This window comes from Rhinolophus ferrumequinum, chromosome 9 (assembly GCF_004115265.2).
Source record: "Rhinolophus ferrumequinum isolate MPI-CBG mRhiFer1 chromosome 9, mRhiFer1_v1.p, whole genome shotgun sequence".
NCBI classification, from domain to species: Eukaryota; Metazoa; Chordata; class Mammalia; order Chiroptera; family Rhinolophidae; genus Rhinolophus; species Rhinolophus ferrumequinum.
In genome coordinates this window covers 65,074,942-65,147,030 of record NC_046292.1, presented here as the reverse complement: position 1 = coordinate 65,147,030, position 72,089 = coordinate 65,074,942, and the positions used below count along the sequence as shown (strand labels likewise).

General features: G+C 36.3%; 2 protein-coding genes and 1 non-coding gene across 3 annotated transcripts in view; all 3 read right to left on the bottom strand.

Moving 5' to 3' along the window:
* LOC117026974 (calcium-activated chloride channel regulator 1-like) overlaps positions 1–19,848 on the bottom strand; it is a 21,200-nt gene extending 1,352 nt beyond the window's left edge. Inside the window, exons 1-13 of the mRNA XM_033114310.1 lie at positions 19,642–19,848; positions 18,327–18,467; positions 17,842–17,989; positions 17,386–17,494; positions 14,670–14,850; positions 10,692–10,919; positions 9,658–9,882; positions 7,267–7,444; positions 6,190–6,290; positions 5,627–5,851; positions 5,077–5,347; positions 4,375–4,542; positions 2,738–2,977 (exon numbers count right to left, since the gene is read on the bottom strand). Coding sequence (XP_032970201.1) covers positions 2,738–2,977; positions 4,375–4,542; positions 5,077–5,347; positions 5,627–5,851; positions 6,190–6,290; positions 7,267–7,444; positions 9,658–9,882; positions 10,692–10,919; positions 14,670–14,850; positions 17,386–17,494; positions 17,842–17,989; positions 18,327–18,467; positions 19,642–19,800 — 2,374 coding nt within the window. The 5' untranslated portion in view covers positions 19,801–19,848. The remainder of the gene's footprint in view (positions 1–2,737; positions 2,978–4,374; positions 4,543–5,076; positions 5,348–5,626; positions 5,852–6,189; positions 6,291–7,266; positions 7,445–9,657; positions 9,883–10,691; positions 10,920–14,669; positions 14,851–17,385; positions 17,495–17,841; positions 17,990–18,326; positions 18,468–19,641) is intronic.
* A 21,674-nt stretch (positions 19,849–41,522) lies between these two features.
* CLCA4 (chloride channel accessory 4) lies at positions 41,523–70,804 on the bottom strand. The gene is made up of 14 exons (XM_033114309.1): positions 70,590–70,804; positions 63,187–63,327; positions 62,855–63,002; positions 59,198–59,306; positions 57,486–57,663; positions 56,941–57,159; positions 54,560–54,787; positions 50,879–51,056; positions 49,461–49,567; positions 46,820–47,035; positions 45,942–46,209; positions 43,863–44,033; positions 42,690–42,920; positions 41,523–42,128 (listed from the first exon to the last, which is right to left on the bottom strand). Exons 1-14 carry the CDS (start codon positions 70,746–70,748, stop codon positions 41,707–41,709), a joined length of 2,775 nt encoding a protein of 924 aa, XP_032970200.1. The 5' UTR covers positions 70,749–70,804; the 3' UTR covers positions 41,523–41,706.
* On the bottom strand, positions 55,542–55,645 carry LOC117027919 (U6 spliceosomal RNA). The gene has a single exon (XR_004424032.1). It is a non-coding gene; the product is annotated as a U6 spliceosomal RNA (small nuclear RNA).
* Positions 70,805–72,089: the final 1,285 nt, after the last annotated feature.

Genomic DNA, 72,089 nt, shown 5'->3' with positions numbered 1-72,089 from the left:
TAATCTTTTTTACCTTCAATTTTCTTATGTGTCAAATAAAGATAACAGTTATTCAATTCATTCAACAAGTATTTATTGAATGCCTGCTATTCTAGTGGTGAGAATTATATATAATACTGCAGGAAAAGTGTTTAGCGCAATGTCTGGGACTTAATAAACATTGGAAATACTATCTATTATAACTCTTATTTTATCAAGGAAGGAAAGGAAGATGCTAACATAAATGTTTCATTCAAAACTGGCCTTAGAAATCTACCAGAGCCATCAATATAAAAATATATTCTCACATTCTGAAATGACATAAACAATAAAACATCAGATGTTTTTTTTGAAGTGACGACTTTATTTTTTAAATGAAATACTAAAGGTGTTATAAATATGTGGTAAATAACTTCAATTTAGTGGCTTTCAAAAAATTCAAGACCTCTGACTTAACATTCTAGTTTTTCAATAAATAGGCTTTATCAATCCATTCTTCACATACACCCTGTGTGGCATTTAGGTGGATCTGTTCATCTATCTATCTGTCTCTCTCTCCCACTCCTTTCTTTCCCCCTTATTTTAACTCAGATATTCCATTGTGAAATTTTGCTTTCTTGATCTTGATCATATTATTTTCTCCCTGTCATGACCCCCTGAAGTGTGTCTCCCTCTCCCTATTTATGCAAATTGTACTTATTTTCCAGGTCTAATAGGAGGCTCAATTTCTTCATAAAGTCTTGTTCATGTATTTCATCCACCCTGATGACTCTCTTCTATGAACTTTTATTGCACAAAATGGAGTTTTCCAGATTGTTTTTTCTCCAAAAAACAATTTATTTTTCAATTAGATTATATGATTTTTGAGGGCAAAGACTATGTTTTATACTCCTTTTGTATCAATTAGAGTTTGTGGAACTGTTCTAGGTATGTATTTGACCTTCTTAATTACTTGTTGGCCAGAAATACAGTTATTAAGTTGCTGCCCAAGTGATAGAGTTAGAAAATCATGAAATAGTAGAATTACATCTATTTGTTTAGTAATTATAGGTCATCTAGCCTAATTTGGATATTTGACAGGTATGGAAATTGGGTCCCAGAGAATTTAAGTACTTCATTTGAAATTATGTAAATATTCATTTATTCTTTGAGACACTGCTATTACCTACTTTTGCAATATCTGAGGGCAACATTTGATGGCAACTGTAACCTCTTCCTATTTGTTACAGGAAAGAAGGAGATTAGATCCTTCCTATTTTAGGTATTTGTGGTTAAGGACAGTGAAGTTCTTCCTCTCCCAGTGTCCATGTATAATGCATTCTTCCTTCTTTTAGTTTCTATAATCAACCTGAGGGACATTTATTATGAAACCAATCTTGAACTGAAGAGTTGGTCTTGATAGAATTGAATTTAGAAGTAAACATTTGGTCAGGTAATTTCATTTGTGGCTTTTCCAGTGCAAGTATTTATTGTTATTGTTATTATTCTGCCATATATTTAAGGGTCATAGCATAGAAGAAATAATGTATTTCAGAAGTTGTTAGGATAAGTGTTTTCAACATTGAAGAAGAGCTCTTCATTGGTGTTCTATGTTTCCTTTGGCTTTAGAATAATCTTTTCCTTATATAATAATGATAAAAAGAAATATAGCTTTGAAAAATGCTATATAGTAAATGAAAGATTAAAAAGCATCTTTTGTATTGAGAGTATACAGTGAGGGGTTTATTGTAACACAGGAGAAAGAATACTGAACATGTGGCTTTCCAGCACCTGAGATATTGCATATATATAGATATTACATATCATTTTCATTTTTCCACCTTAAAAGGAAAAATAGCAAGATTGGCTTTATCTCAAAAGAATCTACTAGTCTAGCACAATAGTGGAATGTGGCACTAATTCCACTAACAGTGGAATGTGGTACTAATGTGGTTCATAAATACTAATGAAATTCTGTTAAATTTAAAGCAAAGATAAAAATCAATTTAAACTTTCTGGAATGAAAGCAATTTATTATTCGAAAGTTTGAATGAATGAGATATTCTGGCCTTGAACTTTATTCATATCTCTCAAACCAGTTTCTCTGCATGTGTTCCTTTCTTTCTGTGGGACACATTCACTTAACTTAGCTAACTTCTCTCATTCTTCATGACTTAGGTCAGGGATAGTCTTTGCTGGGAAGCCTTTTAAAATATACCTTGTGATCTTAACCTCCAGCCAGGAATTTGTGGCCTCCAAATGTGCTGTCATATTATTCTGTGCTTACAACAGTATATCTCCTATCACATTCTGTGAAATTATCTATTTACTTGCACAAAGGGTCTTCTGCACTCAACTGAATGTGGACAGTAGGGATTATTTCTTAGTGTTTGAAAATTCAAAACGGTCAATCAATAAACGAATTTGTGCAAGTACAGAAATACTTAGAAAAAATATTCCCTGGTAGGGAGAAAAGAATGCAACAGAAACCTATTAACTGTCTTTTCAAAGTAATTTCTAAGATGGTTCATATTGTGAGAGGCAGTTTGGCACAATAGAATCTGACAAGAGTGGGTTAGATTCGTAAGTTATTAAATTTAGAAATAATTTTGGTCAGTTAATCTCTTAGAGCTTCACTTTTCACATCTTAAAAATAGGTGAGTAATAGCCCATATTAGACTCTCCACGTTATTTATAAATAGGACTTTAAAATATTCTTAGCAAATGAAAGCCAATGGGATTTCTTTTAGTATATTTAAAATTGTAATATCAAGCTTACCTTTTCCTTCATCAAGGACATTGCCAGGGGCAGTCCATGAAAGTTGAATATGATCTTCTTTAAACTTAGCCTCGAGGTCTGTAATTTTATTTGGTGGGAACACACGAGTATTATCACCAGAAGGAGGAGCTCCTGATACAGTAAATGACCCTCCAGAGGTTAGTCTGCTAAAGTCTTCTACTTCAGCTTCTGCCATGTCATCTTTGACGTCAGGTCTGGGTGGATTCAGTATAATTTTACCTAATAAAAAAGTAATTTTGTAACTTTTCATATTGCCATAGCTATTTTTTTACCATGTAATCTCATCTTGCAGCTGTAAAGGGTTAATATTGATTGATAGCAGACATTGAAAAAATAACAGCTTTCAGTGAAAGAAAGCTTGTTTTGAGGTGATAGCTCATTGTGTTTTTAATATGCATTTCTCTGATGATTAGTGATGCTGAGCATTTTTTCATGTCTATTGGCCATTTGTATTTCCTCTTGGGAGAAACGTCTATTCAGGTCCTCTGACCATTTAAAAAAATTGGATTGTTTATTTTTTTGTTCTTGCGTTGTATGAGTTCCTTATATATTTTGGATATTAGCCCCTTATTGGAGGCGTTGTTTGGAAAATCTTCTCTTAGAATGGCTATCATCAACAAAGACAAATAATAACAAGTGTTGGAGAGGCTGGGGAGAAAAAGGAACCCTCATACACTGTTGGTGGGAATGCAGACTGGTGCAGCCACTATGGAAGGCAGGGTGGAGGTTCCTCAAAAAATGAAGAATAGAATTACCATATGACCCAGCAACCTGTCTCCTGGGTACCTACCCCAAAGATCTTGAAAACATTTATCCGTAAAGATATATATGTGTTCCGATGTTCACTACAGCTTTATTTACGGTGGCCAAGACACCGTACGGTGGCCATGACATGGAAACAACCGAAGATGATTGGATAAATCATCAATAGATGATTTCAATAGATGATTGGATAAAGAAGATGTGATATATATACACAATGGAATACTATTCTGACATAAGAAAAGATGAAATAGTGCCATTTGCGACAACATGGATAGATCTTGAGATTATTATGCTAAGTGAAATAAGTCTGACAGAAAAAGTTGAGAACTGTATGATTTCACTGATATGTGGTATATACAACTGAAAACAACAAATGACAAGACAAATAAATGAAGAAACAAAAGCTCATAGACGCAGACAATAGTTTAGTGGTTACCAGAGGGTAAAGGGGAAGGTGGGTGATTTTACTGGTCTCATTTTAAAATTAATGAGATATTATGCAATGTTAGAACTGTCTTTTAACCAGCTCTCTTTTCTACTTGACTGTAAATTCTTTGAGGACCACTTTGGTGTCTTATTTACCTTTGTAGTTCAAGCATCTAGCACAATGCTTGCCATATAGGACGTGCTCAGTAAATTTTTTTCATGTAAATGAGTTGAGGGGGATGTAAACAAAACACGTTGGAAGCATATAGCCTATGATAAGTCCATTGATATAAATATGGTTTTGAAACATGCAGATGATTTTATAACTATATCCTGAGGTTTTCCAGAGTACATTATATTTTCAATGCCTCGATGCATGTAATTTACCTAACCAAATGACACATTTTTATTTTAAGGCCACTTACCATTGTCTATGTAGCCTGGTATATACAGAGCTTTGTTTTGTCGTCTTAAACTTAGCCTAGCTATGTTTTTTCTTGCCTGGGCATGTACTTTTAAACTGTATCTACCATTTCCACGGTAATGTGTAAAATATCTTGAGTAGATGCCATCATTCTTGACAATATCAGCACCTTAATATTAAAATATAATAATTAGCCAACCAACAGAGTAAAAATGATAGTGATAGCAACCATTTTGGTAGATAGTATAGCAGTGTTTTAAGTACATGAACTTTGGAATCTGCTTAGTTTCAAAGCTTGGCTTGACCATTTGCTAACCCTTGGTTTTGCAAAAGAAAAATTCATGGTAAGCATTCATTAATAGTAACTATTATAATTTCATAAAGGAATCTTAACAAAATAAAGAAAATATAACTAAACTGGAGAAAGCATATTGAAAACACTGACACTAATGAAAACAGAGAAAAATTCTCCTCTTAAGATCCACGAGAAAAGTACAATTGTTCATAAAATTTTAAAAAGATAAATATGTGTATGTCTGTGCCTACTCAAGATAATTGAGTAAAAAAATTTAAAAACATTAAAATAAAATTTAACTCATTTAAAAATGTGATTCATTAGCATACATGGGAAATATTGATTTCTAAGTCATGTGACTGTAGTAGCATTTTAAGTTCAGTGGAAGTTGATACAGATTCTTATTACCTGCACCATTGTCCCACAGCTCCAATGTTACTTGATGTCCGTCTTCGGTTTCTATAATGGCTGTTACATTGATTCCCAGAACAGGCAAAAACCCTTGACTGACTCGTGCATAAACAATCATTGGGCTAGGGTAATGTGCTGTATTTTGACTCATGTGACTGTTTACAATTACTGGGGGTGTGGTAGGATTTCTTGCTCGAGTAGTCACAGTTACCGTTAGCATTTGAAAGTTGTCATGATTATTTAGAAGGCTGTAAGTCCAAGTACCTGTCTGAAAATAAAAAATATTTGAGAGCTTTTGTAGTATTTTCCTACTCTGTTTGGAATATTATTTAGAAATTTAAGCAGAGTAATAGTAATGATTTTTTATACACGATTTTATAAGCTAGTTAAGTATGGATATGAATCCCTAATTATTCTAGTTGGCTTCTTTTTTTATGACAGACTATCTGTAACTGTTTTAATATTGACAGTGTATAAGATGTTATCTGCATTTTTTTTTCTCAAACTTGATTGATAAAGCTTGGAGAAAATAAAAGAGTATTCTTACCTCTGCAATACCTGGTATTCGAAGACGGGCAGACCGAATATTTAGTTCATCTTCTCTGAAATCTGACGTTTTATATTTCTTTCCTTTTGGATCTTGGAGAAGAATTTCTGGCTTTTGTATTGTCCAAGTAACAACAAAAAAAGTGTCATTTCCAATTGTACTATCCACAGGCACTGTACCAATTATCCATTTCCTTGCTGTCATATTTAAGGCTTTACTTTCCAACTGATACATGAATAAAAACAACAAACACATAAAAATTTATTATTATAGTTAATAAAATTTCAAAGTTTGGTCAGTTCAGAGTAATTCTAAATTTATTTTTAAGATTTCAATTAAAATAACTAAGAATTGTTTTGAAAAAAGCATTTATAATTATATCAAAAGAAAAGGTGGCTATAAATTTTCCAGAAAAGCAAATTCAGTAAGGATGTTTTCTTTTTCTGCATACCTGAAATGTTTTCAGGCAAAAGAGTTATTTATTAGAGGAAGAAGTTACTAATTAGGATAATAGAAATTAATTATAAATGTGAAAAGGCAATAAATTTTTCTGAGATACTGACCTGAATAGCCTGCTGAGTGATACTGCCACTTCCAGATGAAATTCTACTGAAAGCATCAATAAGGCCATTTATGTCTTTATGGGCAAAAAAACGATGTCCTCCTAAAACGGAATTTTATTTACTTTTATAAACTAATTTTAAATGGAAAAAATCATATTTTTATTGGTATCTTATTAATATACTTTAAAATATATTTTTAAATTTTATTTTAAACTTACAAAAGATGAATTTCCCAGACCCTTAATTACTTTTAGTATATCAGTGTCCAGAACATATCCAAAATAATACCTAAAACCTTGCTCAAAATAAGTTAGAATGAAGAAAATTTAAGGAACTGGCCCAATATTATTGTGTTTTTTGTTTTTATCAATTAGATACAAGTGCCTGCCACATTAATAAAGCTGATCTAATCACTAAATAATATTGTAAAAATGGAATTTCAGACAATTTTTTGAACTAGCTGCTTATTTTCTAGTTGTCGCTAAGATATACCAAAAACAGAGAATGACAGTTTAGAATAAAGTAATAATTAAGTGCAGAAAATAAATAATAGAAGAGTTAATGAAGAGAGAGATTACTTAGGTATAAGGAATTGGAAAAGAATGGATTGCAGAAGGCAAGAATTAGTAATCAGGACTGTAACTATAGCCATGTGCAAGCTGTTTGTATTCTCTAGGTTTGCATTTCTTCCTCTATGAAATAAGACCATCTGAATCTCTACTGTAGGACTGAGCAGGACAGGTACTGAGGAAGAATTTTGAAATTACAGTTAAGTAAGTCATTGGGAACCATTTGGAAAGAAGTTTCAAATTGGTGGTATTGGTAGCAAGTGATGAGAAATGGAGACAGCAAATCTTGACTAATATTAAAAGAAGCTCGTGTAGGTACAAATGGAAACAGGTTGGGGTGGGGTGGAGAGGAAGGCTATTAATTTGAAGAACAAGGACAAGGAAAGGACAAAGATTAATTTTTAGGATAGGAAATTTTTAAGTAGTTTTGTAGTTTAAGGGAAAGAGCCCCTGGAATGGGGGAGACTAAAAATATATTTTCTATTCAAACTATATCCCAAAGGTTTACCTGTCATATTTGAAAGGGTCTCCAGTTCTTTGGCAGCAGAAGGTCCCAGAGCAATAGTGTGGATGATCGCCCCACTTTGTTTCACCTCATCAAAGCATGAACTTATTTTATCATCTTCCCCATCTGTTAGTAATACGATTTCAGAACCAGAAATGCTCTGGTCACTTAGGGTAATTACCTGGTAGTGAAAAACCAGATTATTAATTACAGAACATCATACCTAAATAAATTTAAACTAACCTATTTAGTCTTAGAGAAGTCTTTAGGCCTAGGCCTGAGAATAGGCAAAAAGGAACTTTTTGCATTTCCATTTCAGGCTGAGTTGCCATGGAAATTAGTGTAATGTGTAAGGGTCTTGTAGGCTTTCAAAGATAGGGTGTTAACAGTTGTAATCCTTTCACATATATACACTAGCTACCCAAGGGAGGAAGAATAAACCACTTAGAACAATGCCAAGGTAATAGTAAGCACTCAGTTAATCTTAGCTATTATTATTATCTCAGGAGATATTTGGGGTGGAAGTATATGACTGAGGTAGTTTTAGAAGGCTTCAGACTACACAGCATCAATAAAGTCATGACTAAACGCAGGTGTGCAAGGTTAAGTGATGTGGCATATGCCTTTTACACATTTCAGTTGATCATTGAAGAATCTCATGATTTCCTGGAAAAAAAAACATTGATCTATCGTGAAGAAGGAAGTTCATAAATTTATGATTAAGTATTACATTTTTTTTTAACTTTTTTTCCGACTTCTACCAAGACTATTTGCTAAGATCTTTAGTTAGACAATTGAGAGTAAATTCCAACCCTGCCATTTGCTGGATAGAACAGCTAGTATTAAGTCAGTGTCTCACTGTTTCATACGTAATAGAGTTCTATAAATAGCTTGGTGAGGTGATTAACTTTTTGGACTTTGGAGTAAGAAACACCAGGTTTTAAGTCCTAGATTTGCCAATTACTGACTATACGATCTTGAGAAATACACTTAATACTCTGAACCTCAGTTTCCTTATGTGCAAAATGGGCATAATAAATAGTATCTGACTAAAAAAGTAATGGTAAGGATAAAACAAGATCATACATGTAAAACATTTAATATAGACAATAATGTAGTATATGCTCAATAAATTTTAGCTATTACTCTAATGATTATGTAAGCAAAATGCTTATATATTGATGTGGTTTCATTACATATATAAGAGGTATTTATAGCTTTGAATGTGATTTGACAGAATCTATTCAGCAATAGACTCTGTGGTCAAAATATAAGATAATATATCAAAATATATTAAGAAAAACATGTGTGAACCAATATATGCAAACATTATGAGACATTCCCAATATATAGTACTGTCATAGTTTAGAAATAAATACACATATACATGTATACATAATAAGAATTATTATATAATAGATTCTAAAAGATATTAGAATCTTTTCTTGAGCACTTACTTATCTTACATAATTCTCACAATTCAATGAGATAGGTATTATTATTTTCCACATTTCCTTGGTTGAGGAAACAGATTTTCTGAGTTGAGTTACTTACCCAAGGTTATTTAGCTTATAGATAATTGATCCAGAATCCCAGGTTTGTCTGAATCCAGAGTCTGCATATCTTCTTAAACTATTATAATTTACAATAATAGACATCATGGAGAAAGCTAAGAGATGTTATTAATTAGTGGTCTGGATAAGAGTACCAATTTCTACATATTAGCTGAGGCAATGAAAAGATCAGTGAAGGAAAGCAGCTTTCTGTTTTTGTGACTTAAAGAATGATGATAAATAGGCTTAAATATAGGCTATATTTAGATGGGAAGAAATTCAAACGAATACTGGAGGCAGTTTAATTTAGCGCTCAAAATTTGCTCCCAATTTTTGATTTCACAATTTTTGTTTCATTACACTTCCACCTATGTGTCTTGGGTTTGATCTATATTGCTTGAGGAACTACTTCTATCTTTGTGATTGTTAAATGTTAATGTAACTTGATGAACTGAGGTTTTCTTTATCGATAATATAGAAATATTATTAATTTTCTTTTTCCACGGTCCCCTCAATAGCATTATTTTCTGCTCATGAAAATTCAGACTGTGGGAGCGATAAAGAAATAGGGAACTCCTCAATAAAATCATGATGATTATGTACACACTGGATTTTTCTTCCCTTAACCACTCCCCAGTGCAACTCAGAGAGGCTCCAGCTGTAAACAAACAACACAGTAGCAGATCTTTTAAAAAAATTATTTAAATGAAGGACCTATGATCTCATGACCCTTGTTCAAAGATGGTTGGACAAAATTAAAAGCAATGGTAAATGGCAAATGATATTTAGAAAAACATTTTTTATGGCAAATGATATTTAGAAAAAACATTTTTTATTTTACCTGGAATCCTGCTTTGAGTCCGCTGCAAATTGAAGTTCCACCATTAGCTACTTGAGGCAGATTTGCAGTGATTCTTTGGGAAGCATTCTCATTAGTTATTTCTATAAGATTATTTTGGATTGTAGCAAAACTTTCAAATGTGACCATCCCAGCTAATGATCCCTTTTCAATAATTTGAACCAAGTATATTTCTGCTGCTTGATTCATTCGAAAGAGACGATCTTCCTGTAAGAAAAATATGTCTGAACAATTCCTGACGTCTCCTCAAACCTTGACAGATTGATGAAAGACAAAATTGTTTATGGGCCACAGATCATGACAATCGATGATTATAATATTTTAGAATTTAACTCCTTTCTTTTATTAAAAAGAAATAATAGTAAAGAAAATATTTAAAAATCGGTCATGTTATACTTGGAAAAGCCTTAAAAATCTATAACTTTTATTTAACAGTTTTATATTCAGGAATTTCTGCTAAGGAAATATTTTAAAAATGCATACAAAAATTTTCATTGCAATACAATTTTAAATAAGTTGAACATCTCCAAAATGTCCAGGATGTTATTTGACTAAATTCTGATAAGTGAATATGATACAACCATTAAAAATGGAATCATTTTTTTTCCCAGGAGGACTGTTTAAGGTATAATAAGTAAAAAAATCATATTATAAACATTATATAAAATATAATCACATTTTTGAGAACGAAAAACTAATACACAAACGAAAGAAACTGGAATGACAAATGCTCAATGGTGGAATTAAGGAAGTTTTTTTTTCTTTAGTTATATTATTTCTAGTTTGTTAGAACTAAAAATTAAAAAGTAAACATTATCCATAATCCAATAACCTTAACATAATAATTTTTATTTTTTAACATAGTATCTTTTAGTACTTGTATTATAAAATTATTGTACTAAAATTTATTAGAATAATAAATATATATTTTAGTTAGTTTAGAAGAACTCTGATTAAATTATATTTCTATTAGCTTAAATACTTAATTTAAGGGAGCTAACAAATAAATGTCTTACTGAATTCATGCTTCCAGATTTATCTAGTACCAAACAGACTACTCGCTGTTTGGACTTGATCAATGAGAATATAGGATGAGGTGGTAGATTTCTTCCTGTCATGGGAGATGCAGTCCGAAAATCATCAGAGGTCATGATTACATCCCATGTACTTCTGTGATTGCACATTCTGTTTTGTAGGTTTGGAGCTTCTGCATTGTGTGTTTCTGCTGTACAAAATTCAGTCACCTGGAAAAAAATCAATTAGAAGACGATATTATGGTAACTGGTGAGGCAGTACCTTTCTTTCCAACTATGCAGTTGAATGCCATATACATATTCCACAGATTTTATCTCCTGAAAACTGAAAATTTCATTCTGACATCCCTTTTGCATATTTGAGTAGAGAGGAAGCACTTGAAAGTGTTTTAGTGATTCTTTTAGGCATACGTAGATAATAGCAGTGTGGGGTGGTGGTGGCTGGCACAACTGTTTTAAGCCAACTTCTTACTTTCTCTTCTAGATTCTTGGGAGACTCAAAAGTTGAATTAAGTTTTATGGAAAAATGGAGAGTTTGCAGTCATTTCTAGCTGTCCCCTAAAAGTGGGATAAAAAATGGCCTTCTATAATTGCCTAAGTATTTTCTCTCTTTATAGTTGATAGAAAAACTTGAGAACAGATATTCTAACAACCAGGATTGTTATTAGCGCTGCTGAACTCTGACATAAAAAAAAACACAATACTCCTGAAAAAGTAATGAAAATGTAGGGGGGAAAAAATGAGGAAATGTGATTGCTTCTCTTTCAGTTGCAAATGGTGAGTTTTGTTCAGTAATTTTGCCAAATGACATTTCATTGCTATAGAATCTGTGAAAATCTTACACATTTTGAAAATTTAGTAACTTGGAAAAATGCTCCCATAAACTAGTGCAGCGTTCAGAAAGGAATTCATCTTGCAGTATGCTTCAGCATGTAAGAAATACTTTCCTAAGTGTCATTTCAATTTTTAAAATGTTTTTCCAATACAAAGTCTAGATGTAAACTCAGATTTAGAGCTAAATTTCTAAATCTGAATCCATTTTATTTAAGTTTCAACAGTTTGTTTTCCTTATAATATGGTTCTGGAATACATTTCCCAGGAGGGGTTATATTGGATGGGAGAAAAATACAGTTTTAAATCACAGCAGTAATTCATAATCAAGTCTTTCTGATATGAAATGCCCATCAAGTCTGGTCCCTCTTTCCTTTGCCACTGCCTTTATGCAAGGCCTTCAGGTCTCTTCTCTGCCTCTTGTTGTTGCCCTCCCATTGGACTCCCTTCCTCTGCTATTTTCTCACTCCATTTTGTCGTTCACAATTAGTAGGATTATCTTCCTGAAAGAAATAAGCTGATTACATTCCCAGTCTGAAGCTGATAAGATAAAAGCTAAACCCCTTAGCTTTGTGAGTCCCAGTTTCTTGTTTCAATTTCGTTTCTTGCTTCTTGCTCACCGTGTGTCCTTTGCTTGTATGACACTGAACTTTTTCTTGTCCTTAGAGTACGCCAGAAACTTTCTATCTGCTAACCCAAATAGAAAAAGCGAAGGAAATTTTATACAAATTAGAAAAAGGTGCCCCTTTCTCATGTTTTCCTTCCTTCCTTCCTTCCTTCCTTTCTCTCATTTTTCACTGCTATCTACCTAAAAATTGTTCTAATAAGTATTAAAATCTTTAGTGACCATGAAGCAAATAATTTGGGCAGTGCTCAACTTATATAGTTGTAAAGCAAGGCATTCCTGTTTATTTCCATTCTTTGCTTTTGAAAACCTGTTTCTTTGCCTAGAATACACTTCCCTTTCCTGCTTTGGTAAATTCATGCTCATTTTTTCAAATCCCAGTTCAAAACTCATCTCTTTAGAAACAATTTTCTGACCTCCAGTTAGAGGTGTTTGCTATACTCTTATAGCACTTGGTTTATCTCTTCCTACTTGGTACTCATATGTATTTTTCTTGTACCTCTACCTCTGTCACTAAACTGAGTTCCTCAAGAATAGTTATCTTTAATTATTTCTGTATTTCCAGCTCCTAACACAGTGCTGGATATGAAGTGGGAATAATTAAATTTAAGGGAAGGAAATCATGGGATTAAACATTCAATATCTCAGATCATAGCTCTCCTAGGTCTGATCTTATGCTCTGGGTATAGATGCTATGCAATATATTTAGTCTATGTTATGATAATTAGAAGCTAGTGTTATTCTGGACAAGCTATATGGTTAAATGTAGTATTTATGTCTGAGCCATATCTTACATAATTAGTTGCCCTCTATATTTCAGCTACATGATCTTCTACATTATTGTTTATCTCCCAGGTAGGCAGCACAAGTTATCTCCTAATAGTCAAATGGTTTGGGGATTTATAGTTTAGTACAGACAGTACATATTCCAATTATCCTCTTGTGTCATGTGATATATATATATCACATGACAATCACATGACACAAGAGGATAATTGGAATATCTATATATGTGTGTCACATGACACAAGAGGATAATTGGAATATGTATATATGGAACATATATATGTATATATGTATTTATATATACATATATATATGTGTGTATATTTATATATACATATATATATATAAATATATATATATTTATGATCTCCAAATAGATATATTTGGTTGCTAAATTCTTTGGCTAGCCTTTGCTGATCCAGATTCATCAGGTTAAAGTGAACTTTCTTGACTCATGTTTCAAATATTTCAGGAGGGAACTTTATTAGGCTGCAAAACAATTTCTACTTTAATTCTAATTGGGTTCATTTAAGCGTTTTAGAAGAAAATATGAAGTCTTTGTTTTGACTCAAGTCTTTTATCATTAGTGCCCTAGGCTTTAAAACAATTTAAAATTTTATTGGGCCTTTAAAAATCTCCTTCTATGGAAGTATTTGTTGCTGGTGACTTGATATATGAAAATTGGCTTCTTTAAATAAGTTAGTCTTACTATCTAGAGGTAGCATATTTACTTTAGTTTGATATTTTTTGGGTCACTTTTATCTGTTTCATATTTTAAAATGTGTCGAAATTTTTATTAGGTAATTATAATGTTTGCATTAATTGAGATTGGACTTACCCAGGGAAAGAGACATTGACTATTATTCAAATATTTTATAAATTTTAACAATTAAAAATTTAACGTTTATTTTGTACTCACCTTGTGCTAAGCACTGTGATCATACTTTACTTATATTTGCTGTTATAAATCTAACAACAATGACACTGTGAAAAGTATTATAATTCATATTTAAAACATGAGACAACTAAATCTCAGATTTAGCAGTTTGCTCATAGTGAACAGCTTGAAGATGACAAACTGGGTTTTGATATCAAATCTATCTGACTTTGAGGCTTATCTTGTCTGAGTTTTATACACTTAAACCAGATATTTCAGGTGAAACATTAGCTTTGGAACTTGAATTATTGTGTTGTTACTTTTTAATTGGTCAGGTGGATGATTGTGAATTTTTTCCTTAAGTTTGTTCTATAGGGACAGAGCCGTATATGTTTTCAAAATATCATTTGCAATAGCTTGGTGTGTTTTAGATAATGGAAAATCTAGAATGTTAGTACTTTCTAAAGCTACAGAATGAATTACTTTGGAAAAGTAATATGACGAATACTTAGAAGAGAGAATTAAAATTAAGTTTGTAGTTCTAGACACAAATTTACAGAAGTTAAATAAGGGAAAGCATGTTGTAAGAAATTATGTGACACCAAGTAGGAAGACGGGTACATTTCTACCTCTGAAGAAAGAAACAGTTTAACAAGAAAGGGCGGAATAATTTCCAGACATAACCTGACACATGCTGGAGAAAATGGCTGTTAATTAATTGTCTGAATAATTTCCCACGTTTCTACTAGTATATATATTTTCATAGCAGAAAATCCAATTTCCCAAATCATTTTTTTCCCCAAAGAGTTCCTTTGTGAGAGTAGAAAAAAGAGGTACTTACAGAATCAAAACTTTGCATAAACATTATGGATTCCCTTGCAGTCTGAGATTTTTCTGGCAAGAATGTACATTTTGCTTCATACAACCCGGTCTGTGAGTCACGTCTGCATGGCTTTGTTATACAACTGCCTTGCTGGCATTTCTTTAAAACCACATTACTTCCAGTCAAAAGAGTTGAACATCTATGATGAAAGAATTATTTTACATTTACATATGAAGACCAGACAAATCGTGAATAAATACTAACATCCTAAAATCTTAAATACTAACATCCTAAAATCTTTCCCTCAATAATAATTGCTATAGATCATGTACCAAACATTTTGACAGTAGTCTCAGTATCCTACCCCTATTTACGATCGATTTCAACAAGAACAATGATATCAGTTCATATTTATTAATATTTATTGCTCACTAATGTGATTAACAAATCTATTATCCTTGTTATGTTGGGCTAAGGATGATAATCCCTAACTCAGAGGGATGTTATAAAGATTAAATAATTTAAGAGACACAGAGGAGTTGCTTCTTAACGAGGATGGGAGCATCAACATTATGCTTAGAACCCTCTTGAATTATATGTTATAGAACCCTCTTAAATTATATATATAATATATATGTGTGTGTATATATATATATGTGTATACATATATATATATGTATGTATACACTATTGCAAGATGTGATCAAACAATATGGTGAATATTTAAATAAAAAAATTTATTACAGGAAAATACACATTGCCATTAATTCCCCTCAAAATACTCCCCCTCACATCGAATACACTTATCCCATCATTCTTGCCACTTTCTGAAGCAGTTCTGGAACTCCTGTTTCATGAGTGTCTTTACTTCATCCTCTCATGACAACGCACTGTGTCACACATCATTTTTGGCACAGCAGTTTCTGTCAAATAAAAACATTATGGCGTGTCCTTATCCACCTTATTCACCGGATCTGGCACCATGTGACTTCTGGCTCTTCCCCACAGTCAAAATGACCATGAAAGGTAAACGTTTTGAATAGATTCAGGACATCAAGGCAGCCATGACAACGCAACTAAAGCCACTCGAGGAAGAGGACTTCCAGAACTGCTTCAGAAAGTGGCAAGAACGATGGGATAAGTGTGTTTGAAGTGAGGGGGAGTATTTTAAAGGGGATTAATGGCAATGTGTATTTTACTGTAATAAAAATTTTAAAATTTAAACATTTACTCTACTTTTTAAAATCATACCTTGTACATATATACATATATATATGTATACCATATATATACCACATGGTTTTGTGTTTACAGCATTTTGCAACTTACATTTAAAAACCACTGAGCTAGTGTGAGGAAAGAAATAAAAATAAACCCTGTATGGAAATGTTTGTGCATTCAAATCATTTGGTCTTTATGATAAGTAAGACAATTGTCAAGTACCTGGCAGGGAATGGGGGTGGAGTATGGCTAAAGATTCTAAAGAATTCCAGTTTATCTGCAAGATTTATTCCCCTTCTGTGTTAATATTAAATTTTATAACACTAATCCAGTTTAATAAATTTATTTGTATTGCAAGGATTAAAGGAGATGGTGATTCATATTTTTCAAGAGGGTTAGCTCTAGTGTAAGCCTAAAAGTTAAATTTATACTGCTTCAAACAAAGTGCCTGGCACACAGTAGGAGCTCAGCTAATATTATTTTAGCTACTTTTTTTTTTACTAATATATCTCGTTTTATGACTGATAAAGAAACTCATTTGTTTTTCATTGATTTATTATAAATTTGTTGTTTGATACATTATAAGTTTAGCTTTTACTTGACTTTGTGTCAAGCCTAAACTGGAGGATTAAAAATAAAAAAGAAAATCAGTCCTGAAGGATCTTAAAGTCTCTTGGGGAAAATAAAAGTACGCAGACAATTACTGCCCATTGTGAGAGAAGCCCAGGCATATTGCTCTGTGAACACTCTCAAGGTTATCTAACTCCAAATGGAGGGAGAGGAAAGACACTTAGGAGAGAAACATTTAAACTGAGCCTTGAAGGAGGAACAATATTGCTTGGATAAGGGAGGTAGTGCTGGGAGGAGTTGCATGGGTTGAGGTGAGAGGAATGAGTATCCTGGGTTGAGAGGAGATGGGGAGAGACGTTTTTTCTATCACACTTCTTTCCTCTAATATGATTTTTATTCCAAAGACTTATTTTCTATTATACTGATTTCTGTTGTCCTTTAAATGCTGGACCTATCATAATCTACCCGGATTATATTTCTTAAAAAATCAGTTAACTTACATGTCCTTATGAAAAATACTTTTTTTTCCCTTTAGGTTCAAGGCTAAATAAAAAGTAAAATATATTTAACATGAAGCTCCAGTAGTTTAGTTGATTTTAATGAAACAGTTATGACTCAAATGAAATGAAAGATTGGGTAGGAACTTGAACGCCACTTCTTAGATATCTTAAGATTTAGGCTATAGCTTTTTCCTTTCTCTTTTGACAATAACGTATTTTAGTACAATCCCCAGGAATACTGAAATGATTCCCAATTCAGGATTGATGTTAATTTCAAGGTGGAATTCTCAGCAGTAGTTGAACACTTACATAGTGTGGGGTAGGTCAGATATTGCAATTAACTGTGAACATTCAACCACTGAGTTAGCCTTTGTTTGCCTAGTATAGAAAATTAAAAAGTTATAGGTGAAAAAATTTTAAAACATGTTTTAATACAATGATACCTTGTTGCTTCAATAGTGTTCTGGCTAGAAATATAGAATGGCCGATGTTCATTATACTCATCAAATACTCCCCATCGGAGGTGGGCCCACTCGTGGACAAATACTCTGCCTGTGAGAGAATATCGCCACTTATAAATTTACATTTATAATATTTTAATTCAGTTTTCTTATATTATAGTCTCCCTGCCCAATATTCCCAACCTAACTGTGTCAAGGAACTCTGGAAATTGACACCATTCACTAAGCCAAAAAAAGTTGAAATGGATTAGTATCCAAAATGACTAATTTTATTCTTAAACACAACTGGAGAAAGAAATAACTAGTATATTTCCAAACAAAGGTATTAATTGATACCTATTTTTTTTCTTTAAAAAGTCTTTAAAATTACCATTAATCACAGTGTTATATTTATTTCCAGTGGAAATAAAAATAGAAGCATAAAACGGATATCCTTACCTCGGGATCCATAGAAAAGCAAATTATTAGACAACAAGAAGTTTGGAGTAAAATGTATATATTGTCCTTTTTCTCCGCATTGTCCATACTGAAGTGTATAGGGATCATCTCCATATTCTAGGTAAGGATGAGCAACTATGACATCTGCCTAAAAAGCAGAACAAACAAACCAAAACAGAGCTCAGGAGCAATAACAATAAGGAAGTTTTAATCTAAGAAAAGTAATATCACTAATTTAATTACTAAAGTAGTGATTAGTAATTACTAAGATATTATATTAATTTTTAAAATGCATAGGAGAGGGGTCAAATATATGGTGATAGAAGGAGAACTGACTCTGGGTGGTGAAACACAATGTGATATATAGACAATGTATTACAGAATTGTACACCTGAAATCTATGAAAGTTTACTGACCATTGTCACTCCAAAGAGAAGAAGCACAGGAAGAAAGAAGCAGTTTAAAAGCTAGATAAAATATCCTACCTTGTCATATGATTCTTGTTTTGGCTTTAAGTACTCAGATTTTGACTTCCAGGTCAGTGGAATTAAAATGCTTACATTCCTGAAATAAACCCTTCGTTTGGTGGCGTGAAACAGATAAGAAGAAGCTTCAGTTACCATTTCCTGAGAAAATTTAAAATACCTTGTGGTGACAATTGCACAATGAAATGAGCATAAAAGTGTATATACAAACAAGAAATAGCAAATCTAAGCTCCCTTTCCCCAAATATTTTGGTAAAGACTAACTGAAAAAGAGGTTAAATTTTACCATATTTCTCTAGTTTGTAAACTTCTCATTTTCATGTGCTCAAAAATCAACTCTAATTTTTATCCTAACCTGCATTCAACATTTTGAGTTGGAGAGGGGAGTGAAGGTGCTGAGCAAGATATAAAGACTTAATATAAAGATATTAAGACTGGGAGCCTGTGGCAAGTTGCTTATTTAATCATCTAGAGGTGCTTACAATTGGGTTGGGAATTTAAAGTTGTGTAGATTTTATACTTGTTGATTAAAAAATTTTTGCAGGATTTATTTAGAGTTATCATTTCATATAGAATGTGTTCATAAAAGGCAATGTTTTACCAAGCAGTAATGGAAATAAAAATATATATGTCTTATTGGCTTCAAGTCCCAATTTTGCCACTTATTATATGACTCTACAAATCACTTAACTTCTCTCATTTATGCAACAAGAGTAATAATCTTTGTGCTTGACCATCTCATAAGGGTATTTGGAGCATCAAAGAAGATAATATATATTAAAGTGCTATATATGAAATTTTTTTATTATACTGAGTAACCCAAATAAAATTAGGAAGTAAATCAACTGAAAAAATACATAATGTTTTCTTTAAGATCAAATACAAAAGAGTTTTAAATTTTTCAGATTTGATCAACTGAAAAAATTTGTAAGATAATGAACCTCTCAGGCTTAAATGTTGGTTAGTTATTTAATCATTATAAAATTAACTTTATAAAGATAAAATTTAAAAATAAATCTCTGGTAGCTCTAAGGTCTTTCTATTAGCTTAACAAACTGCAAAAATATTAGTAATTTGGCCTTTTAATAATTCATTAGGAGAATGACTAATACTATTAATATATGATAAATCATACTTAAACTAAGCAGATATTAATTTTGAGAGTTTAGGTACATGCTATATAAGTGATGAATACTGTCAAAGCAATTTTGGAAAGTTATAACTCTGTGTGAGTATGTGTAATGTGCCTAGGCAACATGAGTTGAAAATACTTATTGACATAAAAGTAAGGTGATAATAAAATTTTCTTTCTTACCTTTATGTTTTGAATAAGTTTTTCATCTTCTGGCACACTGGGGTTAATTGCAATGACAATGCCATCATATCCATTGTTCTTCAAACTTACCATTGAGCTTTTCATTCCAGGCAAGAGATGTAAAGCTAGGAACAGAATAACATTCACACAGAGCACCATTTTTGCACGTTACAATAAACCTTTAGGAGACGTGAGGAGAGAGTATTTATGTATCTGCTTAAAGTGGGGATTTGAATCAGACCAGAATATTTGCATAGATGTAATAAATTACTAAAATATTTTGATGAACCTTCCTTATCTTATTCTAAAGATTTAGTTGTTAAGTAGCAATGGGAATTATGCTGAACACATGACATTTATTCTTTCTAAGATAGCTAATGTGTTACATACTCATTGGATTGCACAATTCTTTTAGATTGTTTGTGTAGGTATCATCCTCATTGCGGTGGCCAATCATAGGCATTGCATCATTATCAAATGGTGTTAGAGACCTTCCAGTCCTGTTACCTGTTTAAAGAAAATCACTACATAGAAAGATAAGGAATTGAAATGCAAATCACCAGGCAAGAGCAGATGAAAACGGCCTGTTTAAAAAACAAAACAAAACAAAACAAAGCAAACAACAAATAAAGGAAATGAAGTGGGATTGGCAGTAAATCATAGGGCTTATATTCTTCCTTTAGATGGGAATAGTATAAGCACAGTGCTCAGAGACAGTTATGAGTCAAGGGGAAAATAGGTTTTTTGATTACCTTCTGTGATGACTACTTGTGTATTTCAGTTTTCAAATAGCACTGAATGTGTTAAGTCCTTGTGTAACTTGGAAAAAATATGCTCCAATTAAAATTTATTTTTTGGATTGAACAAAATCTGTTTTAGCTTGAAGTCGTTATACATGATGAGACAAGCTTAGGGAATGATGAGCTTGGGAATGACAAGATAAGCTTAATGATTGATGAGCTTGGGAATCAACAAGATAAGCTTGGTGATTAACTACCTCCCCTGTCAGCAGGAACCGATGTAGAAGTTTCTCACAAACAGCTAACTCCAATGAAAACATCCCCCACGAACTACCAGCGCCCACCTCCCTGCAGGGCAAGTTTAAAAACCCAGGCAGAGAGGAGTTCAGGGCACCTGTCTACTCTAGACTATCCTTGGCAACTCTCCTCTGCCAGTGTTTCTCTCCTTAAATAAATTTTCTGACTTCTACCCCTCTGTGCCTTGTGAATTCTTTCACACCCCGTGAGTGATCACAACCATATACATAGCTTAATGCGCTGGCTTTGGGGTCAGATGAATCTAAACTTGACCCTTGCCTTGGTCACTTCACAAGCACTTTTACACTTTTCATAGTAAAAATTGTGTGGCTCTTTTTAGGTCTAGTTTCTCTTCTATGATAATTGGAATAATTATGGATTTTAAATGAAACAATCTATAGTAAGCACGCCATACAAGATTCCTGGCACCCAATAAGCACTCATTAACTATTATCCATTATTACTAAGCATGATATATGTCATGATCACTGAGTTGTAAAAGCATTCATGAGGCACAGAGAAATAGAGGTTAAGTTTATTTAAGAAGAGACGCACCAGCCGAGGAGTTAGTTGGCAGGGGTAGAGTCTAGAGTAGACAGCTGCACTCAGCTTCTGTTTAGCTGGGGTTTTATATTGTTATATACAGGATGTAGGGTGCTTGTCAGCTTGCAGGGTGTTGCCATTATAGCTTGCTTTTCTGGGAACCATTCTGTTCTCACAGCTAGCTGGAGGATTCAGAGCCAAACGGTTAAATTTTAAGCTTGTTCCTGTTAACTCTTTACCTGTGTCATCATTCTCCCATCTCTGATCAGCAATGAAAAATCTTTGGGGACTAGGACAAGGGTCCATCTTTCATAGCTACCTCAGAGCTGGGTAGGAGCATAGAGTTGTCCCTACCCACGAGATTGTGGGTCAAGGATAGTGGAGCGACTGGGCCTCAGAATAGTACTCACAGAGTACTCAGAGTACTCACAGAACAAAATCCGCTAGAACCAGACAACTGTTTTCTTTCCACCAGCTTAAGTGTTTACAGGTGGTGATCGCTGGGAAAGGGTGAGCCTGGAAACGGCCCCAAGAAAAGAATTCTCAGTAGCTGCTGGGCTATCCCTGCAATCACCTCCCCAGTTCAGGCTGCTGCAAACAACTGTGGCCTTGGACCAGCTGCCTGCCGCTTGAAAAAGTTAAAAATCGAGAGACAAGGTTGGTGGAAAGAAAAGCAGGTAATTCAGAATGCTCGCATTCCAGGAGGATGGCAGACTCCTGTCCAAAGGACATCTCCCTTATGATGAGTCCCACTGTGGGTGGTCCCTGACAGACTGAGAACAAGAGGAGCGTTGTAAGAGGGAGGTTGGCAGGAGATGAGGGAAGGGATAGGGTGGAAGAATCAGAGGGAGAGGAAAGAGGGTGAGCGAAAGCCTGAGGAGGAGGAAAATCCAGAGGCTGTCTCCGCCGTGGGGAAACTTGGGATAAGAAAGGATCATCAAGGAGATTAGGCTGAGGAAATTTAGCTAAGCACACACGGCACTGTTTCCAGAGGTCCGGGTCTTGACTTAGGTCTATGAAGGCTTGGACATAGGGAACCTCAGGCTATTTTTGTAGCCATCAGAAGAAGAGGTCCAGTTGCAGGATGGTGTTAAAGTGGAGAGTTCCATTGGCCAGCTAGACCTCCTGATCATCTAACTTATATTTTAGCGAACCCATGTTACAGAAAAAGATTATTTTGTTCTTTTTGAGAGAGGAGAGATCGAATTTGGTCTAATTCTTAAGAAGACAGCTGAGAGGAGTCTTGGAGAATAGAGGGGCCACCTCCCACAGCTGCAGGGGTAGTGATTTGTGATAGCTGGGTGGGAGATCAAGGGATGTACCCCTGAGTCTCTGAACAAAGAGTTCCTCCAACTCTGGGTTATGGACTTAACCAGTCCTTTACCGTGTAACCGAGAGAAGGAGTGAAGGAGAGAAACAAACTGACTAACGGTTGGCCATGAGGGCATCCCCAGCACTACTAAGGTCAAAGGTCATGGACTGGGCCTGTGGAATTCCTGGTGCCCCACGGATGTCCCCAGATGTATCCACTTATCGACTGACTCCCCGTCATGCGGGAGACCCTGCTCGCTGCTCCATTTGTCACGTGGGGTGGCCTGCGGGGTGTCCCGCACGACACTCCCCGCTTAGATAACTGGAGGTTCCTCGTGGAACAAGAGAATGAGAGAGAGAAAGAGGAAGAGGAGGAGGAAGAGGAGGAGGAGGAGGAGAATGAGGAAGAGGAGAAGGAGGAGGAGGAAGAAGAAGAAGGAGAAGGGAGAAGGGAGAAGGAAGAAAGGAGAAAGGAGAAAGAAGACGAAGGAGTCTCACACCGAGTTCAACCGTGGGAGTCCCCCTTGGTGAACAGGATGAGCTTTTGATTCTGCTGGAGAGTAGATCCAGGCAGGAAACGTCAGTTCCTGCCCAACCTGAAGGGGATCCACCAGAGACTCACAGAAACAAGAGAGAAAGGAGACCTACTAGCATGTGTGAGTTTGCCCTGGATGAGCTGCTGCTGGCAGGTGCACCGCACATTGGAGAGCAGGTCTCGGAGGGGATAGAGTCAGCAGGGAGGAGTCCTGGTGGGGACAGGAGAGAACCTCCCCATATGGGCCACCAAAATGTCAGGGTCACTCAGAGGTTGTAAAAGCGTTCACAAGGCACAAAAGAATAGAAGTTAGAAAGTTTATTTAAGAAGAGAAGCACTGCCAAAGGAGCTTCCGGGGGCAGAGTCTAGAGTAGGCAGCTACAACGAGTTTCTATTTAACTGGGGTTTATATTTTTCTATTCAGAATTTAGGGTGATTGTCAGCATGCAGGGTGGTCGTTATGGTTGGCTCCTTCTGGGCACCGTTCTGTTCCCACAGTTAGCCACGGGATTCAGAGCCAAGTGGTTGCTTTTTAAGCTCATTCCTGTTAACTCACAAGCTTGTTCCTGTTGACTCTGTAGGTATTTCATCAATATATTACGCATACAAAGCTCACTGTAAAATTTTGCCTGTTATGTCCTACGTTTTCATTGGTTTCTTTTGTAAAACTTTAAATACAGTCTTACAGTATTCAGCTGGAGAACGAGGAGTCTCTGAACCGGCCCAAAAGAGACTCAAGGAGGAACTGTCTGTTGGAAGTGAAACTATTAAGTTCTTTAAATGCACTTTGATTATCTCCATCTGTTGGAGTTAATCCTCTTCTTGCCAGTCTAGTTTAGGTGTGGTCTCACCCATAAAAATCTTCTCAAATCCCCATGCTAGAAGTAATCTTTCTTTCTTTTGAGCTCATTTGAACCATTTATTCTTACTACCTGTATTGCATTTGTTATTATTAATATACATACTATACCTCCCATACTAGATTGTGAAATCCTTGGAGGAAGAGATTATTTTTTTTCTGAGTTTAACTTCTCTCAATCTGAATTTCCCTAACTGTAAAATAGAGACAGTAATACCTATCTGGGAGGAATGTTGTGAAGATTAAATGAAATACCATGGTTGTGAAGACACTAATTGTAAGTAGCTGGTACGTAATAAGTCCTTGCTTTTTCCTTGTCCCTTTTAATTCATATGAAAAAGTACTTGAGTTCTTCTACGTGTCAGGTGTAGTGCTCTGCTCTTTGGAGAATACAAAAATGAGTAAAACACAAGCACTGCCTCCAAAAAATGTGTCGGCTCATTGTATAAGTTAGATTAGAATAAAAAAGATTGAAATACAATGTAGAGTAAGAAAAGTTCTGTAAGAGAGGTACAGACACAGTGCTAAGGTGCCAAAAATTGAGGAATAGATTCTATATGATTGAAGGGAATCAGAAGAGGTTTTAAGGGTAGACAATTCTTCAGGAAACTGAGGCATGATGTTAATTAATTTGCCCTAGAGCACACTTTCAGGAAGAGACAATGTAGGATTTGAACTCAGGTCATCTTTTTTCACTGTCTGTTTTTATAGCATATGTGACATATACTACTTCTCCAAAGGGTGAATTAGTGAGTATCAACCTTGAAAATTATTGTGAAAGTAGGTTTTTTGTTTGTTTGTTTCTTTTTGTGGACTAGTAGTTGACAGAAGATCCAAGAAAATGTGGATTGCTATGATTAATTTATATGAATCAATATAATTTTTTTTATCTTGTTTCAGTTTTAGGTTGAATAATGGAATTTTATTTTGTCTGTTTTGCCATGAAAACTTAGAGTTAAGAACAATATAGGTATTTCTGAATTTAATTATTAATTTTTTGATAATTTTGAGGACATAAAACCTTTCAATAAATCATTCTAAAGTTGTATCTGAAATTGAAATGGATAAGAGGAGTAAAAATAATATTGTCATAAAATTCCAGAAACTTAATCTCTAACCAAGTTTCTTTAAAGGCTCTTTACTAAAAGTGATTTCTTAATGTTTTTGATGCCACCTCATCCTCCTGAAGAATATTTTTGTGGATATCTCTTGGAAAGATATAAGATTAGAAGAGTACAAGTGTTGAGGTCTTTTATATAGTTATACTACCTTTCAAAAAGAATTACACAAAATGAATTAAAAGCAAATGCCATTCTTTGTAATGTGAGATGTAAAGAAGGGACTTTAAAGAGGCTAGCTATGGATATTGGGCACTGATTCAGAGATTTATGAACCATCATAACCCCACATACCCACTCATGCTCCAAAACAGTCATTCTGAGATGTCATAGTTAATTCCTATAGAGAGTATGCTGGAATTGACCAACTGTTACACAGGTTTGAAGGTGAAGACTACAGTGAATTGATAGCTTAATTTCCATGTAGATACTCCCTCAGAATTTTATTTTTTTTATTAGCTCTTCTTTCTTTGCTTCTTGTTTATGCCATCACTTTTGGAGCGTCATTCTGTATTCGTACTCTGCATTTCTGAATATTCTCATCATTCTTTTAATTCATTAACCTTTTTATTTATTCATTCATTTATTCAACAGACTTAATGGATGCTTGAGATGTGTCTGGCAGTGTGCTAGGCAGGGGTTTATTTTATTGAATCATGATCCTTACCTCCTTCAAAATGTTTCTTCTCTATTGGGGATCCTGGCCACTTGCAATTATTTTGACTGATTTTCTGTTGCTCTTCCTACAACACTGAGAATTATTTCAATTCAGAGAAGGCTCTGATTGATTATTATGCAATTTATTATTGTGATTTTGGTACTTAACATTATCTCAAACTGAAGTTGCCACAATATCTAATTACCCTTTCCTCTTTGCTAGTAGAACTTATTTTGTTCAGGTGTCCTCAGCTCTCATGTGTCTGAAATGAAGGTCACTCCTGTCTCAACCTCAAGGGTAAATTCAGGTTGATATGAGCCCTTGATCCTCAAAGTATGGTTTACAGACGCCTAAAAGTGGAAGACCCGTTCAGAGCATCTGGAAGGTCAAAACTATTTTGATGATAATACTAAGAAGCTATTTGTATATTTTAATGTGTTGACATTTGATGATGACACAAAAGATGTAGAGGATAAAACTGCTGGGAGCAGCATGGCCAGTTGGCTCAGTTGGTTAGAGCGCAGTGCCGGTTCGATTCCCACATGGGCCAGTGAGCTGCGTCCTCCACAACTAGATTGAAAACAAGAAACAAAAATACAACAACTTGACTTGGTGCTGATGGGTCCTGGAAAAAACACACTGTTTTTCCCCAATATTCTGCCCCCCAGAAGAAACAAAACAACAGCAACAACAACAACAAAAAAAACTTCTGGAGCCTTAGCACATTTATAAGCAGTCTTGCTAACCTGTACAGATTCTTCATTGCCAAACACTTGCAGTATAAAATAAGGCATGTTTCACTTAAGAATGGAATTGATGAAATAGAAAAAAAGTTAATTTTATTAACTCTCTAACCTTGAATATGCATCTTTTCTTTTTAAAAAAATACATTCTTTGTGATGAAATAGCACTTCTGCATAGCACAGTACAGTGTTCGTATTTGAGGGGAACCACCTGGGCAAAAGGTGTGAGTTGAACAAGCCACATGTTTTATAAGCACCATTTTTAATTGAAAGAACGAACGACGAACAATGGTTAGTCATACTTAGGTATTTGGCAGATGTTTTCCAAAAATTCATGGAGAGGAAAACAACCAACAATATTTTTGTTACCAACGATAAAATCTGACATTGTAAAAAATAGAGTTTTGGAGAACTTGTATTGGTTATTGTAAACTTGACTACTTCCCAATACTTAAAGACTTCTCTAATGAGGTTGTTGGTGGTATTAATTATGTGAGTTTTTGATATTGTGTAATGAAATGTGTCAACATTTGGAAGATCTGCATAACTCAGTGAATCAATATTTTCTAAATCACCAATTCATGATGTTAAAAAATTATTGAAGGGTAAAGGATCCATTCAAAATATAAGCTATACCAATTGATATTTATTTAACAGAGTATCAATTTACTTGATTTGTGATATGTTTTCTAAGTCAGTGGATATTTAAAAGAATTTATATCTAAAATTTCAGTAAAGCCAGTATAATTTAAAATTTAAATATCAATTAATAAATACTTGATTTTAGTAGTGTCTTTTTAATAAAATACTCAAGAAACTCTATTAATAAACAGTAAAATGTTTTGGAGAAGCCATACTTAGCTTTCATTTTAATCATTTATTCCTTGACAGCCAGGAAACAATTTTTTGTTGTTATATTTGTTAGTTACACTTACAGATGACATATGAGGAGCAGTTTAAAAAAATGGAAAGTAGAGAAAAACCAAGTGAGGGATATGTATTAAATCACTTCTTCACTTCATAGTTATCAGGAATCGATATTTGCTCTGAAATTAACTCCTTTGGTAGTTTAAAATGTATAAACACATACAGAAATAGACACATACACTAAAATATTATTGGCATAATGGGTGAGGAAGACAATTATGGTATAAGAAAAATTTAAGAATTAAGTATTTCATAATGCATTATGATTAAACTTATTTTGGAGAAAAAAATTTAGTAAAGTGGCAACTTGAAAATATTTTATAGAGTGTGCTATAGGCAGCCAGGAGACCAGTATTTGAGGTCTGTATAAGACTCTATAAGATTCTAGTAGAGCTACTCTCACTCAAGAGCAGTTCTATTTTCACATGTAGTAAAGAGTTTGACAAAATTTTAAGTCTTGTATCCATATCTGATTACTCATGTGAGATATGTAGTGATTACTGGACTCATTAGAAAAAACAAAATCAACCCCCACCCCCCCAAAAAAAAACTAATCCTAGAATCCAGCAGTTGACTGTTAATTATTGTTATCTGGCAAGATTTGTGTAACTTTCTTCATCATAAGGTTAATGAATTTTGCATTTAGAACTGGATGACTTGCAAAACTTCCCATAAGCTTTTTCCCATAAAGATACAGTAATACTTAGACTGTTAAGTGTAAATAAAGGCCTGTATGAAGGAAAATTTACTATATTTACCTACACTACACTGCCTCTCATTCACCTATTTTGTATATGAAGATATATAGAGAGGTTAACAAATTATATATAATAGTTTGTTAGCATGATTTATAACTTTTAAATATTTAAACATATGGTATTTATTCCATCTTATACTGTTTATACATAAATATTAGGGATCTGCCTCTTAGCCTTAGCTTCCATTGTCTTCTCTTCACTTTCTGCTACCTTCATGGTTGCTTCCTGTTCCCCAGCATGCCCAGCTCTTTTTTATATGCTGCTGCTTTTGCCCTTGTTGTTCATTTTCTGGAATGCCCTCTGCTGCCTGGTAGAATCTCTCCCATTCTACAAAGTTTAACTCGAATGTTTCTTCTCTGGGAAACCTACTTACTCAGTTGATCTTTCCCTTTTCTGTGATCCTACAGACACTTTTAATATTGTATGACCTGCAATAGTGAGCTTTTGAAAACAAGTTCTGTTGCATTATTTCCAGTTACTTTGTGATAAAATCCAAAATCCTCACTGAGACTTGCAAGGTCCTCACACCATTAAAACCCATGTACTTACTTAGGATTTTTAAAGTAAAGTTCCAGTGTTACCCCATTTAAGTACTTGAACATTTTCTATAAATAATATTTAGGATTTTTTTTTTCCAGATTTCCTGGCCAATCCTTCCCAAACACCTTTGTTGTCTCCTCCTACTCGGCCTGATGACCCAGGGCTCTAGCTATCTACTTTCTCTCCCTAAGGTGATCTCATTTAATCTTGTAGGTATAAATACCATTTATAGATGGGTGACTCTCAGACTTGATGTATGTGTGCTGGAAATTCCAGATTGATGTACCCCAATATCTTGTTGACATCTTTACTGGGATGGCTGATAAGTATCTCAAATCTGACGTGTCCTAAACTGAGTTTTAAATTTTTCTCTCTTTCTTGACAATAAAAAATTCATATTTCCTTAGGAAGAAATGGAATGACCTTTGGTCACAGTAAAAAAGTAACAATAATTTGAATGTTATAGTCCCATTCATTTATTTTTGCTTTTATTTCCCTTGGCTTTGAGGTCAAATTCATAAAATCCCCTCTATGATCAAGGTCCTTGGGTTTAGTACCTGTGCTTTCTTCTATGCAATTTATTGTTTCAGATCTTATATTTAGATCTTCGATCCATTTTGAGTTAATTTTTGTGTACAGTGACAAGTAGCAGTCTAGTTTCATTATTTTGCGTGTGGCTTTCCAATTTTCCCAGTACTATTTATTGAAGAGGCTTTCATCCCTCTTCTGGGTATCTACCCCCCAAATTTGAAATCATTTATCAGTAAAGATATATGTACCCCTATGTTCATTGCAGCATTATTCATAGTGACCAAGACATGGAAACAACCAAAGTGTATTTCGATAGATGAGTGGATAAAGAAGATGTGGTATATATACACAATGGAATACTATTCTGCCATAAGAAAAGATGAAATACTGCCATCTGTGACAACATGGATGTATCTTGAGATTATTATGCTAAGTGAAATAAATCAGGGAGAAAAAGTCGAGAACCATATGATTTCATTCATGTGCAATATAAAACTGAAAGCAACAAATGAACAAGAGAAACAAGTAAAAACTCATAGACATAGTCAACAGTTTTGTTACAACAAAATAGTCATTGATAAATATTCATCTCTTTCTGAGCCAAGAAGCATAAAATCTACACAGAAACAATAGAACCCAAATGACAGATGGGACTGAGGGGTGGTCAGGACCTTGTTGAGATACCTGTGAATATGCTATAGGTGGGCTTCCCTAATTAATTTTTCAAAATAAATTAAAGGAAGCATATATAACCTTTGTATTCCAAGTGCGTAGGACAGCATTGGTAGAGTCAAAAGCTGAACTGATAGTGAAGTCTTTCTTTTTTACCTCCTCTTAACATTTGATTAGAGCTAATTGATTAATCTGTCTTCTCCTCAACATAAGATTATAAATCTGTGAGGACAGGGATCACATTTGTTTTGTTTACCCTCATTCCTCAGGATCCAGTGCACATAGTGGATGCTTCAAATATTGTTGATATGGAAATGAAATGATAAAAAATTAGGAGAGAATGGAAAGATGATTGAGCTCTGACTATGTGTCAAATATTTTGATAGGTGCTTATATGTTACAATAGGTACTTCTCTTTTATTCTCCATGACAACTCTGGGAGATATGTATTATCATAATTTTACAGTTAAGAAAACTGGGAAGGAAAACTTGTATTTTTGAATATCAACTATTTGTTGGGTCCTATGCTAGTAAATTTAAAGTCCTCTATTAGAAGGTGTTTTCAGTGGAGCTCAGTTTTGGAATCTGTGGCCACAGAATGCTTGTATGGTCCTTTGGATGAGCTGAGTCAAAAAGCGCAATGAAAGTGACACATTTATAACCAGATGGCTCTCTAATCCACATTTAATTTTCTAATTTCTGTGTGAAAATTCAAAAGGTAAAATTTGATTACAGAATGGATTTCGGTTATATGCAAACACTTATAACCTTTTTAATTATATATGCAAGGTTTAAACCAATCTCAAGAGTTAATGCCAGATTTAGAGCAGAATTTTAAAATGTCAATAACCCACTTTAAAATGTAAATGAATTACTCATTAGGAGAATGCAAATGAAAACCGTGAGTTCCACTACACATCTATTAAAAGAATCTCAATGAAATGGAAAATTTTCTAGGCAAATACAACTTATCAAAATAGAATCAATTATAGGTAAACTGACTAAATCAAGGATTAACTTTTGCTCAACTAATCAATAAGAAAAAGATATTCCTCTTGAAATAATGAGTTAAAGACAAATTTTTGTCAGGTTGACAGGATTTTAAAAAGTTAGTTTGGGGAGGCAAATACTGTCATATACAGTTGATAATAAAAGGAGTTGCTAATACTTTCTTGTGAATAAATTACCAATGTGAATTAAAAAAATTGAAAAAGTTATGTTTGTCTCTGAAAAGTCACTTCTAGAAATTCTTCCTAACAATCTAATTAAAAATATAAATGAAGATTTTGTTGTAAAAATATTCATCATAGAGAACATTATTTTAAAACTGAAAAATTGGAAAGATTCTAGATTTCCTTGTTTAAGTATTTTACCTTCATATATGATCATTAAAAATAAACATGTATTCATTCATATTTTAATATGTTAATAATAGAATGTTGAATTTATACAGCTCATATAATATTGCAATGGAATCAACAACATACAACTATACACAACAATATGGATGAATCTCAAATACCCATTTGACTAAAAAGAAGTCAGTCACAAAAGATATGTACTGTATGATTCCACTTGTATAGAATACATGAACAGGTAAAAACAATCTATGCTGTTAGAAATCAAGATAATGTATACCTTTCAGGGATATAATGAGTGAAAGAGAGCAGAAAGGGAGCATCTGGGATGCTGTACTGTTCTTCTCTTGATTTTGGTCCTGATTACATGAGTGTGTTTGTGAAAATTCATCTAGCAAATGACAAACCAAGCTGTGCATGTGTTAAACTTTAGAGGGCAGTAGGAAAAGATATAAACAAGATGTTATATCACATACATATTGTAACCCTGCTTGGCCTGATTCTGTGTTTTCATATGAGAGAACATACATAAAATAACTATTCCATTCTTCCCTTATCTCTTCATTCATTCAACAGTTAATTTTTGAGAATTTATTATGTGCCAGGACCAGTTCTTAAAATGAGCAAAACCAACAGGTCACTGCCGTCCCAGAATTTAAAATTCCAGTGGGGAAGATAAACAATAAACCTTCTAACATTCTATCAACAATTAAAATATATCAGGTAGTGTTTAAAAGCTGTAAGAGAATTTTGCAAAGAAAGATCTGATGGTTACTCAGTTGCTGTTTAAGACTGGCTTGACAACATGAACTAGCTAAAGAGATATTTAAACAAAGATCTCAGAAGGAGTCAGCCACGAAAAGCCACGAAGAGGAAACAGAAATTTCAAAGAAAAGGTGACTCTGGCTTTGAATGTGGGCAGCTGGGTGGATCAGTATTGCTGTTTATGCAGGAGTACAGGAAGAGTGGTCAGCTGATACAGGAAGGGCTTCATTTCTCAAGCGTGAAATAAGTTTTTAGCTGCTTTTGAGTGAGTGTGGCCCTGTTATTTTGAAACTGATTTGAAGGACAAAGGTAAAGTCCTGGGCAGGTATAAACAGGATCATAGAAAGAATTGGGATTCAAGAAATATACTAGACAGAAGTAAAGTCACAGACAATTTGAATGAGCCTAAAAGAGGGTGAAGGCTAGTTGGGAGCTTAACTAAGAGGAAATGTTAAACCAAAGTTTATTCTTGCAATAACAATGAGAATATAATTCAAGATACTTTTTCCTCATCTGGTGGGTGACTCAGCATTCCTGTCTGAAGGCATAATATCTTCCCATGGCTTGAAACTCAGAGTAAGTTGTTACTGGTTTTTATTTGTGGTCCTTTTGTCAGCTCTGTTTTCATTTAATAAATGCCATGTTTTCAATTAACAAATAGTTATTGAACAATGTGGCAGGCATTGGGGATATAATGATAATAAGAGATTCTCTGCTGCCCTCACGAAGTTCATCGCCATCTGGAGGGAGGAGATAAGTATAAGTAAATCGTCAATTAAAACACAGAGGGTTTTAGCCCAGGGGTGAGAATGAAGTGATGTGCGAGGAACTTAACCCTTTGAGAGGGGACCTGGAAGAGTTCAGGAATGCCTCCTAGGGTAGTTACATCTATTCTGAGAACTGAAGGATGAGCATGACTCAACCATGTTACTGTAAGATGTGGAAGGGCAGAGGTGGTGGCAGGGTCTTTCCTAGAAAGACTCACAGGCTGGTGATGAGAGATCCTTGCTATAGTGTGCGAGGGTGCATAAAGCCCGGTATCTGCAATGTGAGACCTGAGATGGGTGTGGTAAGGTGGAGGTGGAACATGGAAAACATAAATCATATCATGGGGCTTGAACTTCACACTTAGTGCAAAGGAGAGTCATTAGAAGAGAGTAACACGATCAGATTTGTAATTTAGAAAGACTGGCTGCGGGGAGAAGGCTGATTGGAAGCAGGGCTGCATTGCTGGCACATGTCTTGTGTTGAATTAGAGAAACAACCTGTGAATTTGAAAAATGTACCATCTGTGGGCAGACAAATGACCCAATGGTGTCCCTTCAATCTTTGTCTTGGGAGAGTTTAGATTGTATTTTGCCCCTATTCTCCTTACCTCTGACATGGTTAAGTACCTATGGGTAGGGCACAGCCTGCACAATGGTTCACAATGGTTAAAGGTCATGTAGGTAGCCTGGTGAGAGATGCTGGGGCATGAACTAAGGGTAGACACAAGTGGAGGGCTTTTTGAGATATTCAGAATTGACAGGACTTGGCCACTGGCTGGATGTAGACGGTAAGAAGAGGGAATGGAAATTTTTCTGTTTTTATATGTGTGTTAGAACATTCAACACTTCACCCTTCCATCTATCCTTTTTTATTTCCTCTCCACAGTACAGTCTTGTTCTCTAAAGAGCTCACCGCATGGTTGAGGGGTGATAGGGTTTGTGTCAGATATATAAACAAATAAGTACATTTGGTAGTTAGAGTACTGTATGAAGGGTAGACAGTGGGACACAAAAGAAGGAGTGGCCGTCTGCCTGAGAGTGGGGGAGACAACCAGGAGAGGCAGTAGTAGTGGAATTTTAAAAGAGGGGCTGTGGTCAGAAGGCAGACAAGGGAGACTGCAGATGGTGGAGCGAGAAGTGAGGGAAGACGAGGGCAGTACGTTGTTCCTAACAGAAGCCCATGTATAAAACAGGTATGTGAGATACACAGCCGTGTGGACTCGGGGGAATCTGGAAGTCTTTGTGAGACTGATTGAAGTTGTGGGACCCGTGGGTATCGTGCTATAAGAGATGGCAGAGCGGAGGCAAGAGCCGAAGGATAGCAAGTGTAGTGCTCATTCATTTGACAAATATTTGGATAACTAATGTGCTAGCTGCCTCATAAACAGTGTTAAAAATAAAACAGGCAAAGTATCTGCCTTTGTGGCATACGGAGGCATTTAGATTTTATCTCTAAAGCACTTTGGGAGTTTTTGAGTGGTTTTCTTCCCATTACTTTGGGGGCAATGTGAAAGACCAGTTGTGGAGGGTAGGCTGATGACAGAGAGACCGGGCAGGGACCACCTTTATCCAGGAGATGGTGATGAAGGTTGAACTGAGGGAATGCCACTGAAGAGGAGGTGAAAGAACATAAAGGCTGAGGAGATGTCCCAGAGAGGGCAGTCATGCAGGGTGTTATGTAGGGTCTCAGCTCCTGCTCCCCACATAAGAACACAGGACATGGTGAGACCAAAAAGGAACACCCATGGAGCCATAGGTAGGGAAGTCATATACTATAGACTCTCTGGTGGCTGGGTTGGAGACACAGGGAGCAAACATCTGACAGTACCCCAACAGGGGGTCTTCCTGCACCCCAGTCTCTCTGGCGGCCAGGTGAGACATCAGAAGTAGAATCCACACGATCCGCAATCCACCATCCACTTTTCTGCCTGCCAACCAACCAACCAACGCAGCCACGGCAGTTACATTAGTGGCTAATGGCTAACTGGTTACAGCTGACGGCCAACTATTCACAGCTGACAGCCGTCTACTACCCGAGCCAGCACCTTTCCACGTGAGGCCAAGAGCCTGGAAACTGCTCTCTGGGACTCTGTCCCCACAGGGCTTACTTATTGATTGGACATAAAAGGTGGGGAAAATGGCCTCATGGACTTTGTTTTGAATGACTTAGTGATGAGATATTTTTCTTTCACTGAGATAGGAAATTCAGAAAGGAGTGTGAGTGAAAAGAATGAATTCAGTGTTTTCTTCCCCACCTAAATTGACAAACTGACATCCAAACAGCTCTTGAAACCATATTTCTAAATCTATATTTGCAGGTTTGGTTAAAAAAAAAAAAAATGTGTGTGTGTGTGTGTGTGTGTGTGTGTGTGATGTTCACGAGGATGGAGCAGAGGATGCAGATGGAATGGGGACTCAATAGCAGACTTTCCTCAGCTGGCATTATCCTTTGACATTCGACTCTGGAATATGGAGAGCCCTGTTTTGCTTTTAGGAGGGAATTTTAATCAGGGATCCAAATATATTTGATAAATTGTACATGGAGAATTGTACATTCTCCAAATACACATTTGGAGAAAGGCACAAGATTTTGTTAGTTGCTACTTCCAAGTCCAGCCAGAGCTTCAAATTATAGAGTAAGTGACGGCCCTGTTTTCATAGTGCCAAACTCTTTTCAGTTTTCCCCATACACCTCTAAAACAATTTCATGTAAAAGCCACTCCTTATTTTCTGAAAACCTTGTGACAACAGATAACAGAACATACAATGCATAGCACTTTACTTGCATTCCTCCTGGGGTCAAACATACAAGGAACTAACATTCTAATCATCATATAGATTATTAAAGAAAACAGGGCATTGGGATCCTAAATCAGATGGTTAATTTGCAACAAATATTACTTGAATAGGTGTGTAACAGGCTGCTAAGACTTTAGGGCAACTTTCATGAAACAATCTAAAACCATTTCCAAAGTATACTGTGGGGACAGAGTCCCAGAGAGCAGTTTCCAGACTCTCGGCGTGGAAACCACATGGAAAGGTGCTGGCTCGGGTAGTAGATGGCCGTCAGCTACATCCAGTTAGCCATTGGCCACTGATATAACTGCCGTAGCTACGCTAGGGAGTTAGTTGGTTGGTTGGTTGGCAGAGAAGCAGACAGCAGATTGCTGATTACGTGGCTCCTGCTTCCTGTGTCTCCAACCCAGCCGCCAGCGAGAATATAGTGGTATGACTCCCCTATCCATGGCTTTGGGTGTTCCTTTTTTGACCTCACCATATCCTGTGTTCTTGTGCGGAGAGCGGGACTAGAGACCCTGCATAACACCCTGCATGACAAATGGATGTGGGGAGGGGAACACAAGTGTTCCCTAAAAGAGGGAAGGAAGTAGAAAGACAAGTAGGCATTTGGTGCCTAAGGAGTGGATCTATCTATCAGTGGGTTTGTCATCATACATTTGTGCGGTGATGTTGATTGTGATTGCTGTGAGACCAACTTATTAAGCATTCTAAACTTATTGTGATATAAGCATGAGAAAACAATGTTTTCCAGTAGCTATAATGAGCTGTGTTCTATTGGGTTCCCCTATCTTACTGGGTAATATTTTTTCTCAATAATATCCCAACCATTTCCTTTACTATTGTCACTTTTGTGTATTTGAATTGTTTGATGGTTAAGACCCAAGTCCTATTCATTTGAAAACTTGTATTTCTTACTTGAACTGAAGCTCTCTTCTTTCTCTTCCTCTTACTCAGGCCAGACCTATATCTCCAGTGGCTTGAAATAGTGGGGGAGGGAGTGTATAGCCTCAGTCTCAAATAATTGCCTTTGTCTTTTCCTAGGGGTTTCTGCTTGGGGTTGGCAATGAAGAAAATTGGAGGTCAGTGCCTCCTTATGAACGTGTTCTGTTGTGGTGTGGTTTCAGACCTCTCTCAGAGTGGAGGTGCCCAAAAGCTGGTTTTCTATTGGGGTTTTAGGTGGTCCTCTAAGACTGTTATCTCTGCATAGTCTCTTGGCATAGGAGAACCTAAATGGATTTATGGCCAGCCACCTTCTACAATTCCACTCAATCAATTAGAAACTGCACTTATTGTGTCAAACATGTATGATATCTTTAATACACAAAAGTAGTCTCACTGGTAAATCTTTCTTCCCACCTTCTTTCTTCTGCCCATCTCTTCAATCTCAGCAGCAGCAAGAAGGCTGCTCATTCAGTGGTTTGGAAATGTTGGTGTAAGAGGATTACCATCTCATGACTTATGTGGCTTCCTGAGATTTACGCTTTACTTGGGGAGCTGAGGTGTCCTTTCAGAACACTGCACTGCCCCCAAACGCCTTCTCCTTTGCCTCAATTAGTCCTCTTCTTATATGGAGAGGTGGTTAGGGTAGTGAAATTGGTGCATGGTGGTAGCATACGTTTGGCTGACCCAATAACTCTCATTTACTTTAAGGAGATATGTCTGGCAATGTTCTAAGCTTAGAATCTGAGATACAGGTCTAAGCTGTGGGCTTACACACTCGATTTTAGGAAAATGGGATTACGTCTTCCAGTTTCTACTCTTTCCTTATGTTGTACTTTGCAGTGAAGATTCTTGAAAGAATTGTGTGTACACATGTTTTCTGTTTACTCACATCCCATTTTTTAGCAAAATTGCTTTTATTAAGGTCAGTAATAGCTCTGTGTTGTTAAATTCAATGGCCACATTGAAGCCTTAGTCAAAATGGTTGACTGCTGCTTCCTTTTTGAATCATTCTTTCCTTTTCCTCCCTTGACCTCACACTCTTGAGTTTTCTCATTTCTCTTCAGAGTCTCCTTCTAAGCATTTTTATTCATTTATTTATTTTGGCAGCGCCTCCTCCTTTGTTCAATATGTGTATCATTCAGAAGATTGGTGAGAATGACAACTTACATTCAGCTTAAATTGTTTTTATTTGGGTTCATTACTGAACCAGCAAATAAGCCGTATAAAAGGCTTCCAAGATGCAGATTTAAGTACTAAGCGGGCATAGAGACGTGTGCCTCCATAGTTCCTGATGAGGCTGGGCCAGAAGTTTATTAGTCAATGTAGCTAATGTGGAGAGAGTCAGTCTCCAGGTAACAGAAGTTCACAGCTTCCAGCTTGCTGCGTTTTTTATTTTTAGGTTAGGGATGGGGTCTCCTTACTACCACATGAGGCAATTCCTTGTTATACCACAATAAATCATTATTGCACACTTCCATGGTTGTGGTGGCTTTGCTGAGGCAATTTGGAAAAACTGGAATAAGATGTCCCAGAAACTGTATGACTTTGGGTTAAAGTTGATCAAAAGAGACATTTGCTTGAAATTTGGAAGGCAGGAGGAGCAAAACGGCCTCCATAACCGTCTGATGTGAGGCGAGAGGAGGCAGTAAGAAACAGATGCATATGGACTGGCATCCTCACTCTGCCCTCCTCCGTGTTCAGCTCTCCCTCCTGAATGCTGGCCTTGCTGACCTGTAACTATTCCAGACTCACCACAAGACGCTCGGAAACAAACCCACAGAGGTGGTAGCTACGCAGAGGTAACAGCCTTCCACAGGCTCCTACACCAGTCCACTTCACGATCCCACTCCAGTTCGTGGTCTTGCTTAGCTTCCCACATCCAACACAAAACACCAACGCCAGTGATTTAGGGAGGCTTGTTAGTAAATATTTTCTGATCCTCCAATTTTTTTCTTCAGCTCTTTACTTCCCAGCTTAACTCCTGTAGTAAATTCCCTACTCTCTAATATTCATAGCAGTTCTGTTTTCATGGTGAAACGGACTAATACTTTTATTGGTTGTTTTGGTTATCTGTTACTATGGACAAAACTATCACTTGTTGGCTTGAAGCAACCGTTTTATTATTTCCATAATTCTGTGGGTTGATTGGGCTATGGTAGGCAGCTCTTTACTGTTTTTATTTAAAGTTTGGTGACAATGAATGGAATCATCTAGAGGCTTAATAATCTAGTGCTGTGGGTCAAACTATTTGAAAACATAGTGGCTTTACACAGCAACCATTTTATTTTCTCTGTGAACCTGTTGGTTGACTGGGCTTAAATGGGAGTTTTCTTTGTTGGTCATGCTTAGCATCTGGTGACTGCAAATGGGATTATCTTGAGTCTTGACTGGGAAGCAGAGGTAGTCTGGCCTCTATTCTCCATATAGTCTCAGAACCTCTCCAGTGGTCTCTGTCCTCATAGCTGAGTTTTGTACATGGAAGCTCTGGGTCCCCAAGAACACAAAACGGAAGCTTTCTGCGACATTCTATTAATTCAAGTCATTGGGCCAGCCCAGATTCAGAGTGGAAGGTGACTACACAAAGCCATGTTGTGTGGTAGTAGTAGTAGTAGTCGTAGTAATGATAATAATAATAATAATAATAATAATAATAATAATAATAATAATAATAGGAGTTGTGGATCTTTAGAAATCATTGTGGAGACTGGCTACATACTTTTTTGCTTTGTTTGCGGATAGGCCTGGTTCATTTCACTGTTGCTTTGAGCTGTACTCTTACTAGTCCCATTTTATACTGATATCATACTGTGTGTGTATCAGGCACTGTGATTTGAGTCCCGGCATTTACACATCCTCCAGTAACTCACTCTGGCCTGCAACACCAGCCATGACAAGTAACATGCGTACGAGCATAGGAAGGTGGTTTTCTTGGTCTTGGCTGAGCAGCTGGGATTGTGACTGTATACCACCTCTCAGTACACAGTTTAAACAGACCCCTGGGGCAGGGATTTGGCTGTGACACTGCCAACTCCCCACCTTCAGGGACAGCAGCCAGTTGGATGGCGGCTAATGTGGGGTTTTTCCATTCAGGAATCTTGCAGTTATTTGAATCCCTGGGCTTGATAAGGGCCTGTCCTTCCTGAATAGGGCTGCCTCTCTTCCTTTACTGGGATAGCTTGGATTTGTTTTCTATAGCTAGATTCCCTGCCACAGATAATAGCCCCAACGTTCCATTTCCAAACCTGGTACTTTTTTGTAACTAGATCAACTATTAGACCATGAATGGAGCTATATGGCTGTAATGGAAAGCCCATACTGCAGGTACTATCTCTAGTTTATCCTGGACTATAGCCAGGGCTGGCTTAATGGGCATGAGACCTATGCATTTGCACAGAGCCCCATGTTTAGAAGGTCCATGTTCTAAGTTTAATACTTGGCCATTGCCATCTTGAAATTATTATTAATTTTTGAACAGGACTCCTCATTTTCATTTCACACTGGGTCTCATAAATTTTGTAGCTTGTTCTGACTGCAGCAGTGGTAATCATTCACTTATTTTTCTGAATCTTACTAATTCACAATTAGCTACTGGACGCAGTCCTGGAAATATATCTAAACTAAGGCCTAATCTGTGAGGGGAGAGCCTAGTACCGAGACCCAGCTGAGCATAGCTGTTGCCCTAGAGCATCCAGGAGGGTAATAACCAGGCTGGTAGGCTTTGCTTCTAGAGCTGAGGGGTGGGTGGGCGGGAAGGACACAGCGGAAGTCTGGCTCTTGTGTGTTATTCCTGTTGACAACACAGACTTTCAGGCTTTTGTTCCCTTCTCAGTAAAAGGCCAGGCGTCCTATGCTTACCCCTTCCCTACATTTTCTTCATGTTCACCTGTACATCCATAGCTATTACCATTAGCTGAGAAGGTGCCGGCCTACTAGTGGGACGAAAGCGTTACAGACTTTCCGCTTCAACAGCACAGTGTCCACGTGCTCCACCGCACAGCTCATTTTCCAATGAATGCTATGAGAGTAACTCAAACTTTCCCAGTAACTAGGGGTTTCTCCCTTATTTCCTCTTTCCTTGCTTCTTTACTACTTCTAATTTAAACCACGAGGCCCTTTGTGTCAACCTTGCAGTCATACCCAATTAACTATGTCGGGTCAAAAAGTCTGCTCTGTGTTTACAGATTGTTAAAAGTGACTCAGTTTATATGGCTTTCATTTTGGTTTACTTCCAAACCAGCAAATACTTCCTGCCAAGGCTATATAATAGATAAGGATGAAAATGATGGATACTGATCTTCGTGCCTCTCCAGTTCCTCAGGGAACTGAACTATGGTGGTAAAACTGTGCGAAGTGAGACAACCAACAGTTGGAGGAACAAGGTAACCCTGTGCTTGCTTGTAAACTTGGACTTAGAAGTCCACCTACTCCATGAACGGAAATTCTGTTGGCACGGTGGTGGGCCCATAGTTACATGCTCGTGTTCCATTTTGTGTGCATCATTACTGTCTCTGGGAGGCCTGGCCATGGCTTACCACGTGAACCCGCTCTGCCCAACCTACATTCTCTCTTCAAGTGATTTCATTACTGTGGTTGTAAATCTTAGGCTACGACTCTGAGTGATAATTAAAATATTATGTTTTTAAAATTTGTTTTATCTGAAATATGTATGATTATTTTGAATTGAAATAAGGGAGTGTATGGTTTGACAGGTGGTAACTGACTTTTTATCTCCCATTTCAACGAATTGCAGTAAACATGACCTTATGCATGTTGTAGATAGTAGTATGTAATTGGAGACTTTGGGTCCAATAACATCAACTGGTATCCTTAAAACTTCTAAGACAAAATTTGTTTTTTCTCAAACATGCTTTATTTTCTTACACTTATATTTGGCTACTCAACTAGATAATTTTAACTTTTTGATAAAATTTGAAGTATCATTCTAGACAACTTTTGTATCAAATCATATACAACCTGGTATCAATATAACAAAAGATCTTTTTCATCAGTTTTTCTGGTAAACAAAATAATGAGTAAATAAAATTATAAAGCTTTAATATTGACTTACAATTTTTCAAATACCCCTGGAGGTTTATACTTAAAGTAACCCTTCTAGAACTAATAACATTTTTATGAGTTCATGATCACACAGGATGATTTTAAAAATTCAGAAATGTTCTTCACTTTTGTTGTTGATGTTTTTTAAAACCCTGTTGCAGGTCTGCTTGAATTTCTTTTCTTTTTTAAGATACAAATTGTGGTACTTAAAATAATGCTAACAATTACCACAGACCCAACCACTATTAACACCAAAGAAGAAATGCTAAGTCCAGAATTAGGATCATTTTCATCATCGCTTTCATCAGAATCTGCTTGAGGAATAAACAAAGCTACTTGTGCAATATTGGATACTTTTGATGTCAAATTGCTTTTATCCACACTTTGAATGGCAATGAATATGTGGGTTGCATTTTCTTCTGGGATACTTCCTCGTTTAAACACAAAGCTTTCCTTGGAGCTGGCCTCCTTTGGTAACAGATCAGTGGTGTTTATTTGCTGAGCATCATCAAAATTGTCTCTTAGATCCAGGATACTTCCACTTGTTCTGATGATATACTGTTTTACTAAGAAAAAAACGTTACAAGTAGTTTAGAAACTAGAGTATACCACATTATGTTCCTGTTTATTCAGTCTCCTCAAAAATATTGTTTACTTATGCTAAGCTTATTCTCACATCCAAAGCCTAACTAATTTTTCAATGTAAACTGAATTTTTATTTATTTTTATACTTTTAAAACTTTTATTTATCTTAAGTGTGTTTTTCCAGGACCCATCAGCTCCAAGTCAAGTAGTTGTTTCAATCTAGTTATGGAGGGCACAGCTTACAGTGGCCCATGTGGGGATCGAACCGGCAACCTTGTTGTTAAGAGCAGCGTTCTCTAAACAACTGAACTAACCGGCCATGCCTGAATTTTTGTTTTTAAACTGCCAAATACTACCTTCTTTGTTTGAAAGTGGGACCAGTTAAAATGTTTCATATTTGATTGATTCAAAAAATATCAAACTATAAAATGAATACTGAGTTATCAATTAAAAATTATTCTCCTCCCACCCACCCTTATGCCCTTTCTTTTTTGCATGAGCATGTCTCACTTAATTAACACCCCATGACATTTCATCCTTACCTTTTCCAACATCAAAGTCATCTCCCGGTGCTGTCCATGTTAGACTGATCATATCCCCATCAGGTGTGGCCTCGAGGTCTGTGATTTGACTTGGTGGGTACAGGTCAGGAAAGGGAAATGAAATGTTTGAAACCACAAATGCACCTCCAGTTGCTGTTCTGGTGAAACTCTCCAAGTTTGTCTGAGTATCCTCATCAATTTCAGGTCTTGGTGGATTCGCTTCAATTTTCCCTGCATTAAAAATTTCCTTGTTTATAATGAGCACAACAGTACTTATAATGAGCCCAATGGTATTTTCAATTGAAATTCCCATCTCACTTGTCTTTGTTGTTGTTGGTATGTATACACAGTCACATTTTACTAAGTTTGGTGACAAAGTCATAAGCATCCAATTGGTGGGAGCAGTTTTTTCTTTAGCATCCCGACCAGGATGTTGTAGGATATAACTGGATAATAAATTGCTTTGGAATTAAGGCTACCCTGAAAGGGAATAATGTTATATAATTCTATATATGCTTTTTTTTTTTTAAAGGAATTTCTTTATTTCCCAAATTATCTGTTAGCTGGGAATAAACCTGGGGAAATTGCTACTGGTTCCCTTCCAGCCACTTGTGCCAGATTCTTCCCATCCTCCCTGCTGCAAATGCTATGAAATAATACTTCAGTTTATATTCCAATTGTCAACAGAAAACCCCTGACAGTCATAAGAGACAAGACAAAGGAAAGTTAACAAGGAATGCATTCTTAATCCTTATCATCACCTTGTTCAATACACTTTTTCTTTTAACTTAATAAAAATATTCGAAATAAATTTATGTATCTTTTATAGTATATGGATTCTAAAGGATAAAATCTGTCACTGCCTTATACTTAGGTACATAACATATTAGCCTGTTTCCTTCATCTTGAGCTGAAAATCTTCCATATTATTGTTGATATAGGTAAAGTGCTCCAAGCTAATATAATAATCGCTGACATTTATTGAATGCTTACTAGATGCCAGACACTGCACCAAAGCTTAGGTTGTTTGGGGGCAAACCCCAGTCTGACTGAGAACTTCATTATAGAAATGGGAAAAGCTGTACTTTGAGTTCTGAATGTTTGAAGCTTTAATCATATCAATTCACGATTATTTCAGTCAGCGCTGGGTTTCAGATATCATGAATTACTCACCATCCACTACCCAGCCTGGTATATATGCAGCTCTATTCGGTGGATGCCTCAAGTTTCGTGTGACAGCATTTGCTCCTCCATGGGCGCGTACTTTTAAGCTATATCTTCCATTTTCTGAATATGCTGTAAAATATCTGGAGTAGACCCCATCATCCTTGAAAGTATCAGCACCTTGTTATAGACATTAAGGAATACATTATCATTATAAAGAAAAAGATAAATGTATGCGTTTTCTAAGCCAAACTTGTGGCCTTTATAGGCATATCCCTTGGACTGGGCTCCCTATTTTGTGATTGACCTTTTGGGGAATATTTCCATTATGTTCTATCAACCAGTATCTTGTTAAATTGGTTTCCTTGATATATATATACATAAATATTATATATAACATGTATAATATATATTATATATAATATGTGTATTATATATTATTTTATAATATATATATTACAAACATTTATACCTGTGTGTAAAAAAATCCCTTCACCTTATCAATTTTTTTGCAGATTATTATAGTACTCTTCTGACCGTTTCTCAGCCAAATGGTTTGGTTGAAGCTCCTAGTTTATCTAAATACATAATTGTGTCTTCTCTCTCTTCAAATCGGAAGAATACCCACTAAAGAAAAAGTATCTTTGCATAGGATTTAATTCTCACTATAGTCACTTACTTATTTTGACTTATCTTCATCCACCCCTTTTTATTTAATCCTCACCTCTTGCTCTGTGATCCATTCACTCCCTAATCTGATAGTGGAAAGACCCATCTATTATTAGAATAAACAATCGGGGGAGTTCAGGAATATTGTACCATAAGTATATTTCTTGATATCACAGATACTGCAGTTATTTGTTAAATTGCAAACATATTTCTCAGAGCAGTTAATATTCTAAGACAGAGGTTCTTAAAATAAGGTCCTTGGACCAGCAGCATCTGCACGTCTTTCAATTGTACTAGGAATGCAAATTTCTTAGACCTAGAGAAGGGCCCAGCATTCTGTGTTATAACAAGCCCTCCGGGTGATGCTTTTGTGTGCTAAAGTATAAGAACCCCTGCTCCAAGTCATTGATAATCACCAATGCAGTCTCAGGTAAAGGCATTCCAAATTAGCTAAGTCGCTACCTGGTAAAAACCTTGAGAAATGACAAGATGCAGGTAAATTTTAATGTAGCATGGAAAGGGTTGGGAGGAAAGGAAGAGTGAGGAGATAGTTGAGAAAACTATTTTCACATCAGGGGAAGGCATTGAGGTACACCAAAGAATAATTTTACCTTCTAAATGTTTCACAGGGCCAACGCTTGTTGATGAGAGGATTATAAATTGACTGAATTAATTACATTGCAAAAGATACTGATAGAAATCTGTGATAATTCAGATGTCTACCAAACTGGTTTTTTCCTTGCTCACGGAGCTCTCAAAAGAAGGTTTAGTTCCCAGAATAATCCAGAGTCTGGGAAAAAGCTCTTTAAGTACCACTCACCCGTACAGACCAGGGAGACAGCATGTGCAACAGTGTCTGTTTCCTGCCAGTCTGACCTGGTATCTGGTGCCCTGGTGAGGTCGCCTCCTCTCTTGCCGCAGTTCTGCCTGCCCTTGGGCCTCAGTTCCCAGGACTATTTTTGCACTTCATTCCAGCTGTTGGGAATTACTCTTGCCTGTCCCTGTTTCCCTGTCGGGGGGCCCAAGTTCTACTATTTAACCCCCTATGGCTGCTGTGCTTCACTGTCTCTGTCCAGATTTTCTTCGATGATGTGCCCCTAAGAAAAACACTTGTTCAGAATTCTTAATGCTGTCTTCAGTCTCCTGAAAGAGACCTTCCTATCTGGTGATAGACATTGCTTGTTCAGATGGCAAACAATAGTAACAGTAAATGACATTTATTTAGTGCTGCCACGTGCAAGACACTTGCTAATCACTTTGAAGGTTTCACCTGGTTAGAATTTCCTGCTGATGCTGGTATTCATCCATACTCGGCATCAATTCTTCTGATGTCTTTCACTGCCCCACACGGCCACAGGGACCCATAACACATTCCGAGTCGTGAAACTATAGGCTTATTCATTAAAAACTGTGAATTACCTGCACCATTATCCAAAAGTTCCAGAACTTCTGTTTTTCCACTACTTGATTCAATGAATGCAGTCACGTTGGCTCCAAGAACGGGTATATACCCTTGTAGAACTTCTGCATAAACAATCATTGGGCTGGGGAAGCTGTTTGTATCTTTATTCATTTTAGCATTCACTGTGATTGGAGGTACAGAAGAATTTGCTGCCCGGGAATTAACTGTTATAGTTAATGTTTCTGGGTTTCTTTGGGCTTGAAGACTGTAAGTCCAAACACCCACCTAAAAATTCAATGGAAATATAGTCAGTATCCAAGACCAAGCTATTTTCTGTGTTTCCATTACGTAACTCTAAAGCAAATCTTATAAATGTGTTACAGAATAAATAGGGTTTTGAGATTTTTGAGTTATTTTTAAGGTAAAAGGAAGAGAGTAAAGGCAGTTTGGACAGGGTATCCTGGCTATTGTCATGATGGTGTCCACATTTTGTGCAATCTCAGCTGGGAAAAATAAGTTCTGGAAAGTTTGCCTTGGTCTTGGCCTTATTCTTTGACCTTGGAGTTCACAGATTCTAGAATATGATCCGTTAATGCTAATAAGGAATGACTAGCTACACATCAAGTTGCAAAGAGTGTCCCTACACATTGCCTCTTTAAATCATTCTTAGCCTACCTAATTTTTTCCCTTTTCTTCCTTCCTCCAATGCATAAGTCCTTTTATCCTTTTTTCCTGCCACCATAATTTTCAAGACCCTACAGGCATAGAAAGTACATTGTATTTTATCTTAATTTTGAAGATGATACAAGTATTGGCACTCACACTTATGAGGTTAAACAATGTATTTTCAGCTATGCAACAAATTTACGAGGAAATCAAAAAGCTGATTGCTTACCTTTGCAGTTCCTGGAACACTGAGATAGGCCATTTTGGAAACTGAGTCCTCTATGAAATTTCCCATTGATTTTCCACTAGGATCCCAGAGAGAAATGATGGGACGGTTTGTGCTCCACGTGACGAGAAAGAATGTGTCCTTTCCCACGGTGCTGTCAATGATTACAGTGCCGTTCAGCCAGGGATTGCTGGTGAGGATTAATCCCTTACTTTCAAGCTGTTTAAATATATTTTTAAAATTAATAATGGGAGGAAAGTGTAATTTTATTCTTAATTCTGTTTTTCTTTTTTAACATGGTTCTTAATTTCTGGCCTGAGAACAAGCTTTTATAGGGCATACTGCGTTAGGTTTATGATCTCTCTGGAAGCTAATTGGGATGTGACAGTTAGTCAGAAAGTGTGGAGATACAGGGTCTGAGGAAAGGACAGAGTATAATAAAAGCACCAGAGCAGGTGAATGTGTTTTATAGTTGGAGACATGGCCCTATTATTTTTTCCCCAGTTGCTTTGGTGAACACCCACCTGAGGCTTTAGCATTAAAGGGTACTACAACCTCAAAGAAGAAATAACTGTAGGGTGTGTGTGTGTGTGTCCCTCAGTTTACCCATCTTCACGATGATCTAAAAGAAAATACCTATTGCTGGTGGTTAGGGTATTTGAGCAGAGACACAATAAGGTGAGGCCTCAAGAGAGAAAATCAGGACTAGCAAATAATGAGACAAGCACTCATGGGTATGTTCTGATGTGAAATCTTCAAATAATTTTTCACACATGATTGAGTGAGTAGCACTGGGCAATAAGCATGTCCAACAAGAGTGTAAAGTGAACAAAACGATGTCTATGAAGGTTGGAATCCTGAGAAGACAAGTGAAAGTTAGGACCTTTCTCTAGGAGGTGCTTCAAAGAAAGTTTTTCAAGTTTTTGTGGATGTCTCTTAGTCAAAGAGAGCCAACTTTATCCACTGACCAGGAAGGTGCTTTCTACAGATGTGTCATTTGAGGAAAGGATGGGAAATCCCTCTTCTACTCAACCCAGTCCTAAGCCAAAAATATCTTCATTTCAGTGCTGAGAGAAGGGAATGAATTCTATCATTGGAACATCATTGCCATGACAAACATCTTAGTTATATGTTAAGTGGACATGTCTTTGAGTGGACAAAATATTATTATCAAGTTAAATGTGAATGTGAGTGATTTTTTTTAGACTCCACATCAGGAAAGTGTAAGACAATTAGGAGGCTTTGGCTACGTAGTAGTAGGAGGGGAAAATAACTGAGTGAAGAATGGGACGCAATTTTTCCTCTGCATTCTGTCTGCCATTTTAAGTGAGGGGAGCAAAACCTTCTTTCTTCCCCTTCCATACCATTTAAAAAGTCCATTCTCAAAATTCTGAGCACTTCCTGCATGCAAATATCTCTTTTTCTGGCTGATTCTCCACATTCTGCTCTTACATTTCAAAATTCCTTTGGAATATTCCATTTTAATGTCCCACCATCCACTAAAAATTACTAAGGTTAAAACAACACAAAATAGTATTCTCAAAATCACTTCTCCCACCTTACTTGTCAATTTTAGACAATAGTATCATCATTTTCTAAGTCAACTGGATTGACATCCTCATAAATTAGCTTTATTCTCCTTCAGTTTATTCTTTATATGCTGCCAAACTAGATTCCAGACCAATTTGTAATCTGTTTGTAGGGTGAAGCTACAAACCAGATCTTTAAATCAATTGGCACATATATTCCTAACCCTGCATCCTATAACTTATATGCTCTTCATTGTTGGAGAGTTGAGGAAAATAGGTTTGTTTACATGATCATGTCAGTGTTAATGTAGGCAGTGACTTGACGATCTGGAAGATGGAAGACACATATTCACATAAAGTGTCATGGTGAGAATGGATAAAGTCTTAGTGGGAATGGATGTAGATAGAATTTTGTAAAAAGTATTTTGAAGGAAACAGTTGGTGTTGACATTTTACATGGGCCATGAATGAAGAATCAAAGTTTAGTCAAAGTTTTAGAATCTAACAGAAAATGGGAGTGTTATTTAAACATGGATGAAAACAGGAATTGAGTTGAAGAGACGTGAATAAAATAGACAACCAGTGAAAAGAGTGGTTGAAGAGGTAAAGGAAACCCTACATTTTTAGATATGCATGATTATTCACTCTGTTTAGGAAATTTATTTCCAAGATACTTTCCTTCCATTTTCAAGCCAGGTTCTTGAGTTTGTTCATCTAACTTAAATTTATTTCACAGCAGATAAGGGTGGGGGAAATCTTGGAAGCATGAGGTTTTTTCATGCATTCATAGAAAAATGGAGGCTACACTATTGAACAAAGTCTACTTTTTATGGAAAATTTAACATTATTAGGTTTTGATCTTATCCCTTAACCAAACTCTATGGGAAAAGAAAAAGAAAAAAAAAAAGTCTGCTATTTCATTACTTACTTCACTGTTTTATTACTTAATTTGGTCATAGCTAAGCAATAATTTCTATCTTACATTGAAGTTTTGATTTTAATTAAAAAGTTACTTTGAGAAAAATATAGAATTCAAAACTTAAATAACAACCAAATTACTTTTCTTGATTATGATTAAATGCAAACACAAAAACCTGAGGAGTGGGAACTCTGACCTGAAGAGACTGCTGGGAAATGTCCGTGTTTCCTGATGCAAGGGCCCCAAAAGCATCAATGAGGCCGTTGTTTTGGGCTTTATCTGAGGAATAAAGATGGCTTCCTCCTAAAATGTAAATACATAAACTAGGTTGCTTTCTAGAAAATAAGTACTTATCACATTTTAGTGATTTTAAGGTAACAAATAATCAAAATAATAGTTTCAGTATATATTACTAAAATAGGCCAAAACCCAATAGGTGTAAAGATAAACTCTGAAATGTTAACTTAAAAATGTCAGAACCAGGAAGTGTAAGCTACCTTTATACTTCATTTATAGAAATCTCAGCTGGCTAAAATGTATCAAATAGTCACAGAATACAAAAACAAAACAAAACAAAAACCCAAGACGTTACAATTCCATGTATTAAAGCTCACAGATTTCACATAGCCCGTTAGGGGAATCATTCACTTTTATTTAATATACTGTTCTAATAATATTGGCTTCAGATTTTCCAGCCAGAGTAGATCAGAATCAGAAAATTAGAATGGTTAAAGTGCTGCTATATTGAGGTATCCTGACAATGGCGAGATAGAAAAACTGTAAGCCATGGAGACAAGTCCGAAAAATCACTACTTTTTGGGGGCTACTTGGGATAGAAATGAATTTTACAATGGACATGAAAGCACTTTGAAACAATGGGAGTTTGCACAACTAATCACTATAATAGCAAGTGTATATTTGGTAACATTAGAAGCCAAGTCAATATAAGAACTGATATTCATAATGTTATAAATTATATATTTTCTACTGTGTTTAAGAAGGCATTGAAAACATGTGGTCCATTTTCATCACATGCCTCATATCTAAGATAACAACTACCAGAGTAAATGTTTATCTAGAAACTTCTTTGTTATTTAGATCTATTCAGCCTGAGCTTCTGTTAATCCCCTATCCTTGCAGCCTAAGTAAACTGTTCTGGATTTCACACTATCCCTCCGTGTACCTTGCATTATCATTTCAACCTGAATTTTTTTATGCAGGATCTGATCATCTTTTCTACCCTCTTCCCCTTCAAAGAAATTCAACATCTTATTCAAGGCCCAGCTTAGAATTCACCTTGTCTCTAGTGCCTTCTTTCCCCGACTACACAACCCTGGGAGAATTACTGGCTTCCACTGCTCACACAGTGCTTGACTTCTATATATTCCTCTTGTTATGAAGGAATGTTATCTGATTATGCTATCTGACTAGTAGTTTTATTTGTCTCTCCAGCCAGCTGGACTCTGAGCACCTTGAGAACAGAGCTCAGTCTGGTTTAACTGGTCCCTAACTCCTGGCACAACAACAACAGAGCTCAAAAGAAGTTGATGAGTTGTCACCCTCTAAACTTATGCATTGCTATCAAAGAATTAGAGTATATGGGTCATATGTTACCTGTTATATTGGGCATTTGTGTGACTGCTGTATCAGCATCTGGTCCCAAAGCAATAAAATGAATGACAGCCCCACTCTTCTCCACTTCAGCAAGACAGTTCTTTGCAGTGCTGTCCTCCCCATCACTCAGCAGCACTATTTCAGATCCATTCAGTTGTTCATTTCGTTCGCTCATTACCTGCAAACATAATCAGAGCATAATTACCAGATATTCCTAGATCAAATGGATTTATAGGAGATTAGAAAAAAATGAACAGGGAAAATAAAATTGTGCAGAAAGAAGCGATGGCTTCTGTTTAAAAAAGATAGAATCTGCAACTACCAACCCCTAGGGGAACTTAAACACACCTGTATTTTCTGTCAATCTGCTGTACAGAGTGTTTGCTCACGGGAAGTAGTGTGGGAGCAGGGCTTTGGAACGTGCTACTTCAGTTAAATGACAATGACATCTCAGTCTGGGGAAGTCAGGTCAACCGGACACCAAAAATGTAATCACAGAATGTGGCAGTGAATAGTTCTCTTGTTTCTTTGACCAGACTTCCCTCTTCAGTATATAAACAGTTAACTGCATTGAAATCCACCTCAACATTAAACAAAAGCAAACAATAACAACAACAACAAAACAACTTAATGATTCCAAATTTGGGACCCCTCGGTATGCTTGCAGAGAAAATATAGAGAAAGTTCTAAGCAGGTCAAGGTTAGGGATCTTGTCATACAACTTTTATTTTATCTTTAAAAGTAACAAGCACAAAACTATGTTGGTGATGCTCAGAGAATGCATGAATTGTATTTATTGAGTTCTATTTCTGGCTTGAATCCTTTTCCTGTAACGTCAAATAGTTTACACTCAGAGATCTGAATCTAGACTCCTATATAAAATGATCAAGAGAATTTATCACAGGATAGTAACTATATTTCATCTTCTCTGACAGGTTTAATTGGTGGTGGCTTCTTTACACCATTTTGAGAAAGTGAGTCTAGGCTAAGAGGAACAAATGCCAGATTATCAGTGGCTTTCATAGACGTGGAGCGGAGCTGTGTGTACATTTGCAGAAAAGGGTTTGGAATGTAGAAATCCCTAATAAAACTGGGGTTAGGGAACATGACCAGCCTCATTTCAATTTTTTCATGTTTTGAGGCAAAGAATGACTATTATGTATGTTGCAATATAAGAGAAATATTCTCTGACATGCATTAAAACAAAACTGGAAAATAGGAAATGCTTTTATACATTTACAGCATTTATACAGCACCCCTCCCCCACATTCCTCCTACACATTTGATCGCAAAATGAAGATCCAAAGATGAAGTAGAGTTAGCTCTTCTTCACCTCTCCCTTTCCTGTATTAGTTATTCGCTGAGCACTTACTATGTGTTAGTCACTGTCCTGGCTGCTGGAGATTCAACAGGAACTACATCGTTCCTGAATTTGTAAACAGACAGGAATTAAATTTAAAATATTTACTGAGATGTAAGTGAGAGACTAAAGAGATATACAGATGAGTGACAAAGACACAATATATTCTGTAGTTCAAGAGAAACAGCACAACAGTGCAGTGCTACCTGTTGGGGAACATTTGCTGGGTGTTAAATGTATTTTATACAACATCTCTTTTGAGTCTGAGCTCCCAATATGTCCCTGGATCATTACCCTACTACCTGTAATTTATTGTATCTAGGGCAACCAGAATCGTCTTCCTAACGCATGAATTGATTATCAGTCACTGATACTTAAAACCCTTCAGTAGCTTTTTGTTGTGCTTAAAATACAAACCTTTTATATGTATTTTTTAAGCTTTGAAATATGTAGCCATTGTCTACCTGCCAACCACATTCCATACCCCCCTCATTCGTCAAATTTCAGTGCCACTAGCTTCTATCAGTTCCTAGAATAGTCTTGTTCTTTCCCACCTCTTTCTTAAGGGACTTTATACTTTCCTTTCTGGCTGAAACCACTGGCTCTTTCTCATCCTTCACATCATAGCTTAAATGTTGCATTGCAGAGAGGGCCTCAGTGTGCTCTCTACCTAAATTAGGCAGTACCCCTCTTTTCTCAGCTACTCTTTCACATCACCCTGTTTGATTCCACAATCTACAATTATTGTTTTTATTCCTTTATTTATCAATGTATTATCTGTTCCCCACTGAAACAGCATTCACAACAAGAACAGAGGAGCTTTGCTTGGCAAATAAATACATGTTCAGTAAATTATAGTATATGTTTGCTGCCTACTTCCTACAATAAATATATATTGAATAAATTAAAACATGAACCACCCTATGTGCTAGCTTTCATTGCCCAATTTTACCAATGAGGTAATTGATGACTATATAGACTATATAGAGATGAAGACTCATGCTTAGGGTCACAAAGCTAGTAACTGATAACTGGAGTTTGAACCCACGACTTAACATTACACTAAAAGCTACACTAAAATGCCATGCAATTCAGAAATGAGAGAGATTTAATAGTGTTAGAAATCTAGGCTCTTGTAAAAAAGGAGGAAATGCTACATGAAAGAGCATGGATTTTGAAGAATTGGTAGAATCTTAACACACAAAGATGGAAGGAAGGAAACATTGTCGGCAGAGGACTTGCTTGGGCAAAGGTAGCGAGGCTGTTAGGACACGGTGGGCTTGGAGAAGGCTGTGTGCTGTCAATTGGTCAGAGCATAGAGCATCAGAAGGGGAAAACGGACGAAAATGGATGGAAATCATGAGAGAGCTGTTTCATTGACGGGGGAGAGACTTTTGAATAACATCAGACTGGGGAATTCAGACTTAATTTTATAGATTGTGAGAGGGAAGTGAAGATTTCTAAGCAGGAAAATGACACGTTTGATATTAAGTATAAGCTTAAGACGACACGCTGGGAAAACACAAGATTTATAATAATAGTTGCGAGTTACATATTTACTATGTAATATATGAATATTGTTTAAGTATATTAATATATCATATCATTTAACTCTCATAATAATCCTATGAGGTAGGCATTCTTATTTTCCTCTCTTTCAGTTAAGGCATTGAGCGTCCGAAGATACTGAAAGCATTGCTGAAGATCATACATGAGTAGCTGGGAAATAGCAGAGCCAGGACTCTGATGTCAAAACTCGCGTTCTAACCAGTATCCCTTACATAAGACCGGCTCTTATATTAACTTTTGCTCCAAAAGACGCATTAGACTTGATTGTCCGGCGAGGTCTTATTTTCGGGGAAACACAGTAATAGTCCCCACTATATCTGCTTTAATAGATAAACATTAGACTGCCCTAACTGAACCTCACAGAAACTGAAATGAGGATTGGCCCAACGTGGTATCATACCAGACATGTAAGTTGATTCATTGCCTTAAAAGGTGATGAATTATGCAGCCAAAACACACTTAGTTAACTAGCATTTATTGAGTACTGACTATTGCAATGTGAAAAGACAAAGTCCCTGACCTATCGGGCTTAGACTCCAGTGGCATTTTCACAGGAATGTATTCACCCATCAGTTTATTTATTGATTCACTGATCCATTAAAAAAATCATCAAGTGGATTTTTTTTATGTTCTTAATCCTGTATTTCTTAGAATTAGTTATGTTAATATTAGTGAGCAAGTATGTGTAGCAGCACTAATAGAAAAATGTCCTAACAATAGAAAACAAACTATACATGCAGTATGATTTTCACCTGGAATCCTGCTTGAATTCCAGCGCAGATGGATGTTCCTCCATTAGCTGCTGTAGGCAAGCTCTTCAAGAGGTTGTTTCTTTTGTCATTGCCTGTTATTTGGATTAGCTTGCTTTGAATTTTGGCAGTACTATCAAAGTGCACCATCCCCACCCAGGATCCGTTTTCAATGGTCTGCAGCAGGAAATGTTTTGCAGCTTGATTCATTCGATTTAGACGGTCAGAAGTCTGAATGAAATGGACAAAGAAAAAAAAAAAGCTAAGTGGTTTTCCACTGGAAAATAGTAGCATATCACAAAGAATGAGTAAACAGAATTTGTTAAAGAAAGCATTTGGTGTTAAAGCAATTATTTGTTAATTGATGAAATTAAAAAATACAGTGATGTGTATTATGAGACACATATAATCTAGTAAGGAACACAGGCTTTTAACTAGAGGTCATTCTTGGCTGCTTAGCACCCAAATTACAGTTGGAGTTTGTGGGGAGTATTGGGTTGGAATTGCAGGGTGATGACACATACCTTAGAGATGTCTCAAGTACTCCTGGGGTCCTCTGTCCCATTTGTATCAAGATGAAACCACTCCCCGGGTTCCCCAGTATCAAACCAGACTAGCATGGACCCCGCAACTAGAGACTGAAATCTCCCCATCCACTGGAGACGAGACAACTCAAAAGTTGAAACTTGCTCGAGCTGCAGTTAAATTCTGAGAGGACCAGCTACTACCTCTTCTGCTCCTAAAATCTCCCCACCACTTCTGCACCAATGGATTAATTGGAATTGGTTCTTGGGTAACCCATTCATCCCTCTTTCCTAGGTGAATGCTCAGGATGTAAGGAAGCCTTTTCACACATTTGTCTTTTGCAGTCCCTCAACACCAACTGATTTGTAGTACCTCCCCTTAATACATGCCCAAATTTCCCTCGGACCTTCCTAGAACCAAGTCACAGTGGGAACTACATCCCCATCTTTTTTTTTTTTTTTTAAATATGGAACGCTGCACGAATTTGCGTGTCATCCTTGCGCAGGGGCCATGCTAAGCTCTGTATCGTTCCAGTTTTAGTATATGTGCTGCCGAAGCGAACACTACATCCCCATCTTTGAGGCCTCTCTCTGACACTTTATTTTACCTTTGATCCTGGCTCTGCCTGCACCCTGTCTAGGGGTGACTACTCATCTCTTGATCAGGAATGTCATCTCTCCCCCAGGACACTTCCTAGAACACTTCTATGTCCTGGTGTCTAGCACTTTGATGCTCTTTCAGAAACCCTGTGCTATTGTGATTTATTTCATTCAGCTCTATCACTGTCTACCCTTTTCATTAACCACACAATCCACCATTTGTTGGAAACATTATTCCTGATCTTTAGCATGCTCAGTCCTGCCTCCAATGTGCTGTCCTTCTGGGTGCCTTACCACATTACGTCTGCTCATCCGCAGTCCATTTATTGCAACAGTTATTATTGAGCACCTATGTGTGATAAACCCTTTTCTAGGCAAAGGGGATACAAAGATGAGTAAGACATGGTTTAAAGTGGTAGAGGACATGGTTCCTAGAGGATCTGGTTCCAAGTACTAGAGGAGTGTCTAGTCTAATGGGAGAGAAATGTGTAATTTTAGTACAATATACAGTAATAGAGGTTTGCACAGTTCATTGTGGGAGATCAACAGAAGGGCCTTCAGCCCAGCTTGGAAGACCAGTCCGCCTCCTGGAAGAAGTGGGTGCCCGTACCAAATTTTGAAGGATGAGAATGTGTTAACTAGGTGATGTGGAAGGGATAGAAAGTTTTCTCCATGCAACTGTAAACCTTTCAAGGATATGGATCTCTATTTCTAGCGCCTAGAATAATGTCTCCCATTTACTAAATGGTAGTAGAAGGAATGAATGGCTGAATCTGACTATATCTTCTTCATGGTGATGCTTTTTGTTTGTGTCTTTGATTATGAAGAGGTCATTTATATAGATGATAAATAAAATTGATTTGGAATGAAGTTCAGCAATCCACTCTATCCTCATTTCTGTCAAGTATTTCCAGTAGATAAAGGGAGCAGCAGGTAAGAAAACATTTCCATATTTCAGTCTTCTGCTCTGATCTTCTAACTAAATCTTTACTGTTGGGCCTAAAAGTCCTCCTCAGTAAACTCTCCATTTTCTGGGAGAAAAAAACGAGACTTTTAGGTTAGGTGTTTTAAACTCTATTGCTATCCTTCTTTCATTACAATATTCACTGCCTCTCCTGAGGTCCTGATTACAGGAAGTGATGGGACTTATGCCACCATGAAATTTCGAACAACCCAAGTAAAGACAGTGTTCAGAGCGTTCTTAGGCATTAAATCATCCACTAGTCACTACATCCAGGAAAAATGGGACCATGAACTTACACTCATGCTTCCAGACTTATCAAGAACTAAGCACACAATTCTTTCACTGATCTGCAGCAATGAGAAGACAGGTGAAGGGGGCGGTGCCACCATAGGTGTGGTGTTTTTTAAATCCTCAGAATTACTGATCACCTCCCAGGTGCTTCTCAAATCGCACATTTTGTTTTGTAGGGTTGGAGCTTCTCGGTTATGGGTTTCTTCATTGCAGAATCCAACGACCTAAAAGGTTAATAAAATGAAAAAAAGTTTTATATAGGATGCATTTGAAAAGTAAACTACAAATTTGAAAACAATTTCTGCTCTGCAAATATGTTGTTTATTTAATGAAGTCTGATTCATTAGGAATCATAATAGTAAGGTGGATTTTCAGGAATAGTAATAATAAGTAACACTAATTCAGTGCTTACTATGTGCCAATCAATGTTCAAGGAACTATATATTAATATATATAATCCCTCAGGTCACCTGCATAGACATTTTATGAACATGATAACATGTCCTTTGATTATAAATATACGATATGTAGTAGAAATTGACATACTTACAGAATCAATACCTTGCATAAACATTATGGATGTCTTTGCAGTTTGAATTTTATCAGGGAAGAACTGACAATCTTTTTCATACAGTTTTGTCTTAGAATCAATTCTGCATTTATTAATTGAACAGCTGTTTCCTTGACACTTATAAACTTTATTTGTACCGGTAATGCCTTTGGAACACCTGAAAACATGTGACAGTTAGTCTTTGAGGCAACCTAACCATTAACATTTAAAAAAAAATGTAAATGTCCATTCTTAATGATCCTTATATCAAGGATTTTATTCTTACGTGTGTATCACACACATCCTATTTTGAAAGCAAAGTTGAAGGGTTTCTACCAGAGGAATTTTCCAAGAAATTTCAGAGGGAAATTTTAAGTGGGATCTCCAGTATATACAATGGCTGAGTTCTTTACTGAGACTAACGTTGCTGCTGACCTGCTTACACTAATGGCTGTAAGCTCCCCTTTTCCAAACATCTCTCCTGGTAGCCTTGTGGTGGTTAAATGCGTTGCAGACATCTGAACAAGGCAACTTCTGAAACCATTTACTTTGGGTATCACCTTAGCTTAAAGTTCTTTGTAGATTTCTTTTCAAAGAAGATATACCCAAAAGAATGGGATGTGGCGTAACTATAAGTGTTTTGATTATTCAAGGAGCATTTTTATCCAAAAGGAAATGTGGCTTTAAGGAAAGACTGAGGTACTGCCTAGGACAGTAAAGAATGGTGGCAGCATTTTAGATGCATGTTTTATTGCATGGAATTGGCCACAGGTTGCAGTGATATAGCAAACGTGCTGGGATGTGAATATATCCCATCTTTTCAGTGTGTTTCCAGTTCAAATTTCATTCAGTCATTCAGGGAGTCTCCTACATATATGAATGCTTCTACTGTCCCCAAAGTTAGTGAATATAATGATGTTATCTATACTAACAATCATGATGAATTTTCTGCAGCAGACACTAGACATTTAGGGGGATACGATGAAAACAGATATAATCAATATAATACTCTTTAAAATACATGTCCTGAAACTGGTGTTACGGGCTGATGAAGGGCCTTCTTTGAAATCATGCATCATTCAGTTTGTACATTTTTGATAAGTCCCCAGCCCCATCTAAGATGGGTTAAACTGATGGCACACAATTTTAGATGGATTTCCCCCAACTATTCTCCTCTCTTGACCGTACAACCAAGAGCATTATCCGTTATTACTGTGATGTTAGATTGGTATTTTAAAATGAATTTTTATAAATCGCAAGAAATTCCTGTTTGGCTCCTTGAAGCTGTTTGATTTCTTACTCAGCCCACAGTTACCACTATTTATTAAGAATTTGTTTCATTCTTATGCAAAGTAAATGATTTTGATCTCTCAGCATGTAGTATGGGTCTTTACACAGAACACAACTTTAGCGTAAATGAGTTCTGGCAGCCATGGAGGAGAGATATTAAAATATGTCAACTTGACTTCCAAATGTTCTTGGATGTTATGTGTACTTTAAATTGGCCACCAGCTATTTTGAGATACATTTACTAAAACAAAACAAAACAAAACAAAACAAAACAAAAAAACCCCGGAAAAGTACTGTATGGAGATATAGCCTCTATTATCTGTATTGGGATAAAATGAATGATTGGCAGTTCAAGGAAATCAAACTAAGGGAAATAGGAAGTGACAGACTGAAGTAATTTAAGAAAATTTAAATGGTCATGCCTCGTTGCTTCAATTTTTTTTGACTTAGCGCTGTAGAAACGCTGGTTATCGTTGTACTCATCAAACACTCCCCAGCGGAGATGGGCCCACTCGTGGACAAACAGTTTATCTGTGGGAAAATATTTCAAATACATGATCATAGTTCAAGTGACAAAATTTGTCCTTCAAATAGTTTAAGAAATCTTTTTTAAAATAAGATATATTTAGGTTTTAAATCACTGCCAATATTTATATTTTTGTTTATAAAAAAGCATAGAGCATTACATTGAATTATAGTATGTTATATAGTATATTATCTTTTTATTCTACAACGTGTTAAATCAATGAAACATTTATTATGTCTATGCTCTGCTACGGACAGCATAGACTGGGCTTTTTGATTTTAGTTCATGGAGGGCAAAAAGTCTTAGATATTACAGTGGTTTTTGGCTCTACAAAGCTCACTCCTACTAACAACATAAACAGATATGTAACATATTTGTGTTCTTTACTGAGACTAACGTTGCTGCTGACCTGCTTACACTAATGGCTGTATGCTCCCCTTTTCCAAACATCTCTCCTGGTAGCCTTGTGGTGGTTAAATGCATTGCAGACATCTGAACAAGGCAACTTCTGAAACCATTTACTTTGGGTATCACCTTAGCTTAAAGTTCTTTGTAGATTTCTTTTCAAGGAAGATATACCCAAAAGAATGGGATGTGGCATAACTATAGTGTTTTGATTATTCAAGGAGCATTTGTGGTATTAAAATTTCATGAAGGTGCAATTAAATGTTAAAAAAAAAAGCCTATAAATGCTCCTTAGAGCATTGATAATGAAAAAAATAGATTGAAAAACACTGCTATAAACCATATGTAATGTTGGGGGTATCTAAATGAAGTGATTAATTTATATTACTTAGCACAAATAAGCATTAATTATATGAAAATAATTATTAATTATATGTCTTAAATACTGTACTGCGTACCAGGAAATATAAAGACGAGTAACATACATATATATATTATGTATGTATATATATATATACCTTTACTAAGATAAACTTATAGAGAGGGAGTCAGAATAAAAAAAAGTCCTAAGAATTTCAGGGTAAATAGAAGAATAAATCCACAGCTTGAAATGCAGGAAGGAAAAACAAGTAGAGTTTTTGTTTTATCAATACTAGGAAAAACTTAAAAGGAATTAGAAACAGAGAAGGAGAAGTTAGAAAAATAGTCTAGGCTGCTACCATGTGTGTTTCTCTCACTCAACTCATGAGATCTGAAGATGGGAAAATATCAGCATTGTGCTAACATCATGTTTCTTTAAGTCCTTGTTACTCAAAATGGGTGCCTTGACTCAGCAGCATGAGTGTCACGTAGGAGCAAACAAGAAATGCAGAATCTTGGGCCCACTCTAGACCTACTGAATCAGAATCTGCATCGCAACGTGATCCCTAAGTTAATTCCTCTACACATTAAATTTTAAAGCACTGGTTAAAGATTTCCTAGGCTCATGGAGCCCGATTAGTGATTGTGAAATTGTATATAAACCAGTATAGGAGGAAAAAAACCTTCACACCAGTTACTGCAATAGGAATTTGGTGAATTTTAAGGAAATGTGAAATGGCCTGGTCTGTGGCTCCCTTTTTACTGGGGCCCTCTCTCAGATTTGCTTCCTTCTCAACTCATGGCAGGTTGCCCTCCTTCCCATGACCACCTTAATTTGCTAAGAAAGTACATTTCAGGTCTCAATACACAACACACACAAAAGCTAGCTGTGAGGAGATGATATGTTAGTTATCTTGACTATAGTATCATTTTGCTATTCACTATGTGTATCAAATCACCATCATGTACACCTTAAATATATACAATGTTTATTGTAAGAAATGTAGCCCCTGTGACTTAGAATTCCATTTCCATCTATATCACTGTCCCAGTTCTCATTTCTAATAACATTTCACTCTTCGTGTATGTGCTTGTGTGTGTGTGTACTTTTAACATCTACTATATTGGCAGCCTCTAGCCACACTGAGTTTCTGCCACGATGGTTTAAATAATCTTTCCAGGTACCTGTTGTTATTGTTAGTCATTTTTTATTGCAAATTGCATATGTTTTGAACACTCTCTTCTTAATCTTATTTTTCCAAAAGGCGTGTTGTTTTTAGAACATTGTTTTTCAGAATGTGAGTTTTCATATACATATCTATCACATTAAACTGTCAGTTATCACATAGAGCTGAGGTGGGAGGTTTGGGAAAACAGTAAAAGCTCAGGAAAACATTGGCTTTAAAAATTGGAGAAAATCTTTGTCTTCTAAGACACATAGAGGTGGGCATGAGTTCAGAAGTAGAGAGAAGAAGGTAGGGGCTCTGTTTTCTTAATCAAGGCATATATTGATTGATGGGATTGAAAAAAGTGGCCAGAGAACTTGAGAAAACTGGTAGAAATTTTGTAACAGCTGCTGTGAGGGATGAGAAGAAAGTTGAGAAGAGGCAAGTATGGACATTGTTGAGTAGCTTTGAGGGCTTCACTAAGTTTGGAAAACATGTTTTTGTAATGATACGAATTAGTTTTGTAATTTTCTTTCACAATCTTGGAAACATTAAAGGAGCCAAAGGAAACTAGCTGGAGATTCAGTACATAGGATTTGGCAAGTTGAATGAAATATAAAGATAAGAGTGGTGAATAAATTGAGCTATTTATACTTGTAGTTGAAATGACTGACTTTGCTGGACATGCCAGGTAGGAAAAAAAAAGGCACAGCTAGAAGGAAGCAAAAGATTAGGGGTGCCAAAGAGAGTGACATGTTCAGACTCAAGTATGGGGAAGACTTAAGATTAGCATGGAATTAGATGATGGAGATTTCAAGACTGGGGCGGGGAACAGGTCACGGTAATGATGAGAACCAGGGCTAGCTGAGGGTTTGGCAGAAACAAAAGACTTAATTGAAGGGGCAGTGGAAGAAGGAGAAGTGATCTTAGATTATGCAGAATCAGAAAGGTTTTCCTTGCATAGTGAGTGATATGTGAGTTGGGCCCTCCTTTCAGAATAATTTGTATTTTTAAGTGAAAAATATGTGCTTTAGTTCATTTGAACCAATGATCTTAATTTTAGATTGAAATAAATGAAATTGCCATTTTTATAGGTAAAAATGATCACTTATAGATAAGTTCATCTAGTTCAACCAAATAGGTTGAATAATAATAATATCAGCAACTAACAGCCCCTGAGTATTTTTTCTTGGCCAGGAACTGTCACCTTAGCTCTTTTCAGCTTTTCACACATCTGCCTTCCATCAAGGTGGCATGTGATTGATTAATATCCAGCTGTGGAGAACTGGAAAATTAAGATTTGCAAAGTATGCTTTAAGAAAAACATTTATTATTGCTGCCCAGTGTTTACATTTCTGTAGATACTGTACTGAGTACAGTTACATGGATTATCTGTTTTAATATTCACAACAATCCTATAATGTAGGAACTCCTCTAGTCACCATTTTACAGGAAATAAGCACAGAGAGGCTAGCTCACTTGTCTAAGGTCACACATAACTGAAATATAGGGGAGTCAGGGTTTGAACCTAGGGACTCTAGCTCCAGGGCTTGTATACTTAACCTGGATACACAGCTGATTGTTGGAAGCTTTGCAAAATATATTTCAACCAAAATTCCTACCTCTTGGCCCATATTCATTCAGTTTTTTTCCAAGTACAAAGTCAGGGGTGAAATGAATACGTTCTCCTTTTTCTTCACAGGCTGTGTACTGCTTGGTATATGGTTCATCTCTACCAGGGAGGGTAGGTGGTGCAACTAAAACATCAGCCTGAGAATGTTTAAAAAGAGTTTAAAATCATTAAAATCATTTTAGAAATAAAAAAATCATTTAAATAATTTTAAAAATAAAAATGATAACATTTAATTTGAAAAACTCCGAAATACTCCATATTCAGCAAATTTGAAAAGCACTAGAAAAAAAAATATTTTAAGAGAAGTTTTTTGATGCTTACATGATTGTAGCTTTCATGTTTTGGCCTGCGGTATTGAAGCTTATTCTTCCAATTCTCAGGAATTAATATTGATACACTTTTGAAAAAAAGTCTTTTTTCTGTGGCTTCAAATAGATAAGTGGAAGCTGTAGTCACCATGTCCTGTTATTAAAGGGGAAAATATGTGAGGATGGCCAAGTGACAGTAGTCTAAATGAGCACAGGTTGATTATAGTCATATCCCAGATGAAGAGTGGAGAGAAAAAGCAACTGACTAGTAAACAGAGTCTTCACTTCAGAATTCCAACTCTGCCACCTGTCAATCAGAAATTATAGCTTAATCTTATACATTTAAAGGTTTTGAGTCTTCCATAATTCCTCATCGAAAGGCAAATGTTTCTATTTGCTGTTAGGAGAAAATGCATATATGATAAAGAACACAGATTTTAAGTCATTCATTTGTTTCCAATGCTGGTGTTAACACTTTCTGGGTGATAGAGCTTGGCCGATTTATATAATACTCTGAATCTCATTTTCCTCATCTCTCAAATGGACTATTACTACCTGTCTTTAAGGATGGCATAAACACAATGCGTTATAAAGTGCTCTACACATAGCTAGTTATAAAACTGGTTGATAACCTTACTATTTATAAGTTACAGCCTTAGCTGATGCAAGTTGAGGAGAACGGTCTGTAGGCGTGGATCACAGGAGAGGTTCTTCCTTACACACCGATTCTCCCAGTAGAGGCAGCTGGGTTGGAGCCTGGGGCTGGGTGGTGGAAAATTTCATAGGAGAGGCAGAGCGATTTGACCGCAGGCAGAGCTTGTTGCTCTGCTATCAAACTGAAAATAATACCATTCTATATTGTTCATTATCCTGAATCCCAAAATACAATGATTAAAAAGAAAAATAGTCCCACCCTCGTGCTTCCTATCTAGTGGGGGAAAAGGACGGTGAAAGGGCTTTATGGTAATTCAATCTACATGATCAAACGCACTGAATAATTGAGGGATCTTGGGTGCTGGATGATGATATCAACCTCTTCATCTTGCTGGCGACATCCCAGTCTATAGTGCTGTTTTCTTCAAGGCAGGCTCTCATTCTCCATTGTGCTTCCTGACCTAGCATAAGCCCACACGAGAACTCTTTTTCCTCAAGAATTCCAGGGCTCTCTTCTCTGTTCTGTTGAAGACAGTCCAGTGTGCTGACTCATATGTACTGAAGAGAACAGCAAACTAATTCGGTTAAGACCCATGGGATCTGTCAGAAGGCAAGAGTTCACAGAACTGAATGCCCTGAGTATTAACTGGGAGTAAGAACAAGGGCTTTGAGAATAATACGTGATCACAAAATGATTGTAATGGAAAACAAAATGCACTCTTTCCAAATATGATGAGAGCGATGATTAAGAGAGGACCACATCCTTTTCTTATTCCTATATATTACTACAGAATATAAAATGTAGAAAATTGCTTTCCAATTAGCTTTCAATACTAATTTCCATAATACCTTTATCAAGTTTCTTCACCTCATAGAATAATTTCCAATATCTGACTGTTCATTATGGTAATAACAAGGTACTACTTCATGGGTAACTTTTATAAAAGTCAGCCGTGTGTGTGTGTGATATGCACATTCATCATTATTGTAGAAAAGCTAGAAGATACAGATAAGCAAGAAGAAAAATGTCATTTAAAATCCCAATATTTTTGTAAATATTCTTCAGGTGTTCCCTGCAAATATATTTATTTGCTATACAAAAAAAACAAAAAAAAAACAAAAAAAAAAAAAAAGAAGAAGAAGAAGAAAGAGAAAACAAGAACAAAGGCTTTGAAGAGCTTCCAAAGTTGGTGGGAGATTACTTCATCACTGGCCTAAAGCAGATGAAATAATTCTCTACCTGTTCCCTAAGGATGCCTCCCCTCTCTTTTTGTTTTGTGATATTTAGTCCTCAATAGGTTGTGAACATGTGTTTGATGTGATGGCTCTCTCTGTGCCTATGAGATAAAAATGTATATGGTAGCTGAACTCATCAGAAGAAAAGAGAGAGGACTCAAATTAAATCAGAAACGAAAGAGGAAATGTTACAACTAATAACACAGAAATGCAAAGGATAGTAAAAGACTATTCTGAACAATTATATGCCAACACATTGCACAACTAGAAAAAAATGAATAAAATTCCTAGAAATGTACAACATACCAAGATTGAATCATGAAGAGACTAAAAATCTGAACAGGCTGATTACTAGTAAGGAGATTGAATTAATAATCCCACCTCCCTGTCCAACAGACAGAAAGAAGTCCTGGACCAGACATCTTCACTGGTGAATTATACCGAATATTCAAAGAATAATTAGTGCCAGTTCTCAAACTCTTCAAAAATAGAAGAGGAAGGAACATTTCCAAACCTATTTTATGAGGCCAGCATTACCCTGATACTAAAACCAGACAAGGGTGCCAAAAGAAAAGAAAATTACAGGCCAACATCCCTAATGAACATAGATTCAAAAATTCTCTCTAAAATATTAGCAAACCGAATTCAACAATACATTAAAATGATCATACACCATGATCAAGTGGGATTTATTCCAGGGATACAAGGATGGTTCAGTGTCTTCAAATCAATCAACATGACACAACATTAACAAAACGAAGGATAAAAATCATATAATCATCTTGATAGATGCGGAAAAAGCATTTGACAAAAATTAACACCCATTTATAACAAAACTCTCAACAAAGTGCATATAGAAGGAACATACCTCAACATATGACAAGCCCATGACTAACATACTCAGTTGTGAAAAAAAGTGAAAGCTCTTTATCTAAAATCAGGAAAAAGACAAGGATGTCCACTCTTGCCATTTTAATTCAACACAGTTTTGAAACTAGCTAGAGCAATTAGGCAAGAAAAAGAAATAAAAGAACTCCAAATCAGAAAGGCAGAAGTAAAACTGTCACTATTTAGAGGTGGCATGATATCGTATATAAAAGCCCTAAAGACTCCACGAAAAAACTGTTAGAACTAACAAACGAATTCAGTAAAGTTGCAGAATACAAAATGAATATGAAAATATGTTGCATTTCTATATACTAATAGCAAGCTATCAGAAAGAGAAATTAAGAAAACAATCCAATTTACAATTGCATGAAAAAAATAACATACCTAGGAAGAAATTTAACCAAGGAGGTGAAAGTCCTGTACACTTAAAACTGTAAGACGTTGATGAAAGAAATCAAAGAAGATACAAATGAAAGATATTCCATACTCATGGATTAGAACAATCAATAGTGTTAAAATGTTTATACTATCCAAGGCAATCTACAGATTCAATGCAATCTCTGTCAAAATGCCAATGGTGTTTTTCACAGAAATAGAAAAAAAACACTTCTGAAATTTGTATGGAACCACAGAAGACCTTGACTAGCCAAAGCAATCTTGAGAAAGAACAAAGTTGGAGGCATCATGCTTCCTGATTTCAAACTATACTACAAAACTATAGTAATCAAAACAGTATGGTATTGGCATAAAAATAGACACAGAGGTCCATGGAACAGAATTAAAAGTCCAAAAATAAACCCACACATATATAGTCAATTAAATTATGACAAAGGAGCCAAGAATATACAATTTGGAAACGACAGTCTCTTCAATAAATGGTGTTAGGAAAACTGAACAGACCCATGCAAAAGAATGAAACTGGACCACTGTCTTACACTATATACAAAATGAACTCAAAATGCTTTAAAGACTTGAATGTAAGACCTGAACCATAAAACTTCTAGAAGAAAACATAAATGGTAAGCTCCCTGACATTGGTCTTGGTGATGATTTTTTGGATTTGACACAAAAGCAAAGGCAATAGCAAGAAAAAACAATCTGATTAAAAAATGGGCAGAAGATTTGAATAGACATTTTTCCAAAGAGGACATATAAATAGCCAACAGGCACATAAAAAGGTTCTCAACATCACTAGTTATCAGGGAAATGCAAATCAGGACCACAATGAGATATCACCTTACATCTGTTAGAATGAATATTATCAAAAAGATAAGAAATAACAAATGTTGGAGGGATTGTGGAGAAAGGGAACCCTTGTGACTTTTGTGGGAATGCAAACTTGTGCAGCCACTATGGAAAACGGTATGGAAGTTCCTGAAAAAAAAATGTAGAACTAGCATTTGATCCAGCAATTCCATTTCTGGGTATTTATCTGAAGGAAATGAAAACACTAATTCAAAAAGACATATGTACTCCCATGTTAATTGCAGAATTATTTACAATGGCCAAGACATGGAAGCAAACGGTGTCCATTAATGGATGAATGGATAAAGAAGTGTTATATAAAATCAATGGAATATAATTGAGCCATAAAAAAGAGGGAAATCCTGCCATTTCTGACAACATGGATGCATCTCGAGGGCATTACGCTACGTGAAATAAGTCAGACAGAAAAAGACAAATAACATACAATCTCACTGACATGTGGAATCAAAAAAAAAAAAAGATACAGAAAACAAACTGGTGGTTGCCAGAGGCATTAGGGTGGGGTGGCAGTTGTTGGCTAAATAGATAGGGGTGGGGTAAAAAGATAAAAACTTCTAGTTGTAAATAAGTCATGGTGATATAATGTACAGCATGATGACTATAATTAATAATACTGTATTGTATATTTGAAAGTGCTAAAAGAGTAAATCTTAACATTTTTTATCCCAAGAAAAAAAGCTTTTGTAAGTATGCATGGTGATGGAGATTAACTAGATATATTTTAGTGATCATTTTGTAATGTATACAAATATCAAATCATTTCATTGTACACCCTAAACTAACATATTATACAATGTCACTTATATCTCAAAAAATTTTAAAAGGTATATGAGCTGGTTTGAATTATGGTACCAACTAGAAAAGTAGGATTGCTGCATACAGTTGTGTGGGTTGTGTATTGTATAACTCCAAGGGATTTCATCTTCTTTGGAGGCTCCATAGCCCTTTGAGACTATCTTAGGTAGTGATATGTTCTCAGGTCATGGAGGTATTTTACAGACCCTGTATCAGACGACTGTGATCTCTTGGAGCATACTAGCGTGGCTAATAATGGTTCCTTCAGGCTTTCCAAGCAGAATTTCTATAATAGTCCTTCTAAATTGTTTCTCAGAATTCCTATAGTATTGTAGTTGGATCAAAGAAGATTAAGATATCAATGTTTCAAAAAACAAGTACTCTCAAACTAAAAAGGATACATGAAAGCTGACATCTCAGTTCCTAAATTATGAATCAATTCAGCATAAAGCATACTGTGGTCAGGCAGTATCCCAGGAGTAATGTTATATCCACATGCTGGTTCACCAATTACAAAAAAAACAGTGATTTGTTTTTCATCTTCTACAAGCCAGAACTCAAACCCAGGTCTTTAAGTCTTCAGAGCCCATGTGCTGGATCTCCCCTCTGATTGTGCTACTTAGGAAACCTTTGAAAAATCATTGAATTTCTCCAAATCCCAGTTTTCTCTTTTTTGTAATATGGATGATAGATAGTATTTTGCACAACTGTTTGGTACTATAAATGCAAGGACTTCGTAGAGGGCTTGAGAGAATGTCAGGAAACATCATGTGATGTAAGAATGTCTACTAACAATTGAATTTTTACTTACAGTTTCAGTAGAGGACCATTTTAGCATCTTTTTTCTTTTTACCCCTACAAACAATTCTTCCAAATACTGATTTCTGAGGTTCAGAAGTATTTTGAAACGATTGACTTTCCCTGGACACTAAGAATCCATTACTCAGTATCAGCTATTATTAACTGCTATTCAAGCCTGTGTTCTTTAGGAAAGGGATCCTTACCTTACCCTGTAAAAAAGGTATCAATAAGTGGACACCACTATGCTGCAAGAGTTCATACAGAATGGGTGATAAATGGCAGCCACAGAATCACCTCCTCACAACTCAGGTCATGCCTGTCAGCTTCTGATTGATAACAACTCCCCTGCGGAAGGCTAACACAATGAACATAGGGACACAGTAGTGGAGGAATTGAATATCAGGAGTTAGTAGATGTTGATGTCAGGGACAAGGGACACAAATTTACATGGCTGTGACACCAATCTATTACAAGGAATGACAGAATTGAAAAAAACTTTCGGAATACAATTCTTGGTGCAGTCCTGCATTATTACCCAATGAACTCATTTGTTCTCACGGCTGTAAAGCTCATCTACACACTAAAGACTTCCACATTTTTATCTTCACCCAGATTTTCCTCCTGAATTCTGATTCCTGTCTCCGTCCACAAGGATATCTAATAAGCATCTCAAATTCAAAATGTCCCAAGCTAACTCCTGATATCTCAACTGCCAAATAATCTCCACTGAATTCTTCCCCTTGGTTGATGATAATTCCATTTTCCCAAGTGTTCAGGTGCAAACCCTTCATGATCTCTACCCTACGAGCGTAACATCCCTGTTCCTATGTAGTCAACATCTCTTCTCGCCTGCAGTAGCTTCCGGCCCAGTGTCCCTCTCCACCTCTATGCTGCACAGAGCTTATACAGTGTGAATGACAAGTGGAAGCCCTCTACAGTCTCCTCAACATTACAGTCAGAGTGATCCTAGAATATTCACAAGAGAACACACGTCTCCTCTGCTCAGAATCCTTCCATGGATTGCCATAGCATGCAGATTACCACAGTAAAAGCCCAAGTCTTCCCAGTGGCCTGGGCCCTGCTACCTCTCCAACTTTAGCAATCCCACCTTTCCTCCTGCCCATTTACAGTTGTTTCCTTGGTTGTATCAAGCATGCACCCACCCCCATGCTGCTGAGGCTTCTATTCCCTCCCCCAGATTTTCAGTGGGCTCTTCCCTCACTCATCTCGGGTCTCTCCTTAGATGTCACAGCAACAGTGAGGCTTTCCCTGACTACCCTACATGAAGGAGTAACCCACCTTCTCCCCCTACCTCAGCCTCACAAACACTGCCTATCCTGCTCTGCTAATTTATTTTACTCCATAGCAACTTACTGCCACCTGACCTGCTATTATAGATTTCCATGTTTTTATTACATATATCTGAAAAGACTCATGTACACTGCATGAGGGCAGGGCATCTTCCATTCATTGGTGTCTTGCCACAATCAGTAGATAATTGTTGAAAGAACGGACAAATCCAGCTGCCCATTTACAGGTGAAGAAACTGAGGCGCAGAGAGGCCCCTGTGCCTTATCTTTGGTCGTATGCTGAGACAGGGTAGACCCCGTCTAGGGCCTCCAGATCACACTGTCCATTCCAGCATTATCCTCACGGCACTGTGTGGCTTTTTAACTTTCTGGATCATTCAGAAATTTCCCTAATACTTATTAACTACTCATGTTTTTCCCTTCTCTGTAATTCAAACAGAAAAAAAAAATCCCATTTCTTCCTTACCTTTATTTGTTCAATTAGTGTTTCATCTTCGGGCACATGAGGGTCTATAGCAATGATAATGTCCTCATAGCCATTGTTATTCAGTCGGACAAGGGAAGTCTTGGACCCTTGCAGCAGGTATAGGACTAAGAGGAAGACAATGCTTCTGAATAACCCCATTTTTCCTGGAGTTGTTTCTGGCCGCAATGGAAGAGGCTTTTTATGATCTTCTCTCTCTCCATATATATATACAGTGTACTCTTGAACTTTGCAGGTGTGGCTGACTATGGGCCATTGACTATATAAAGTTCAGTTTACGTATGTGGGAAAAGATTTGACTTGTTTACACAATCATTTTACGGTATGTCATTATAAAAGTGATCGGAAAAATAGAAGTAATCAGATCTTTTTATAAAATACATTGCATGTTTTAGCTTGGGAAGCTTTTTCTGTACTTTCTAATTTTGGTTAATTTTCTAAATATAGACATATACTTTGTATTTTCTATAGAGTGCAAGATGAAAATTAATAAGATTTCATAGCGAAATGAATAAAGTAAAAAATGTTAATGTTTTCCAGTTTTACAGAGCAATATAATTATTTAGATTATTTACCAAGGGTATAAATCATAGAAGAGAATGTAAGATTGTGAACTGTAAATAACACCAAATTAGGTAAGATGGCTTTGAAATCTACATTAAAAATTTTTGAAGACTTTGATAAATTAAAGAAGATTTGATAAAGTTATTAGAATATATTTTTTTTAAAATCCTGCCTAGTAAAGAATGAATAGAATTTACTTTCATACAAGCATATCAGAAAAGTCTGGTAGAATGTCAACTATAATTTTTTTAAAAAGTCTGGTAGTGTGCTGGTTTCTATTAAAGCAGAGTGAGTGATATTAATAGTTAACATTTATTTGGTGCTTACCCGGGAAGAGATTCTCTCACCTAATCCTCACCACAACTCTCTAAGGTAAGCATGAATATTATCTACATTTAGTATGGGAGCCTGAGGCACACAGAGATTCAGTAGCTTAACCTAGTAAATGGCAGAGTCCGGGTCTGAACCCTACTCCACAATACAGCAATGCTATTTATAAGGTAAATAATATAATACGATTTTTTTTTTTTTAAGGAGAAAGAGGGCCAGCTTAGGAGTTTTGTTGGTGAATCAAGAAAGTCTACTCCTAAAACAAAAGCAGCCATGACTCATCAGCAACCCAAAAGAGAACTGAAAATAGAATAGCAGAAAATGTCTTTAATTTCTGAACAAGCAATGTCCCCAAGATACAGGCTTTATTGTTTGTGCCCAGACTCTGCCCTTTTAGGCAGCATCCCACACCTTCCTTCCATTCCTTCAGGAATATTATAGGATAATTGTGCATTCATAGAATTTATATGTTGTACAAGGTACCGGATGAAGCTGTTATGCTGACAACCCCAGGGAAACTGTGATTTCCTGGATGGGGTAAGATATATTTGTGTACAAATATATCTTAGGCGCTCTTGTCCTGGCCTC

Bases quoted from the DNA above. Each gene is read 5' to 3' on its own strand.
- CLCA4 (XM_033114309.1), bottom strand. From the start codon at position 70,748: ATGGGGTTATTCAGAAGCATTGTCTTCCTCTTAGTCCTATACCTGCTG. The intron at 49,568-50,878 runs GTAACATATGAC...TTTACATTTTAG, and splicing joins ACAAATGCCCAATATAACAG to GAGGAAGCCATCTTTATTCC. The intron at 46,210-46,819 runs GTAAGCAATCAG...TTGAATTTTTAG, and splicing joins GTGTTCCAGGAACTGCAAAG to GTGGGTGTTTGGACTTACAG.